Here is a 54,175-nt window from a genome sequence, read left to right on the forward strand (position 1 = left end):
GCTTTAATGTATATTAATCAAAACGATATCGTTTTATATCAAATTTTTTAAGCTTACGAGTTTGATAAATTAAACACCCTAAAACTTGAGTTCAAAAATATTGAATTTTCATATTCAAATTCAAGCTTACTTAAGCTCAGTTCGTTCAAACCGAGTTTGAACTCAAATAAGTTTGAATTCGAAAATTTGATTTGAATCCAGCCTTAGATGCATTCGATGGAATTAGCTAGCCATACAATCACTTGTGTTCATTAAATAACATTGTTCAGCGAATGTGTGTTTGGCCATTTCTACAAGATGTCCAAAAAGCATAGTTGGATAGAAAGCTATATAGATGTTGGCTTGAAAGCTTTAACTGGCACCCTTGCAAAGAACCTTGATAAGTCAGAAGGGAAGAGAAAGGATAATAGGGGCGGACAAAGAGACTTTAAGAAACAGTAGACAGAAGAGCCAAGAAAGAATACAGCTTTGCATATTCATTGTAACAATTGCCTTTGTCAAGTCACTCCCATCGAACACATATATGTGATGTTTGAAGAAGCAACTATATTCTCGCGTCTTGGAGCGATGAAAGTAGATCGCACCAGGCGAGATCTCAACAAGTTTTGTCATTACCACAACTACATTGGGCATGACACAAACTAGTCTCGAAATGATGGAGTTAAAGCCTTATCAGGAAAGGATACTTGAAGGAATCCTTGAATAAGTCGTGGCATGCCAGACAACAAATCTACAATACTAAACAACGAGAAGAACCTCAAAAAGACGTTAACTTATATATTAAGCCGCAAAAAACGGAATACATGTATATTGCAAAGATTACCCACAAAATTCATTCCTACTTTGCTTCCACAACTTCCTTATTTATAACTATTAGAGACTAAAGAGTTTTATATCAAATAAAAATAATATAAATGAGTGATATATAAACGTGATAAATTAAACTTTAATATAAACTAATTGGTATAATATAATATGAGTTTCAATCTCTACTTATAGGCTCAATTTATTTTCACATGGTTTCATAACTTAAAACCAAATAGGTGAATCTAACTATTTAAAATGATATTAGATAATAAGTGATAACGCACTTAACTGAACGGTGAATTTAACAACCTATGATGATTGCACTTGAGAGAGAGTATTAAAGACTAAAGAGTTTCATTTCAAATAAAAACAATATAAATTAATGATATATAAGTGTGGTAGCTTGACAACAACCTATGATGGTTGCACTTGAGGGAGAGTATTGGAAACTAAAGAATTTCACTTCAAACAAAAACAATATAAGTAAGTAATATATAAGTGTGATAGATTAAATCTTAATACAAACCAATTGTTTTTAGGCCAAACAAAGTGTTATTTATACTGTCTAAGAAGGGGAAAATTCGTTTTTTGGCCAAACAGTTAGTGGGAACATGTAATTTACTCTTTTATTTATTATTTTTGAATGTACCATTATTTACCCATACTGGGATCAGCACTTTCAATTCAATTCGTTGGCCTTCTTCAATGACTATTAGTTTACCATTTTCTGTCTTTCCAAACAAACAAAATAAATAAATGAATTTAGAAAGAAAAAAAGATGTGTATATGAACACAAAGTTAGATATGTAGCCATACCTTGATCTTTGATGTGAAGCAGCAAGAGTACAAAAAGTATGGACCAAAGTATCCCATATCACCATATGATATGAAATGGAAAGTGCATTGAATTGAATGAAGAAGATGAATGAATGAATGCATGAATAAAAATACCAGACAAGAAGGGGACCCCAAAAACCCTATCTAACCTAATATCAGTATGGGCAATAGCAGCTGCTCCCTCACCACCTAACCCCAACAATCCCTATTGCCTGCCTTCATCCCCCCTTCTCTAGCTTTCATTAATTTAAAACTCCTTTATGGCCCCCTTCCCCACCATTATAGCTGTCTTTCAGATAAGTTGCTCTCCTAGGAAACAAATTATTATTCCATCAGTAATCCTATTCTTTTTCTTTTCTTTACATGTGGTGTTGATTAATCTGCTGCATATTTGCTGTTTCCCACCAATAAATTCAAATTTGGTCAGTTGGTATTGTGAATTTAATAACCTTAATTATATGTAGTGTGATCCATCTACATATCTATTATTCAAACTTCAATTATGATTTCTGACTTCTCCCATCTACTCTATCTTTTGCTTAATATCTGCATTAAGATTCAGCTACATGTTGTCTGTGTACTCTCTAATCGAAGTTATACATGCCCATCAATTGTTGAATGCTAACTAAACTATATGCTTATCATATGTAAGTGTTGAACCGACATTCCCCCTTATGCCAAACCAACTTACTTTTTTTTTTATGAGGATAACTTAAATGATTAAGTGTGAAATTTTCTCATAAATTTAAAAGGTTTTGGGTTTAAAATCTTAATGCATTAATTATAGGGTTAATCATTGAATCAAGTATCTTATTTATTTGATATAATTGATTTGACCTTAAAATAAGGGTTTGATTTAAATAAATTCCTCTTTATTAAAAAAAAGAAAAAACCTTTTAACCAAAATTGAGAGATTATATAATATTTTTTATGCATCTGTAAACTGCCAAATGAAAATTTAAAAAATATATCAACAGAATCAGTTCCATTGTTGATGCCCTGAAATTCTCAAAACCTACTCACCATTCTGTGCATGTAATCCACGTATCACCACAAGATCTTCAATGAAAGCCAAGCCAACAACTGGTAGATTTAGAAAAATTATCAAAATCCTGATTTTCTGATTGTGCTGTTAGGTTAAACATGTAGTTCTCAACTCATGTATACTATAAATGTATACATTCATTCATAGCTTTACTGAAACAAAAGTAAAAGAGAGATTAAGAAAGATAATAGATTCTTCATTATCACAACTTGCTTACAGTTCAAGTCAGTACATGAAACAAAGATCAAATTTGTCTCTACTTGACAGTGAGAAGACAATACTTGAAACAAACAACAAACCAACAAAATGCTAAAGAAAAGTCAGTACATGAAACAAAGATAACAAATCTCGCTCCACTGTCGACTAGATAGGTTTAAACAACAGGAATACTCGTGAAAAAAGACATTAACGAGGAAGTGAAGCACTGGAAAACCAATAATAACAATAATAATACACACCAAATCACATGTATATAATGTTTTATATATATATATATATATATATATATATATATATATATATATATATATATATATATATATACACACACACACGGGGCTGGTGCAGGCTGTGTATGTACACATATCTTCTTCTTCTACATCAAGAGCTCATTCACCCAACCCAGATCGGGATCGGGACAACCCAGCTGCCCGCCATTGATGTCATTGATCTTCTGATCATCAACCAAACATTTGTTTGAAGAATCACCTCCAAAAGGATTCATTGACCCTGATGGGATTGGAGTTGAAGGAGAAAGAACAAATTGTTGTTGATCGTCAATATTAAAAGAATTCGCATCGATCCATGGAACAGTATAATTGATGCTACTACCACCAGGGAGAGACAAAGGAGAAGAAACTTCATTAAAATTCATTGCATCCAAAGAGCTCATCAACTCATTAAGCATATCATTGTAACTCAGGGCCGCATCAGAAGTACTGCTAAACTTTGTCAAACAATCAGTGTAGCGCGAAATGGGTGAGAATTTATGATTTACCGGCGACAATGGTGGTGACAGAGACGGTGACCGTGACAAATGAGACATACACAATAAAGTACTAGTTGGAGAGGAATTGACAGAATGATTGCAGAGTGTGCAACAGTGATTATTCTTATGATTGTTCATAGGAGATGATGAAATCTCAGGCAAAATGCGAAGCTGACGTGTAGAGTGAGCAAAAAAACACACCTTTCGTTTGCAATTCTTGCCGTCTTTGCAAGCTTCAGTTCTATATCGTGATGGATGGAGCCAGCACTCAAAGACTCCATGAGCAAACTCACAATCATCTCCACGGCTACACCCGCCTCCTTTACGGAACTCAGAACAAACAGTTCCAGAATAATGAAACCTGCGAGGATCCCGGCGGCGAGCCTTCTCCCCAGGATGAGCAAAAGGACAATCAGTCCAATCATGGCTCCGGCTGCGAGTACAGCGACGGATCTTGAACTCGTACATCCGAAAGTGATCCGAGGCATAAGGATCCGAATCAGAGTCAGGATCAGAACCAGCATCAGTATTGTTGAAAGGCAAAAACTTATAAAGACTGCTGATTTCTTCAGGGAAAAACATATTATTGATTTCTTGATGATGGTGATGGTGCATCAGTTTCTTGCTGTTGAGAAGAAGTTTCCTGGGAGGAACCTCAATATTCTTAAAGGGTTTGGTAGAACCTTTTGATGAAAGAAGATGCTGGAGTTTCTGTTGATGCTGGTCAGCACAAACGGTCGTCATAGCTGAACATACAAAAGAGATATCAAATGAAATGAAACAAGTGATGAGAAATAGGATGATGGTTGATAATGGTGTTGAGAAAGAAGGGAACAAGAGAAGAGCCAGTTAAATAAGTCAGAGAGAAAGAAGGGCATGGGAGGAGGGACAAGGGGTGGGGCTTAAAGATGCGTGGCAAAATAGCATTTGGGATGATCATGCAGAAAAGGGTTATGTGGCAACTTCAAATACAATGGCACACAGGATTTTGCTATGTGTTCCATTTTCAGACATTTGATTATCTTCTACACTCTGCTCAATTATTCTTCTTGATTGATATACAATCGCCATCAACCCAAATACTGCTACGTTGTACTTGTTTGTACTTAACCCTTTTTAATCCTTAATATTCTGCGATTAGTTCCATCTACCTCGCCTATTTTAATTAGGGTTTAGTAATAACATTTTGAATATGAACACTTAAAAGATCAGTGTGCCTATACAAATCTTCATATTCCACATCCAAGGGACAACATCGAAAGATCTCAAAAGTTTAATTTTAATATATTATTAAAAAAATTTAAATTTAAATTTTTTTATTCATAAAATTTTCTCTTATATTACTTCAGTTAAAATAATAAGTGAAATTTTCTATCTTATATTATATGACAAATTAAAGAAATATGCAATTCTAAAGTTAAAGATAAAATTATAGTAAAAAAATTTTTAAAAAATAATTTGAATGATAAAATAGTAGACTTTATATATAAGAAAATATTGATTTAATTTTCCTCTAATAATATTAAAATTTTGATTTATCTAATTAAATGATTATAAAATTGATTATTAAATTAAAAATTTATTATATTTAGTATAATTAATTTATCTTCAATAATTATAGAACTAATTATTAAATTAAAATTTTATTTTATTTAATATAATTAATTTAATTTAATTTTAAAAATAAGACCTAAGTCGTGTGAGATTACTCATTTAAAAAAAAATTATAACATTCGACATATACGGATAAGGATATATGACCAAGCAAAATCGATTTCGAATACTTTGGGATGCTCAACAATGATGACAAGTGATAATATTGGAAAAGCAAAAGCTAATTTCATCTGGGCTTCTTAACCATCATACTTTGTAAACTGGTTCAGGGTACAAGCCCATCTGTAAAAGAACCTGACAAAACACGATTATCCGCACCGTTTTATTGTACGTCAGCAAAATAGAACTACAAAAAAACAAACAGCGACGGTTGGAATTTTGCAAGGGCTTGAACTTGGAATTTTGCAAGGGCTTGAACTGCCCAAGACGCCCACAAATTTAACGAGACGTCCACAAATTTTAATATTTTTGGGGCCAAAGGGTTTATTTCCAGCCGAAGTATCTTTTTTTAATAAATTCTCCTTTAATTTTAAAAATTTTATTTATTCATCTACAAATAATTAATTTTATTCATTTTAAAAATAAAATTATCATTTTATATATAATATTAAAAATAAACTTAAATTTTATTTCTTTTTTCTCCTTAAACTATAAAAATTAACTATTTTCTCTCATAAGTCAAATTTTAAAAAATAATATTTCTCCTCGTAAGGTTTAGTTTTCAAACTCCAATATTATCTCAAGTCTCATTGCTAGTAGTCTCTCTCTCTCTCGAAACTTTCTCTCCTTTCAATAATCTCTCTCCTTTCCCTTGAACTTTTGATCAACGTCAAATGAAGTTGAGAAGAGAAAAAGTTTTATCGAGAAGATGAAGATCTCATCTTCGTCTAGAAAGAAATGAGAAAGACGATCATCTTCCCATACAAAGATGAGATCTTCATCTTTGTCTCTTCAGCTTCATTCGACGTAGATTAAATGTCCAAGTGAGAGGAGAGAGATCGCCGAATGGAGAGAAAGCATTGGGAGGGAGCAACTGCCACAATGGCATCAGAAATGGAGTTGGAGTTTGAAAACTAAACCTACGGGAGAAATATCATTTTTTAAAACTTAGCCTATTGGGGAAATGGTTAGTCTTTAGAGTTTAGGGAGGAAAAAGAAAAAAAATTTAAAGGGTTAGAGTTTCGTTAACTTTAATCATCTGTGGGTGAATAAATAAGATTTTCAAAATTAAGAGATAGAAACTTGAGAAAGGAGGATACTTTAGGTGGGAAATAGTCCTTTGGCCGACTGCGAATTGAAATTGGAAATATATATAGAAAGTATTTTCGAGAATTATTAAAAACTATCAATATTTATTTAAGAGGTGTTTGGATATGGATAGATAAAAAATATTTTGATAATATATTTTTTATTATGATTTATTAATAATGATGTGATAAGTAATATAGAGGATAATCTTATTATTATCTCACATTAAATATTAAAAAATTATTAAACTAATTTTGAATTTATTATAATTATATTCTTATTTATTAAATTGTAAAGACAAAATAACATTATTTTTAATTAATATAACAAGTAACATAAAAATATTGTAAAATAATTATATCTAAAAATATTTAAGTAAAATAATATACTAATATTTTTTTATTATCTCTAACTAAATATAATAATTATTCATATTAATTAAATTTTATTAAATATAATAATAATTTATATTTAATAATTTTTTAAATAATCTATATTTAAAATAATTTTTTAATACTTAAAACAAATGCAGCCTTAGTTATATTGTTTGTGGAGGTATATTCAGATCAAAAACACTTCCTAGAGTGGTAGCTTTTGGTTGTTGAACTTGATCCAATCCTCTTTAGTCATACAAGTTCTGTTTCCTCATGTCTCAATTGAAGGGACTAAAAAAGCACAAATTCTTGAGTTAATTGAGTTAAATACGGTACCAACGATCAACTATAGTTAGAAGTGTGTATAATTTAATTCAAATCATAAAATCAGTGTAAACCACTTAAGAATTACAGTTTGATTTGGTTTAGTTTAGATTGATAAATTTTTTAAAAATAATTTTTAATTTGAGTTACGATTTTCAGACTGAACTAAATTTTAAACCATATTTTTTTAATATATATATATTTGACAACATATTTTGAAAAATAATTAGGTGTACAATTTTTTTTTATATTTATTTTATCATTTTCTTTACATGTATAGTATATATATTTCATATTTATTTTACATATTTATATTATGTTTTAAAAAATCATAATCTGATTAATTTTATTAAATAATATATTTTTAGAAGAAGATGATTTTAATAGGTTCAAATCGTAATCTAAACCAGACTAAACAATATTTTTTTAGTTTGGTTTGATTTAGAAATTTTATAAACTTTTTTTTTAGTTTAGTTTGAAAAAGTTCTTACATTTATATTGAATATATATTTCATATTTATTTTATATATTTATATTATGTTTTAGAAAACTATAATTCAATTAATTTTATTAAATAAATATTTTTAGAAAAAAATAATTTTAATATGTTCAAACCGTAATTCAAACCAGACTAAACCATATTTTTTTAGTTTAGTTTACTTTAAAAAAGCTCTTACACGTATATTGTATATATATTTCATATTTATTTTACATGTTTATATTATATTCTAGAAAACTATAATTCAATTAATTATATTAAATAATATTTTTTTTTAAATGAGTATTTTTAATAGATTCAAACCATAATTTAAACTATATCAAATCGTATTTTTTTAGTTTGATTTGATTTAAAAATTTTACAAATCAATTTTTCAGTTTGATTTGATTAAAAAAATTTACGAAATGATTTTTTAATTTAATTTGAAAAAACTCGCAGAGCGTATCAAATCAGTGTGCACACCTCTATCTATAGTGACAAAATTCATGTTTGCAGGGAAATCAGCATCGTTGAGTTAATCCTGGAAAATATATTGCATCCATAAAAAAATAGCCATCTATCAAACCAACCACTTTTGGCATTAAATTTTCCGTGGCACTCATTAATAATGCAAGTAAAACACAGATTGCGGAGGGCATGAAACATGAAGAAGGTGACATGATTTTCTGTGGGCATGTTTCACCATGTGCACATGAGTTTTCGCATTCCTGATGCCATGCCACGAATTCGTGCTTTTAAGCCTGTTTCATGCACACACAAACAAACAAAATAACTGACTTTCGTTTTGGCCTTTTTGCAGAATTAAATCGGAAGGCTGAACCCAAGTGGGGCATGTTAAGCTAGTCTATTATTATACTGTTCTTGGCGAAAGCATACATCAATAGGGACTGCACTTCTCTAATTTAATGGATGGATAAATTCAAAGTAATAACAGGCACAAACAGACGGTCAGTTATGAGCTGAAATTTTTCTCTTTCCTTCCACGTGACATGCTTTTCAGATCATCATGTAATTTGACTCACCAAATGCCAGCTGAATTGAATGTGCAACTAGCTAGCTACTACACTGGACTCCATCACTTCTGAAATTCGGACTTCTAAATTGCACTCTTTCTTTCATACTCGCATGTTGCAGGGCCATATCCATTTTTGGATTAGCCACGGCATACCATGGTACCATTGAGAAATTTCTTAAACCTAAGAAGACCAATAAAATCTATCCAAGATTATTCATATATTTGGATTGTACCTTGAATCTTGTTCCTAATTGATTGTTCAGGGAAAGTTGTAAAGGGGTCTTTTGTTTGTTTAGAATATTTGTTAGGAATTTTTTTTTCCTTACAAATTGGTTGCTTGTTCGTAAGTGGTACAATCCCAAATTGTAAGAGACACCAATCAAATAGTTAAAGTTACTTAACGGTGTAACGGGACTCTTTGGAATTAAGAGTTGAAATAAATTTTTATGAGTTTTTTTGTTTTAAAAATCACATAATTGTAAAGAATCACCTCACTTTTCTCTACCAAGCTAAACTCGTCTCATAATTTCAAGATAAATAAACATTTATTTGCAAAATCACCAAATTATAGGACTTTGAGAGGCATCAGAACATGGTTGGCTGCAATGCATTCCCTCCCACATGCCAATTGCTTTGGATGAATCATACGGGGTAAATGAAAACGATTATAAAACATGAACACCATTCCTGTCATAACATAACTTCAACCAGCCAAAAAGTGGCATGGCAGGGCAAAAGAAGGCCAAGAAAAGTAAATTGCAGACTCAAATGTTATGGTCCACCCAGATCCTTATATACTTTCCTAACTTCTATTTGGTAAAAGAGCAAATTATGGTAAATTATGTTTAGAATGCAAGCTTTTTAAATAAATATCAGACGACACCAAAATGGCTACCTTATCAGGACAGTATCCATAAAATCATCAAATTTTGCATAGCAAGTATAGTTTCAAGTTAAAGCTATCAACTTTATAGTGCTCTATTGTACATGCCACGGTTCTGAAACCATTAACATTTACCACAACTCTCCATGGTTGCTACAAAAGAAATTTACATATGGTAATACGGCAAATCAATTTAACATTTTTCCTTCATTGGAGAGAGGCCAAAAGTACTTGGCTTATAAAAGAAAACTTTCAACGCAATTTTACAACTATGCAGGACATGTCATCCTTGCTTTTCCTAGAAATGGCCTCGTCTATCAAGAGCTTTGCTGCCGATTGAGCGTCTTTTATCTTTTTGATCAAGTCCACAGCTTCTTGGTTTGACATTACCTGTAAGGTAATGAGATAAGTCAGAAAATCCAAAACTTCAGTCACATTGAAACTATAACTAGCCATAGCAAAGGGTGGAAAGAGAAAATAGATTCGAAATCTGGTTACTCTGATTTTTCCATCATAAAAAACAAAGTTTCACATCCAGTTTTATCTTCAGGAGATATAAAACAACATGAAGGTGATAATCAACATAAAAACTTGGCTGACCTTCCATATTCCATCACTTGCCAGAATAATGAACTCCGTATCATCACCAATCATCTCCACTTTTATATCTGGTTCTGAGCTAAGGTGTATTTTCAAGCTCTTGTCACCAAATGCCCTTGCCACAGCCAGTTGCCCATCAACACGAGGAACATCCCCTGTGCAACAGATTGTGAACTTAATTTCTAAGACCAATATATAGCATAAAAATTTTCAAGTTTATCTCAGTCCCTATATGCACTCATGAGGCTGTTTAATAGAGATGAAAACCTAGCCAAGAACTTTCAATTTAAAATTTTAATACACTAGAACATTTTTTCCAAACAAGAATAAGTGTTCCAGCAAAAAGTTTCACTTCTAGAGTTAAAAAAAAAAAAAATGTTGCAGCAGGACAGATCATTCAAAGACAATTTAGCTAAGCCAGCTAAAATTTATTAAGTTATTTCTTTTCAGCATGAAAGTTGCTTTAAATTCCAAGTGATCAAACTAAGCTAAAAGCAGAACTAGATTTTCCGGTTCATATTTCAAAAAGCCTAATACCTGGAAGATTTGATACAAAGCCACCACGGTTCTCAATTAGCTTCTTCTCCTTGCTTGGTTCATGGTCAACTGATAGTTGTTTGGCCACACCATTCTTGCATATAACAGCTCGAGAATCTCCCACATTTGCAACAACAAGTTTTTCACCATTAATTAGTATTGCTGTCACTGCAGTTGACCCTCCTTTTCCCAGTTCAAACGCCTTCTCCAATATTTCAGCATCCGTTGTACGATAAGCTTTCTTTATTGCATTTTCTGTTTCTGTCCAAAAGTCGCGCTGCTTGCAAAACATCAGAAATAAAAGCAAAAATGACATCCTAAAACATTTTTTTTAAGTCAGAAAGGCAACAACGCATACTGAAAACCATAGGAAGAGTACCTCTTTCAAAATATTATCGAACAGATGAGTTTGCAAATAATTTGCTACATCATGGCCCAAATGGCCATCAAATATGGCAAACAAACCCAAGTTAGCGTCATTTACTTGCTTGAATTCTGAAACTACGTAATCCTCCATGGCATGGTTTGATTTTCCCTTCATTAAGTGAAAACCATGCGTGATATGCTTTGATACTTTACTCTTCCCCTTCCCCGTATCAATTGCAGATGAACAAAAAGCCTTAACCTAAAAAACAAAAAGTAAAAAACAATTAAATCTAAGTTAATGATTATCACAAAAATAAACTTCCTCCGTGGAACATTTTCTACAAATTTCAAGAAAAGCAAAACTAATTAAAGCTTCATTAGCAAATGCCTAAAAGAAATCACTTTCTGGAAAAGCACCTATACTTCAAGTCTCATGAAAACCAACATATCTATCAAGAAGCAACATCAATTGAAGATCAATTTCATTTCTTAATCTAGTCAATTAACGAAAACTCATCAACTCAGGAAAGTTAATTACATAACAACAACTTAATTAAGCTGAAGATACCTTCATCTTGTGAAGAATCTCTCGGCCAGCCATGGTGTTGTTTAATCTATTCTTTTCGTTCCTTCGGTTAGAAGCCTAGAGAGAGAAATGAAGAAGGAAAACAAGTGCAGTGCCGGTACATAATAAATAAGGCGTTTGCTTGTTTGACTTTAAAAACACACAGGAGCCACAATGGCTGCTGCGTATATCACAATTGAACGCGTCCTTGCCGACGACTTTTCTCCCTATTTAATTGATTCAGATTTCAGCGTCAATCAATTTAACTGTTGGTTGAATGAATTTATTGTTTGTCAAACAAGTCACTGTGTGTGACAGACAAGCTGGATAATTATTTATCGAGTGAATGATTTTCTCACCCCAGATTTGTTAAAAGTAAAACCATTCAATCTTTAAACTAAAAATTATGGCTCAAAATTTGTTTTGAAGGCCGGACTGGATAAATTGGTTCGATTGATTAAATAATAAATTATTTTATAATTTGATTAAACTTATATATAAATATTAATTTATTTAAAATTTAAATAATTTGAGTAAACTTGTTAAATTGGAATGACTATTTAAAACTAATAAAATTAATTTTTATTAAAAGTTTAAAGAGTTATAATTTATAATATTTTACTTGAATTAATGATGAAATTTATAATTAATTTTTTATTTATATAATAAATTGTCAGTTATTTAATTAATATATTTGAAATTATATTTCATATATTTTATGCTTAATATGGTAATATACTTATCAAGTATTGTGTCTACTCACTTCTCTGTTTATATGGTTACATTTTTTTTTTTTTTTTGTGAGAATTTATAATTTAAAATTCAAAAGTGGGCAATGTGATTTTCCCAAAACTTTGGTGAAAAAAATTATATAACTACGTGGATGGTTTTTATGCCACTAATATTTCCCGTAATAGGTCCTTATATTACTAAATATTTATTTATTTATAAAAATGTAATTAAGTAAGTTAATAAGGTCAATTTTGGCGTGCCCTCTTTGGTATACTGTGTCCCCCATAACATGGCATGATTTCAAGGTTTGGTGAACTATAGCACTCTCTCGGGAGTTCATTAATAAATTTTTTCAATTTCATAAATGTACAGTATTATGTGTATTTATTTTAAATATATAAATAAATAAATATTAATATGTGTTATCACATGATTAAATGTTATTTTATTCTTAATTAAAAATCACCTAATCATATAATAACACATATAAGTATATACTTATTTATATACTCAAAATAGATATACATAATTTTATTGCTCATAAATTTAGTACATAATTAAAATGTACATATGTGTTAAATTGCTTTAATCTAAACTTCCACAAAGGGCAAAATACATTTATTCATATTATTATTACGGATAGGCCAAAAGACTTATTTCTATCCAAACTTTGGTGAAAACTCTAATTCATACTTGTTAATTTTTAAAATTTCAAATACTTATCTTTTTATTAAAATTCATTATTAAGGTTAGAGGTAAAAATATTATTTAGCTAAAAATATTTTTAAAAAACTAAAAATTTATCATATTTTTCCCTTTAAGTTTAAAAACTAATAATTTTTTTTCCATTAAAAGTTTGAAAAGTAACAATTTTCCCCCTAGGGTTTCATTCTTTTCCTTTTCTTCCCTGGCCAATCTCCCATGTCAGCGCTCCCTTCAGTCTACCAAAAGAAGATGAATCATCGGCCAATCGACGACCGACCAATGATACGTCAGTCAAAGTTTGTGTGATGCATAGATTTGTGCGGATCGACCAATGTATAGATCGATCAGACATATTTGATTCATTTTCTTCTGGTAGACTGGAGAGCACATCGGTATGAGAGGTTGACAGGAGAACGGTTGTTGAAGAAGGAAATAAAAATAATGAAACCCTAAAAAGGAAATAATTACTTTTTAAACTTTAGATGAGAGAAATAGGATAAATTTTTAATTTTTTTAAATATTTTTAACTAAATAATATTTTTATTCTTAATTCTACTAATAAATTTTAATAAAAAGATAAATATTTAATTTGTAATTAATAGGTATGAACTTATATTTTCACCTAATCTTGGGTGGGAATATTTTTTTTGGCGTTTCGCATACTAAAACTTTTGTATTAGTCACGGGGATCTTGACACATGTAAAAAGAGAACGGGCAATATGTGTGATTTTAAAATTAGCCACTTTGCTGTCAGGAAGAAGGGAATATAAAATTCATGAAATGAAGTTGGTTGGATGCATGCGTGGATGTTATGGATTGGTTAGTAGCTAACTAATTTGGTCATACGTGTAAAATTCAGGTAAACCCCCTATATTCAATCGAATCACTATTCATTCTAATGAAACATCGATTTTATCAGGGTAATGCCAATATACTAATATGTGTTGATAGGGAAATTACATCAATACAATTACGTAATTTCTTAGAAATATTGGGTGAGAAGTGTCTTGGAATTGCAATTGGAATGTGTGAAAAGATCTAACTTTTCATATTTTGTATCATGTGGTTCTTTTTTTTAATAAAATAATAATACATTTTAAAAAATAAATTAAAGTTTTTTTTTTATTTTTCTTTTTTTATTCCACTACAATTTAATGTAACAAATGTTTCCGATCCAAATATAAATAAAAGACTAATATTATCTCATCAAATTATAATTAACTCAGTCAAAAAAAAAATAGAAAAAATAATTTAGAATTAAATTTCAACTTGGCAAATAATAATGCAATATTATATATTAAATATCTAACTTTATGGTAAGAAAATCATTCTTATTTCAAACTTTAACGTATCCTTAAATATCATACCCATTAACTAAATTAAAATAATCCAAACATTATATATTCAACTTTTTACTATTGAATGGACTCAACTTTTGCTCCCGATCATTCAAGTTTTCATTCTTTAATTAAAAAGATGAAGAATGAGACAAAAACAAGTATTTCTTTTCTTATGTGTTGGGTTGGGTTGTCACTAACTCAACATATATAATATAATTTTTTTATCTTATTGTAAGCAAATAACATGTATATGAGTAAAAGATGAATTAATTTACTTTTACTGTATTGCTTAATCACTTGCAGAATCTTTAATGCTTATGTGGCGTTGGGTTTTGTTGGTGCTTGCTACAACATAGTTTCTGAATTAGGGATTTGAAAAGTTTAGAGAAAATTACTATAAAGTATTGTTGATAGCTTGACGCATTTATAAATTTATGTGAAGATAAATTTTAAAAATTTAAAATAATTTTTTAAATCGGTTTTATTTGAATTCGATTTGATGACTCGTTTTTGAATGTGATCTGTCCAATTTAGTTTATCAATCTGTATTATTAATTTTATCAATATATATCACATTATACAATACATACACTGTATCAGATCAACTTTTGATACATCTTAAAACATGTATCGTATTGTACGATATGTATCACATATCTTACAATACTAATTACCATGATCAAAAGAATCTGAGTGAGCATATAAACTACTCCCTTCACCTTTTGGAGAGAAAGCAAACAAATAAACAAGACCAAAATCAAACTCTCTTCCTCTTGATTGAACTATGTGGAAGCAAATAACAATTGAAATATGATTTTTTTTCATACTAAACAATAAAAAACAAGTAAAATGGAAATAAATTTTACAATTTAACGTGAAAAGTTCTTCGATGTGAAGAGTAAAATTATGACACATTGCAGAAAAAAACTAATTCACTATATCCAAAATAATGGTATACATACACACAGAGACAGTTTTGTTATGCTGAAATTTATTTTCTCTTATCCTAACTCATGAAGATAACGGGCTGGACTTTTCATATAAAACAAATTTGGTTCTCCAGGTAAGAAAGGCCCAAAAGCCTGACAACACCTTCATTTCTTAACCTGAATATTACCTTTTATGTATCAAGCCTTTTTTCTCTGGGTTTGTACCATGGTTCTCCTTGTTTTCTTAGTAGCTTTGTTCTGCTTCCTTTTGCTGATTACTCTCCTAGATTCTTTTGGCAGGTGGTTTCTCTATAGAGATCATTGACCTCTCAAGCTTTAGGGATTTTAGCTCAGTCATTCAAGGGGATCTTGAAAATATTCGTGCCTATTTCAGATCTTTGTAACTAGTGCTAATATGGTTTAAGATTCAGTTATATAAGCTTAAAGTGAGCTGCATTGTTTCGAGTTGATGTTTTTACTTGTATTTAACACTTTGATTATGTTATAATGGATTATTTACGTAATAATTGAATATAACTAACATGTTTTATAAACGATTATAATAAAATTATGTGTATCTATTTTAGATATGTAAATATATAATACTTATATGTGTTATTATATGATTGTATAAATTTAAATTAATGATAAAATAATACTCAATTATATGATAACAAATATAAATGTGTATATATTTTTATACCTAAAATGAATAAATATAGTATTGCTCAATTATATATCATGCTTTCGTGTACCACTTAACATTTTGAAAAATCAAGCATTTTATTGTTACAGCATAATCGTTGAAAGATTGTGTCATGGTAGAATCATTTGTGCATAATAGGGAGAAGGACTATTTCCCACCCAACTTTTGATGCGTTCTCAAAATGCCACACACGCCAGATGAAAATCCAGTTTTCCCACCCATGAGCTGTTAATTTGGATGGTTTCTGTTTGCATAAGGATAAAATGTCCATTTTACCCTTATTAGATGAAATGACAAAAATACCCCTCTGCAAAATTCATCCTAAAATTGATGTGAGGTTTTCCTTCACCCCCCTTAGGTTTTAGAAACTAACATTTCACCTTACCTAAAGTTTTTAAACTTTGAAAACTAACATTTTCACCCCCAAACCTAGGGTTTCCAAATTTTTCAAAAAAACAGCCGCCCCCCATAACTTTCAAAACTAGCAGTTTCACCCCCATTCTTCAACTTCATCTCCCGACGTCGTCTCCGGCATAGTCACTTGCCTCCTCCTTCTCCTGGTGCGACGGCGGTGGTGGCCGAAGAAGGAAGAGACAAAGATCTCCTTCTCCTGGTGCACGGTGCGACGAAGAGACAGAGATCTCTTCGTCGCACCACCGTGCGACGAAGAGGTCTCTCTTCGTCGTTCCACCTAGACGACAAAGGACGACTCTTCGTCGCTCGTCGCGTTGTCCTTCGTCTGTTCTTTCAGATCTGGACGATGCTTCGTCGTCCAGATCTGGGCGACGAAGGGTCGTCCTTCGTCGTCCTTTGTAGTCAGACATCTCCCATTGATCGATTGCAGCGGCCATCGGTGGTGGCCAGAGAAGGAAGCAAAACCCTAGGGGGTGAAATTAAAGTTTTCAAACTTTGAGGATGGGTTATTTACTTTTTGAAACCTGAAGGGGGAAATGGTAAAATTTTAAAGTTTTAATGTTTTAAATAGTAAATGACGATTTTGCCGCTGTTCCTAACTGAAAAAATGGACGGCAGTTTGGTCATGGGTGGGAAAACTGGATTTTCATCTGGCGTGGATGACATCTTGAAAACGCATCAAAAGTTGGGTGGGAAATAGTCCTTCTCCCGTACATAATAAGATTTATACTTGTTTCCTAAACCTAATAACCATAAAAACCGACCCGAATTGGCCAGCCAAAATGGTCGGATCATAACCCACTAAGAAAACGAAAATGATTTGCTAAAAGCCATTTTAGGAGTTAGACTAAACTACGTAAAAACTTAGGTTTGGCCTGGTTGCTAATGTTAACCAAAAACATTTTCAATTTTTTAAAGTAAAAATTTAATTTAGAATATACATACCATCAAACTAAATTTATTTTTATGGTAAAATAATTTATATTATATATTTAATAATTAATTATACAAAATTATTTTAATTTTTATTTAAAATAATTAATTAGTCCAAGTACTAATTAAACCGAGCCACCCTGTTCTCGCCATGTCCATCTCTGGTCCCTTGCATAAAACACAAAACAAAACAACCAATGTTTCATACTTAATTAATAAAAACTATGTATATAATTTTTTATGTACAAATAATGATTTGTCTTCTTATGATCGAATATTAATTTTAGTTTTAATTTTTAATTATCTAATTATAAAATGACACATTGTTATTTATACACAAAAATTATATATATAACATTACTCATATTTATTTATCACAGACTATTACACTTTTTTATTAATTTAATATCATCATTATTTATCACAGACTTGAACGATTCCACCACAAACCACGCTTGAACATGAACTTAATATTTGTAGTTCCGTCATTAGTATCCAAAAGAGCTTCCAAATACTGCAACTCAACCCCCAGCTTAAACCCTGCAATAAGGCAATAGAACATTAGTTAGATTTTGCTTCAGTAGAAGAGAGATGGTTCGTTTATTTCTAAATTATTTACATGGAACAGTCCATGTTTTCGGAAATGGGAAAACTGAGATGTGTATCGCATTGGTTTGGAAGCTGCTGAATTCGAGAAAACTGCAATGGAGGCTGCATTCCCCTCACCATGCCCTCAATGCAACTGCACAACAGCCTCACATTCCCCTCGCCCCGTTTTGCAATTTTATTTAGTTTGTTGATGTGGTTGCAGCACTTAGTTGATGGTTTATAATACAAACCGGTGAGAAACTCCAAGCAATAAGGGATGGATACAAAAGCCATCTCACATGGTGGCTCAGCCATGGCAGATTCAGAAACCAAAAGGAGGAAGAGTGTTAAAAACCAAGCAACATTATTATGGCGACCCATTAACTGGTAAGTAACCGCTAAATGACCGTGAAGTTGGTGCTTGTAATATTGTGAAGGAGAGGGTACATATAGAAATCTCAGGCGGCAGTCAAGAAGTTCTTGGCGACTCTGTCAGGGAACTCGACAGCTTGCTTCACCCAGGCCATTTTCATGCTCCTTGAATCATGGAGAAGTGTCGTCACCTGACTGCTAAGATCGTTCAGCTTAGTTCATTTTAGATTAAATGTTGGCATGCCTTATGGAAATGAGCAGTATAAGAATTTAAAACGGAAAAGGTTTGGGGAAACCTTCCCATCCCTTAATTCAAATACTACAAAATGACACCCAAAGCTCAATTCCCGTAGAAAAAGGTAACTGTAAGAACTAGGAAGACACATATGTCATTTTTCTTCATAAAATGTTTAAAAAGTTTACAAAAATGTTAGCACCAATTAGTCGCATTGTCATATTATTTATATTAGATACACAGTTTAAAGTAGTTTTAATTTTAAGTTTTACAAGTTAAAACATGTTTTGACAATTCAAAAAGTTTATTGACTATTTAATTAGTATCTTTTTAACATCTCTAAACGATGTAGGATACATATTTATATCTAACATCTCTCTTATATTATGACGATGTGAAATTTGTTGAGAAGTCTTACACGCATTTGCATAAAAAAAAATGTGTAATTTGATCAAGGTTAAACCTAGAGAGCAATTCCTGCAACCAAAATTTTTTCTTTTTGAGTGTGATTTCGACAACTCTTACAACTAGAATGGCACCAAACAGAGTGAGATAATAATAAGAAATAATACGATATTTTATCTATTTGCACACAACCACACCATGTCAGAACTCATTTTAGTTAATGCAAGTTGAGTTTTGAACAATAATCCATAGTTTTTTAAGGTGGGGGGGGGGGGGGGGGGGTGGGGGTGGTTGGTGGGGTGGGGGAAGGAGAGCGGCGCGGCGGAGAGGAGAGCATAGCTTCCTTAACCATGGATTGGAGATAGTAATTTACTCAAAAAGAAATAGTTATAAATAGTTTCACATGGTTTTAATATTATTGAATATACACCATTTATATTTCTATGTATATCAAATTGTGAACAAGCAGGAAACTTAGAGTTTGATTACAGAAAAAGAAAGTTGCAAAATGTTACTACATATATGAAGCAGTGCTTAATTCAGATTTGTAGTACTATAAAATAACCCTCTAAATTTGCATCCTATATAGATTATTTCTAAGCTTGTTTTAATATAAATGATATAATATATCATTATTGAATTTTATAAACAATCAAGATCAGTATTTCTTGATATGGGTTTAAGTATGAAATAACTTCTTATTTGAAATTATAGGTAAATTAATTAAAAATTGATATATATGATTTTAATCAATACCCTTAAGCTATGAGGATATAATTAAGTGTATCAAATAATGATACGTATGTTTTCCTCGTTTCTAACCTTTCAATACTAAACAAAACTCTAACATCTTTTGTCTCTTACTTTTAAAAATCTTGTTATCAATTTTTTACTTAAAAAATATAAAATCAAACGAAAAACTTAACTAAATTTAGATACGACGATAAATAATTACATTTTCTTTTGTTTGTTTGAAATTAATGATACTAAAGGTGGGCCAAAAAGCTTGGCAGGCCCAAATTTCAAGTCTAGGATTGCGCTTTGCTTGGATTAGCCACGAGGAAGGCCTAGCCTTGGTCAAGCTGGGCCAATATTAAAGAATAAAAAAAATGAATAACCCTTGAGAAAATGACCTCAGTTACTAGAATTCTTCTCTACAAATAGATAAGCACAAACTGTTTTGATAAGTGTATTGGACATGGGAAATCATGCAATAATGTGTCTCTTATAAATTTCAAATTATAACAAACTAAATAAACATTCACTTAAGTGAACGGTTGTTCATCCTTTCAAAATAATCTTATGTGAAATATCATTTATGTATTTCATATGACACCGCATGCACCTTTGAACATCCTTCATACATAGTCATTCAACAACCTAAAATTTTACTTTTAACATTTAATCAATCTCTTATCTTGTACAACATTCAATAATGACCTCAATTAATTTATAAAATATTGAAATAACCTTGTTCAAACTTGTGAATGTTACACCTTGATTTCAAGTATACAACAGAATACACCTAAATACTCCAAGGATAATATATCAATTAACTCCTTAAACATTAGCAACTAGTAAAGTATCTAAAACCTACTATTAAAATGTCAATTTACCCCCATTAGATGTTAGTATACAACAAAATATTAAAATGAAATACATTATTGTCTAATATAAAATATCTAATAAATCTCCAATAAATGTTAGCGCTTGCTAAAATTGTAGTTAATTCTTTCTTTTTCACCTACTAAAAATATTATTTATTCTCTTAGCACGATTTTGCCTAGTGAAATTTTATTTTACCCCCATAATGCTTATTAAAAAATTATATTTTATCCCTCTATCAAAATCTTGTTAATAAACATCAAAATTATATTGTTTGCCCAAAAAACGAATACCAATAGATTTTGATAATTTTCATGTCAAATCTGGCCTTTTTACACTAAGAAAACACAAAAAATTCATACTGAATCACTCTGTGTTAACAATGTGTATTAATTTTCATTGAAAAACCAATTAAAGCATTCAAAGACAAAAATTCATAAAAATATACACAAAATGGAAAACTCAAAATAAGCCATAAACTTGTCAACAATTTAAAAAAAAAAACCCTTTAAAATAAAAGTATTAAATATTTTATATTAATCTTTGAACTCACAAGTGAATTTTGGGTAGAAATTTTATGCCTTTATTGGATGCTCAACTTAAATATCAGTATATTTGGTTAAAAAATTTCTATATCTTGTGATTCTTGTGCAAATTCGTCCAACCCCAATTACAAAGTTTATTTCCAAAAGAAGCGTACAACGGCACCGTTTTATGTAGCTCCGATGGAGAAATATAACCGTTAGAAAGCCAACGAAGCAGAGCGAAGTGTTATATTACATGGCCGTTACACTTTTGCCCCAATTTCAAAAATTCGACCGTTGAGTTCCGAACGTTATTACTTCTTTCCACTCTACACCCCTCTCCATTTTTCTCCTATTCCCCCACATCCTGTGATCTCTCATCAACGACACCAAAAGATTTTCCCTTCTCTTCTCTCGCGCTCTCTCTATCGCTAAATCTAAACTATAACGGAATCAACAACAATGTCCGTGGCGGAGGAACCGACAAAGATGGTGATTATAGACGAGGCCTACGAGTTCTCGGCTCCACGATTCTTCGACTTCATTAGAGGAGAAACCGATGAAGAAATGCAGAAAGCCGAACTCTGGTTCGATAAAGCTCTCAGCTACGCTCCTTCCCGTACGATTCTTCTTCGTTGCTCTTTTTTTTAATTTGCACTTGTCTTTTCCTAGTACAAGACAATGAATCAAGAATTCAAGTTCTTTTGGTTCTTGAAAATTTTTGAATTGCTGTTTAGTGTGTTTTGCTCTCTCAAATTTAGGGTTTGTGGATCAAGGACCTAAATTTTTGTGTCTTTTTAATATTATTGTGATTAGTTTATTCAGTGGATCAGTCGTACAGAGTAAGGGTTTGTATGTCTACGAAAAAGATTAGGATTACGGTTAAAGATTTAAGTCACAATAGAATTACCAGTAGATTATATGCTTCAAAACAGAATTTTCTCCTTGTTGCTATTATACTAGATTTCATGTTAACTATAATAACTTAATGGATTAGAAGGAGAATATATTCGTTTTGGTTTGCTTAGAAAATTTCGGAAACATCGGAGATGTAATAAAAATTTTGTGACTTAAAACAAGCCTAAATAGGTCTGATTAGGCCCGGTGTTTAGGATTTTAAGTATAAGGTTTAGAATTGTGATTTTGCTCGTAGTTCATTATCCATCAAACGAAACCCTTCTGGTTATTAGAAATGAAAGTCGAAGTAGTTGTGTTGGGCTAGTTTTGTAGTTCTTCAGTGTAAAATCTAATTTTCAGTTTCTTTGTCTACTACTCTATATGTATTGCCGAACAATTTTAAGTAATTGCAGTCATTTTGACTTTGAGACCTTGTTTGTTTCCTATTTGTGCAGCTTTTATGCCAAGAATTAAGACGGATAGATTTCTTAAGGTTGACAGCTTATGCAATTTTAGTGAAGCAGCAGACCAAATTCAGAAGGTTATGACTCGTTATCCTTGTTTTGTGATTTAAAATCTGGAAAAAAAAATAATTCTGAGATTTATTTTGGTCAATATGTTTGTTACAGGCCTCAGAATCATCAGATTCAAATGCTACTAACTGTCATTCAGAACTGGAGCAGCAACCTGAGCTTATTTCTGCTGTCACAATAGAAGTTGAAGTGACTCCCACCGAGGAAAAGGGAGAAAACAATGGAGACCTTGTCAATGTGGTAATCAACTTTTTTACATTCAAAGCTCCTGTTATATTTCTTCAATTTTTGTCATCTTCTCATAATTCAAGTTCCCTTCAGGTTTCTGCTGCTCAGGATGTGTGTGAAGATGTGGCTGGAACTGTATCCCTGCAAGAAAATGGAAGGTTAGTTTAGACAGAGGATTGCTATTATAAAGTAGAGCTTTATGTATATCTAACCTCTTTTTCCTTCTGTTTTGCTTTTCTTTGTGCTGATTTGAGTGTTTTTGGCCAGAACGGCATGTTCTTCTGTGAATACGGAACCGGCCAATGATAAAGAGAAGAGTAAATCCTCTGTTCAGGTGGGACCTGAATACTGCACACCCAAACCAGTGATGCCTTCTCAAAAAGAAGCGATTGATTCCAAGAAGAAACAGACAGCTAAGAAGATAGCTAGTATAATTAAAAACTCATCAGCAGTGAAGCCAAAAAATCAGTTGCAGTCAGCACAAGCTAAGAGGTTGATATTTAGTCTTAACAGTGTGTATATTGATGTCTGTTCATTTGGTTTTTTGCAAATTTACTGACTCTGACTCAACTCATACTCGCAGAGACACAAATGCAAAAAATGTCGCAGGGACTCCCAGTTTAGTTCTGGAAAACCAAGCCATTAAGAGACAGAAGCTTGACGGTGGGAGATCCAGACAGGTGACTTTTTCAAATGCTCTCGCTTTAAATGTCTATGACTCTTCTGTAGCTGTTGTTTTTCATGATTGTTTTACCTCGCTAATTTATTAATGGTTGGCGATTTTGTTCTAACTTAACTGTTTCTTTCTCTTTTCTCTTTTGGGATGTCTGCTTCCCTCAATCTCAGATTCTAAATGTCAAGCCCCCAATTTTGCCCCACAAGTCAAAATTGGGTCTCACTAGTAGCAGTTCCAGTTTTTGCACCTCAGTTGCTAATAAATCTAACAAAGATGATAGAAAGGTTTGCTGTGTTTGAGTTCTCTTAGAATTACAACTGTTCACAGGATTGATGTCTGACTGTGTCTCACTAAATGCCTTTTTAATGAAGGTTTATGTTCGTGAGCGGGAACCAGTAGCACCTTTCGTTTCAATGGCTGAAATGATGAAAAAGTTTAATTCTAGTACCAGAGACTTGTCACTGCCACACGTACACGTAAGTGAATTCACATGTATTCCACATTTTTTGCTCCTGTTTGTTTTTTCTTGCACTTTTTACATTTTCCAATTTTCTCACCCTTGTTATTTTAACCAAATCCTCTTTCCATTATCCAGAGGAAGGCCACACTGACGTTGACAAGGCCTAAAGAACCTGAACTGGAAACATCTCAGAGAGTCCGCTCAGTCAAGGTTAAGAGCACAGCTGAGCTTGAGGAAGAGATGATGGCTAAGATTCCAAAGTTCAAAGCTCGCCCACTGAACAAAAAGGTACTTTTTTTTTATCTGTTCAGTTTCCTCCATATGTGTGAATATATTCGCTGTTAGTTTACCCTTTTTTTCTTCTTGTTTCCATTACAGATTCTGGAAGCTCCAACATTGCCTGCACCACCTAGAAGTATACCACGACCTAGAGAATTTCAGGTTTGCTACACTTTGGAAAACCTGATGAATGAAAAATAACAAATTAGTATTGTTAATTTGGCTGCATGTTTCTTAATTGTCACAGGAGTTCCATTTGGAGACAACGGCTAGGGCCAATCAAAATGCAGAAACATCTTCGGTGGCCTCAACAGAAGTGTCTCTACAGGTACTGAGCTATCCTGATGCTTGTTCATTTTTCTGTCCTTTTGGAACTGGCTCAGTACTCACGTCACTACTTTTCACTTTTTTTAACAGCAGAAACAATGGAAACCAAGCCTCACTGAACCTAAAAGCCCTGCACTTCATACGTTATTGAGAGCCCGTCCACCAACAGTTAAAAGTTCTGCAGAACTTGAGCTGGAAGAACTTGAGAAGGCCCCAAAGTTTAAGGCAAGGCCTGTCAATAGAAAGGTGGGTCTCCATTACTTTCTTCAATGTAATGGGCAGTTCTTTTGACCTTATATTATAAATTAAAAAATGATTGTTTCTCTTTTGTGTGTAGATATTTGAAAGCAAAGGAGAATTGGGGATGTTCTGTAACGCAAAGAAACATGTGACCAAGCCCCAAGAATTTCATTTCAGTATAAATGAGAGGATCACACCAGCTGTTGCTGTGGTTGATATGTTTGACAAGGTGCAGTGAAATGGAAGTTCACCATCTTGACTTTTTTACTAGAGCATGTTAAAACATTAATGGCGGTTATTTATATGATTTCCTTTTTACTTGCAGTTGTCTTTGAACTCAGAGCCTCGATATGACAAACCAATTCCAAGAAATACAAAACCAAATCCATTCCATCTATACACAGAGGTAGTTTTATTAATTTATGATTGATTGGCGACAACAAAATCTCTATGATTCACTCATTTTCATATTTGCTTGTGGGTTTATGACTTCAGGAAAGAGGGGCCGAGAAAGAGAGGAGATTCGTGGTCGAAGTTGTGCACAAACAACTGGAAGAGGAAAGAGCTAAGATCCCTAAAGCTACCCCATACCCCTATACAACCGATTATCCTGTGGTACAGAGCCCAAGAATCCATTCCATCTATTTTCATGTCAACTTTTACTCCCAAACATATATTTAGTTTGTTTAATCACCACTTTTTTTATGCAGATTCCGCCAAAACCAGAGCCCAAGCAATGCACTAAACCAGAACCTTTTCAATTAGAGAGTCTAGTGAGACATGAAGAGGAAATGCAGAGGGAAATGGAAGAAAGAAAGAGGAAGGAGAAAGAAGAAGCCCAGATGAGGATGTTTAAGGCGCAGCCATTCCTGAAAGAGTAAGTTGTTCATGGTGCATGAATGTCTTGCTAAGATTAAGGATTTTAAGACTTTAAATTCATTGATATGTCTTTTCTTGTAGGGATCCAATTCCCATTCCAGAGAAAGTACGCAAACCCCTCACAGAAGTCAAGGGCTTTAATCTTCATTTAGAGCATCGCGCTGTGGAGAGAGCAGAATTTGATCAGAAGGTAATTTTTTTTCATTGTTATTGAAACTAGGTGATACATGGTTCAACTACTTACTTACAAAGCGAATTACAGGTTAAGGAGAAGGAAATGATGTATAAGAGATACAGAGAGGAGAGTGAGGCTGCAAGAATGGTATGCATATTTATAAGAATTACCATTGTTTTTCTGAATATTGCCTTCAGTTTTGATCCTGAATTGGTTGAATGCCTCAGATGGAGGAAGAGAAGGCGTTGAAACAGTTGAGAAGGACATTAGTTCCTCATGCAAGGCCAGTGCCGAATTTCAACCAGCCTTTTTGCCCACAGAAGTAAGGAAAATTCTTCTTCTTCTTGTGGTCTTTTGCCAATTGTATGTTCTCTGACTGCCTGATTGATGATATGTCACATAATAGGTCTTTGAAAGAATCAACGAAACCGAAGTCACCGAAGTTGCGAGTAGTCCAGAGAAAAGAGCGAAGAAAAATGCTACTTGCATCAGTAAATTCTAGCGCTACGGCTCATAGGTAATTTGGTTGTAGTTCTTGAATGGGGGAGCTGTTCAAGAACCCTTGAACTTGTAAAAGAATGTAGTATAAGGATAACACAATATTCAATTTATGAGGACTCACATTATTTTGCAACTTTGTAATTTTGTTTGAATCAAAGTATATTATGACATAAGTCTAGTTAGTAAATATGCGTATTATTCGCACTTCCGTATTATTTAAATATTAAACACGTTCAAAAGAATTTTTGAACTTAAATTTATTAAACACGTATTTTATGTACTTTCTGTATTAAATATAAATTATACGTTATATTTTATCTGTATAATTTATTTATCTTCTTTTTTTAACCTCGTATTTAGTAATAGGGACATAAGTACAAACCCTATTTCAAAAAAACATAAATTATGTTGACAAGGCAACCGAATCTAGAAATAGTACACAAACTCATGTTGCTTGAATTTGTCTTATGCCCAAAATATATAGATTGAATCAAAGTATTATTTAGAGTGAAATAACATATTATTAAAGTGAAGTTTATGTGGTGTCACCATATGATTGGATATTATTTTATCTTTAATTTTTAACTATTTAATCATATGATAAAATATAACTGTTTATGCACATAACACTACTCTTATAGATAGCTCTTAAAAAGAAAAATTCTCAGGACTAATAATGCAAAAGACTACCTCATTTATGTTCAATGAGATTTTATGAATTTAATTTAGAAGGAATAATTCACCAAAATTTTTAAATCATCACCTTTCAACAAAACGGTATAGTCGAATGAAAAATATATATATAGAGTATACTGGAGATTTTATGTTCATAACCATACATTTCATTAATATAAACGTTAAATTCGAATCAAGTTAACTTGAATTTGATTATCAATTTGACTCAATTAAACTTGAAATAAGCAACCATAAGCTCAAGTCATGGTTATAATAATTTTCTGAGCTCCAGCCATGGGAATTGAGCTTAAATTTAGCTCGAACTCAACAAAAAAGAAATAATTTTAGAAAATTACTTTAAAAATTTGTGTTATGTAAGAGAGTTGAATCATGACGGGGGAGGAAAAAAAAAAAAGTAAGTTTATTCATAATGATTTATGTGAGTTACTAGAATTCTTCACACCTAATGTGGGAATAAGGAATTGAATTAGGGTTATCAAAAGTCTGATGTTGAAAAAAATGCACTTTAACAACCCATTTCATCCCCTTTTAAGCTTCCATACCAGGTGAGAAAAACTCTAATAACTTACATGAAGTGTCGTTGGCTCCACCCAGTGTAAATTTTACCAATTGTTATGCAGCAACAAGGACAATATAAGCTGAATGAATTACATTTAAAAAGAGAAAATTAATATTCAAGAATAATAAGATTATGTGCGTAATTTTTATGCATAATTTTATACACAAACAATAATATATCATTATGTGATTGGTGTTATTTTATCTTTAATTTTTAATTATCCAATCACATGATATTAAACATTTATTTATACATAAAATTGTGTATAAAAATTATACATATAACACTACTAGTTGAAGAAAGCCTCAAACAGCACCCCAAAAACTAGGAGAGTGACAGTGGATCTTTTCTGTAAGGAGCAGAACCCAAGTACAAAGGATATACCTGATCACGATTTTGCAGGAGACCGCAATATTCCACAGCAATCATCAATAAAACCATGAGTTTTCTTTGGCTTTTTCTGCCTTCTTGAGAAACAAACAGTGCATTTTCTCTCAGCTAAACATAAACCACAGAAAATTTACCAGGTAGAATAAAGGACAATGTTTACTCTTGCATAGCCAGAGAGAGGTAGTTTGAATGAGAATAGAAAAAAAGGGGTTATATGTATTAAGGGGTATAAGCTTAAATCCCTTTTGTTGATATTTCAAGGTTAAATTTTTGACTATTCATTCAATAATAAAGTGAGCAATTCAGCTTCGATACACAATGTTTAGTAGCATGATCACTGTTATTGCATCCCTTGGGTGACAGAAGAGAGAGAGCATCCTCAAGTTTAAACAGTTATCTGATCTGGAAATGTTTGTTAGTGGCATTCTCTTGAATAGGTATTTTGATTCTTTCCTTGTCATCAACCTGCCCACACACCATATCTTTTAGCTGACTGTCAATGCCTTTGCGGTTGGAGCCTTCCCCATTTGATTCAGCTGCATTCTTCCTTCGTCGTTCGTTGTGTCCTGCCAATCGTCTGCGACAACTTCTTTTGCTTTCATCAAATTCTGGGAGCTCATGGAATCTGCTCCACAGTAATTTCAGATCACAAAACTTTATGACTTACTAACAAAATGGTTAAGTTCAAATGAAGACTGCAATAAGCGACAACCATATGTGTTAGTAGTTGGATCAACCATGAAAAATTAGATTTTTTTTTTTTTTCTGAATGATCCATCAAAACGAACAATTTAGAAGAGGCAGCTATGGTATCGAGCTAAATTCATAAAACCCGCAGTAAGAAAATCCAAATGTGAAAGAAACAAGAAGAGGGTAAAGGGCTATGAAACCTGCTACATTGCTGACAAAACCTCTGCCTGATCCCGGCCACAACCACAACTTGAGCCTTTGCATGAACTTCACACACTTTATGCCTCCTATGATACAGCTTAGCATCACTCAGATCAGCCGTACACTTCTCCACTTGACAATTTCTGCCATTCCCACCCCCACCACCACTCAAACCAGATTTCTTTACCACAACTTCTTGCTTTTTCCTGGACCCCTCATCATCAGACTCCCCAGCTTCTCTTTTGACCAGTTTTCCCATTTTGTTCTTCCCTTTTGCATCCATAATGAGTTGCAAAAAGTGAAGGAATTAAAAGCGTGAAGTGATGAGGAGAGCGAGAAATGGGCAACTACCCACACACACAGAAATAGAAATAGAAATAAAAACCCAAGTGGTGGTACAAGAGTAATAAGGGAAATAGGAACAGGGAGATATATTTGATAAGAGAGAGAAGAAGAGGACCACAAGACCATCTCCATTTCCTTCCCAATTTTTCTGTGTCTTGGCTTTTTTGTTGTATATAGGGAAGGTCAGAATGCAAGAAAAGAAATGTTAAACGAAATACATACTTCAATTTAATAAATTTTAATTAATTAAAATTAATACTTTCCATGTGTGAGAGGAAACGCTGCAGTGCAAGCTGGGGCGGGGCTCGTCTCTTCTGGTAAGTGGTGGCCCTACACCATAGTTATCTAATGTAATGGTGTGCTTATTGATTGAGACGCTTTCTCTTCTTCTCCCATCACCTCCGCCCTGCCCGGCTGTTACTGGTAAATTAAATAAATTAAAAATTTAATATTGAAATATCATCACAAAAGACTTAAATTCATACCTTTTCATATATAAAATCCCTTCCACTGTCTACCGTTGTATTATTATAGGAGAATGAGCATATGGCATATTATCATCTCTTGGAAGACATCAGGGTCCAGGAAGTTTGCCCTATTCCAGCGTGGAGATAGTGACATAAAGCAGAGGAAGATTGAGATGGTCTCACTTAGTCCATCAGAACGTCAAGTCGTCAACTGACTTTCGTTTAGACATATTTGGAATAGTAATGCAGAGTATGGAGTCGTTAATTGTTAAACATCTCCTTTTAATTGAAGCTCCTCACTTCAATTTCATCTCCTTTTTAACTGTTAAGCATGTTATTTTGAGTCAACAGTACCGGGATTGCATTACAACAACATTATTATTATTATTAGGCCAAAGGACTATTCCCCACCTAAGTTTAGATGTTATTTTAAAGTCATACCTGTAAAGTTTTAAAATCTAAATGTCCCATCAATTCGTTAAAAATATTAATTAGAGTTAAAGGTAAAACTGTCATTTAACAAATAAACTAAAGTTTTATTATGTTTGCCCACCATCCTCAATTTGAAAATCACACAATTTTTCCCTCACATGAAATTTGAAAAATCAAAATTTTTTCTTTAGGGTTTGCAAATCGTCGTTGGAGACGACAAATTTTGTTGTCTTTGGTGGCGTTAGCTCTCCCTATCGATCACTTCCTAGCCACCGTCTGAGACGAAAACGACCGTCAGAGATCTCAGACGATCATGTCGTATTTGTCTGAGACCTCTAGTGATCGTCTTCATCTCAAACTAAGACGAAATCATCTTTGTCCGAGACGAAAATTCTCCGACGAAGACAATTTCATCTTTATATGAGGAGATGGGCTTCACCGGTGGTTGGAAAGTGATCGACAGGGAGAGTTAAGTCAGAAGGGAGAGCCAATATCACCAAAGACAACCATCTTCGGTGATAGTTTGTAAAACCTAGGAAAAAATTTTTGATTTTTCAAACTTCAAATGAGGGGAAATTGTGATATTTTCAAGCTAAGAGGGGCAAATGAATAAAACTTTAGATTTTTAAAATTTTTTATTAAATAACGATTTTATCCCTGATTATAACTGAGATTTTTAACGGATTGGTAAGACATTTAGATTTTTAAACCTTACGGATGTGATTTTGAGATAACACCTAAACTTGGGGGGAGGGGGGGAATAGTGCTTTGGCCTTATTATTATTATTAATAAAGGTAATGTTATATGCGTAATTTTATATATAAACAGTTACATATTATCATGTAATTGAATAGTTAAAATTTTAAAATAAAACAATATCTAATTATATGATGATATATCATTGTTTATTCAAAAAATTATATACAAAAATTGTGCACATAATTTTATTGTACTATTAAATCAAATATAACTATGTGTTCTCCTTAGAGTTGGATTTGAGTCGAATCGAGTCTGAACAAAATGGAGCTCGTTTTAAGCTCAAACTCACCGAGCATGGAGAAACATTAGTGCATGTTCGGTTCGCTTTACAATTTAAGAGTTCATGATTGACTCACACCTAGTTCAGGTTTATGTGGACGAGCCAGACTTGGCTCAACTTTGCACAAGATATTTGACTCGACTCTTTTAAATGACATCGTTCCTTTTAATTTTTTTTAATGATGTAAGTTGTGTTTGACTTGCGAGCCAAACATAGCCTTTGTTTGGATTCGAATTCGGATTTATTTTCCCTACTACTCTCTAGCTCATATTTGGATTCGTATTCGTTTATTTCGTGTTTGTATTTAGACTTGTTTGAGCAAAACTCATCTCAAACTCGATCAAATTTACTTCGAATTCAACCCTAGTTCTCACATATATCTATAAAACCAATATATTTTTTTAATTGCTTCCTGTGATCCGATCTGAACTTATTTATTGTCAACGCTACTCTCTTCAAGCATCTTAAAATAAAATAAGAGTCTTCTATAACAGTTTACAGCCCAATGCCCATATGACAATCGTAATTTTAAACCTGAGCAGGGAGAAATCGGTCATTTGAAAAACCCTAGATAGTGTCTTTAAATATCTCATCTCTTCCGTTTTGTTTTCCTTGCTTCTAGGAGTCTTCACGCTCGGCGACCTACTCAGGTTCATTTTACTGTCTAAATCATTTTCATTTTTCTAGATCTAATGTCGTTTTGTGTTCTACGTGTGTGATCTTTTTGTCGTTTCAACTTGTCATCTTATAGTCGTTGAAGTTTATATCTTTGCTCTGTTGGATCTTGAGTCTTACTGCTGGGTTGTTTAGATCTGATGAAATGGAACAATCCGAAAATGTTAAGCTAAAAATCTTACTTGTTTGCTTTTGCTATAGTTAATTACATCTGTTTCACTATCTCTTTTTTATACGGAAATTTTATTTTCCTGATGCAAATAATTAATCACCAGTGTGAAAATAAGAACAAAAAATTTTTAGATTGGTAGAACTTGTGGGAAAGTAGAAATACTTGAGCAGCCTCGAAAACTCAAAAACTAGGATTTCTAGCAGCTGCTCGAAAATCTTCAATTTCCAATGTGTGAACTTTGCAGCCAAATTCTTGAGTGATTTTGCAAACTGCGGAATGTAATATGAGTTTTACCTATTATTGAACGAGTTTAATTAAAAAGAGATAATCGAAATACTTGAATCCATGAAGTCTTTTCTGTACAACTTTTGATGAACTTGGTAATGTGTAGGTCCTTTCCTGCTTAGTTTGTTTAAACAATGAACTAATCAATATGATGTGTACAAATGAGAACAGGAGAAGAGATGAGTGTGATAATGGGTTTGAAGAGAAGTGAGGAAGTTCAATTTTTAAATGTTATAGAGGGGCAGTTATTCTCTCTAAATGGTTGTATTGATAAATATATAAATGAAATATTAAGTCAAGCCATTTTGTTAATTGCTGAGAAACGTTAGTCAGTTTTTGTCCAACCCTAAACCCTAACAAATATGGCATATTTCATTGATTAGTGATGCAATGAGTTGAAATTTGTAAGAAAATTTATTGTCTTGCCCATGTGGGAAATTGCTGGATTCAAGTGGTTGATGTTTTGGAGCCTTTTGAGTTTCTTTGATTAATCAATTTCTGAAAGATTATTTACTTCAAACTTGAATGGTTTTGATCTGGTGAACGAATTGAAACTGAGATCGTTATCCCAATTTCAAGTGCATTTTTTTAAAGATAAGGAGATGGTGGTTGTATTTTATCCAAAACAAATGTGTAATTAATTTGATCATCCTCGTTACTTGAAGGGGAAGTACCATATATTTCTTATAGTGATTGACTGATGCTTCTTTATTGTGAATAATAACATTTGTCAAACATATATTCCTTTGCAGGTCACCGTATTGTGCTTCCAACATGGCAGATGGATCACACCATCCATCAGTATTTCAGAAGATTCAAGGACAATCCTATTTCATTACCAAGCTCTCCCCAAATTTGCACACCCGTAATTACAATGTAACTGGCTATGTTAATGGAGGCTTGCAGAGTTCTTTATGGCCAGCAAATCAGGGCAATAGCTTGGCACTGGCACCTCTTTCTCCAATTCATGTACAGGCTCCATCAGAGAAAGGTGCTTATGCTTTTATGGTGGATTTTCTTATGGGAGGAGTTTCTGCAGCTGTTTCCAAGACTGCAGCTGCTCCGATTGAGCGTGTTAAGCTTTTGATCCAGAACCAGGACGAGATGATTAAGGCTGGTAGACTGTCTGAACCATACAAGGGAATTTCTGATTGCTTTGCCAGAACTATTAAGGATGAAGGTATCATTTCTCTTTGGAGAGGAAACACAGCTAACGTTATCAGATATTTCCCCACCCAGGCCCTGAATTTTGCATTCAAGGATTACTTTAAGAGACTGTTTAACTTCAAGAAAGACAGAGATGGCTACTGGAAATGGTTCGCTGGTAACTTGGCATCTGGTGGTGCCGCTGGTGCTTCATCACTTCTCTTTGTTTACTCTCTTGACTATGGTAGAACTCGTCTGGCTAATGATGCTAAGGCGGCTAAGAAGGGTGGTGAGAGGCAGTTTAATGGTTTGATTGATGTCTACAAGAAGACAATCAAGTCTGACGGCATTGCAGGGCTGTATCGTGGATTCAACATTTCTTGTGTTGGGATTATAGTATATCGTGGACTATACTTTGGAATGTACGACTCTTTGAAACCTGTGGTGCTGGTTGGAGAGTTGCAGGTATGTTAAGATTTTGAATTGCTCATTTTTGCTTTTCTTCACGATATCCTATGTATCCTACTTTTGCACTCAGAATCTATTACTTTCTGTTTGATGTTAATTCATGTTGCTCATAGGTGCATTTTGGACCATATTTTTAATAAGAATTTAGCTTAGAGATGATATATTTTAATAAGATCTGGTGCTTATAGATAGATGCTCCCCTCTGAACTTCAAAAATGTGCTTAATTGATCCTTACTAGATAGGTTGTGTTTGGTAGCCAGGCTTTATTCTGACATATAGTAAATATTGGTGATTACAGGATAGTTTCTTGGCTAGCTTTTTACTGGGATGGGGAATCACAATTGGAGCTGGTTTGGCTTCTTACCCCATTGATACAGTTCGTAGAAGGATGATGATGACTTCTGGAGAAGCAGTCAAGTACAAGAGCTCTCTGGATGCATTTAGGCAGATTCTTCAGAAAGAAGGTGCTAAATCTCTCTTCAAGGGTGCAGGTGCAAACATCCTGCGCGCTGTTGCAGGTGCTGGTGTGCTTGCTGGTTATGACAAGCTGCAGCTCATTGTTTTGGGCAAGAAATACGGATCTGGTGGTGGTGGTTAATTTATCTACCAGGTTGGGGATGGTGCTGTCCTCAAGATTGAATAATTTTGGACGAGCAAATAGTGTTTTTTAATGTTTCCCAGTAGTTGGGAATTGACTGAAAGAGAATGTTATAGTCATTGAAGAACTATTTGAATTCTGAGTGTTTTTTGTGCTTGAGCGTAGTTCAGTTATTTTGTTCAGAATAATCAAACAAATTTCATTTGAATTGTGTGTTTTTGTGCTTGAGTACTAAACACCATGGTATTTTTATTCTGTTTCTTTTTTCTAAGTCAGCTGCAGCTAAAGATTGTAACAGGTGGATAAGGTCCGAATACCTCAATCCCTGATCTCTAAGGGGAAACTTTTACCCATTTCCATCTCATCCTCGATATGTGGATGATGGGTATTCTTCGCTTTCTCTTTATAGGAAAAATTTCTCTCCTCTCTAGTCATGCAAGGAAATTCTTTGCGGTTTTCTCTCTGTATCTTTATTATAAAAATAATGAAACGTTTATTTGATGGAAGGATACCAATTGTCCATCCCTAGTTGGAGCCTGCAGGTATGATGCGCATAGAGGCGGTCAGTGCTTCAAAATTTGATATTTGACAGACGAAGCTAAGATAATGTTCATCACGAAGTGGTGAACATTTATCATAGAATGCTCATCTTGTTCTTGTTGCAGCTTCTCGGTTTGTTCTCCACCATTCTTTTGCTTGTGGGGATTAATTGATAGTCTGGGCATGATTGAACTCGCGATGTTAAATTTTCTTGCATAGCACAGTTCTATGTGATGGTCTGAGGATTTTGCGAATAAACGACAATCTATTATGCAAAGATCACAATTGAAGCAACAAAGGAATCTCTTCTGGACTCACAAAGAAATTGTAGGAGTCATTGAAAGATGAGGTCAAAACATGTAAGCAATTCTGAGTGAATTTAGAAAAGAGAGAAAAGTAGGTTTAGAGAAAAATAATAATAATAAATGAGGCACATGGCCGTAATTTCTGTCATGCAAGTATTTGAGAGCCGTCCTTTGATCACTCCTAGACCTTTGAAACCTAAAATGATATCCCTTGAGTTCTAAGAAAATGATCTTGTTTTATCTCAGGGGCAGTTGAAGCTGTCTTTCTCCTCCTCCACTTTAAACTACTGTGAAAACTACACATGGAAGGAGAACAGTCTCTATCATGCGCATTGTCTTTTCTTTCACCAATTTTGTCAAAGCTTAAGGTCTGCAACTAATTTCCATTGTAATCTAATCTTTTCTGTTCCATTACTGTCATCGCCAGTTTTCATTTTCTTGCAGACAAAAGAAAACACTGCAAACTGTGAATTTGGCTTTTGCTTATTCAGTTGGTTAACTGTCACTATATTATTATGTTTAGAAAGGAAATCAATGTGTTGATTGTGCATGGACAATATGATTAGAAACAAGACTTTTTGTGTTCACTTGGAGGGAAAGGCCTCTTACTTAAACAACCAAAGCTATGCTCTTTCGCATATGCCCACATCCCACAAAGCAATGGCTTCACCTTTGTTTTCTGCTTTCACTCCCCATGTCTTACTAATCATCTTATTTGTGTACCTTTCTTCTTTATCGAATAATCTTGCAGCGAAGCGCAGCTACTCTTCAACTCACCACCATCACCTTTCCTCTCACAAGTCCTCGCCTTTGGCAAATGAGAAACTTCACCAAGCTTATATTGCTCTTCAAGCATGGAAAAGGGTCATTTACTCTGATCCTTTCAACTTCACCACCAACTGGGTTGGTCCTTCAGTATGCAACTACACTGGCATTTATTGTGCACCTCCTCCTTATAACCACAAAATCCGAGTGGTTGCTGGCATTGATCTTAATGGAGCTGATATTGCTGGGTTTCTTCCTGATGAAATAGGCCTCCTCTCTGACCTTGCACTCATCCATCTTAATAGCAATCGCTTCTGTGGCACTATCCCAAAAGCTTTATCAAATCTTTCACTTCTTTATGAGCTTGACCTTAGTAATAACAGATTTGTTGGCCCTTTCCCTCGTGTTGTGCTCTCTCTTCCAACTCTAAACTATCTTGACATCCGTTTCAATGAGTTCGAAGGACCATTACCTCCAGAACTTGCCAATAAGAAACTAGATGCAATATTTGTTAATAACAATCGTTTTACCAATGTGATTCCTCCAAATTTTGGTGCAAATAACTCAGCATCTGTTGTAGTAATTGCCAACAACAACTTTGGTGGATGCTTGCCACCAAGTATTGCCAAAATGGCTGACACTTTAGAGGAGTTGCTAGTGACCAACACTAGTTTGTCAGGGTGTTTGCCACCAGAAGTTGGTTATCTCTACAAACTGAGAGTGCTGGATGTGAGCTTCAACAATTTGGTCGGTCCTATACCTTATAGCATCGCAGGGTTAGCTAAATTGGAACAACTAAATTTCGCTCATAACATGATGACTGGTGTTGTGCCAGAGGGAGTTTGTGTTCTGCCAAACTTGGCAAATTTTACATTTTCTTATAACTTCTTCTGTGAAGAGGAGGGAATCTGCAGTAACTTGACATCAAAGCATATAGTGTTTGATGATAGGAGGAACTGTCTGCCGGAGAGACCGCTCCAGCGAAGTAACGAAGTATGTCAGCCTGTGCTTGAGCACCCAGTTGAGTGCTTTGAGCAACACTGCGAGAGTGGTGGTAGTGTTAGTAGCAATGGACCCTTTGGCGGTTCAGTTGCCTTGGCTCCAACAGCAATGCCAACAGCCGCACCTATGTTTTCACCTTCAATGGCTCCTACCCATACGTAATTAAGGAACGTAAGATTGTTAATAACCCAGTAAAACCAAAAATAAGATCTAAACTTTCATGTCTTAGGCTGTTACCATGTAAATATGTATGTATAATTTGTCTGAAGTTTGTGCATGGGTCTCTATTTCATGCGTGGGTGATGTAATCTTAGATTTCATATGTTTTCATGTACATTTGTTCTAGTAATACTACATATACAAATAAACCATGCAAGCTAAAGTGATAATATCTGATTAGATAATTTTGAAATTAGAGAAAAAATAAATTATCACATCACCCAATCATAAACTATAATTTCAATTTGTACATATAAGTTTATAAAATTTGTATATATACATAGTTTTATTCTAATATAACTACTTGAAAATCAACATACCAGACTTCTGTATTATGCATGGTAATCGAATCGCGTATCGTATCGTGTGTCGAAAACTTAATTTTCTGTATTGTATCATATGATACAATTTTAAAAAAATAAACTAATAAAATATTAATGAAATAATTAAAAAAAACTAATTAGTATGTCATTTTAAAAAATATCACAAACACATTTAAAAATTTAAAAATTTTTATATATACTCTTACTATATTGTTATTTTTTTTTTAAAAATATATCAATTCTTATCAATAATACATATCATATTATATAATACATCTATTATATTATATTAATTCAATATATCTTATTATACATATTATTTTTTTATTTATATCATATTATATATTAATTCAATATATCTTATTATACATATGATACCAATAAGCATGGTGTTATAGCTTGTGCGTGTAATAGACTTGGTTGGATTAATCAAGAATATTCAACTAAAACACATGGGCGGAGGGATTTATTATTTTTGGTAAGGATCTACATCAACTTTTTGATATGTTTCTTCTAAAAGTCTTGAAAAAAAATGAATCAAGTCAAAGTAAAAAATAAACCCCTATGCTGCATATAATACAATTAAAATACAAGATATGCTAACTAAAAACTGCTGTGCTCCACCCATCTTCTAAACATGTATTTCACCAAAATATGGGGCTTTTTGCCAACCTGAAAAAAATAAAGTAGAAATTTGACGAAAAATCAGCGTATTTTTTAATTGATATCTAAATTTACATTTGATTTATTTATATTTTCCAAATTTACATGTGAGACAGAACAAATTCTGGGAAAAAGACCGAGGAGAAAACGACTACTTCTCATAAATTGAAAAATCCCTTAAATTCAATACGTAGTAGGTAAAAATAGTTTTAAAGACTATCGATTTGTGCCAAGTAATTTACCAAAGTTAACAGATTGTGCAGGGCAAATGATCCTGTGTGAATATAGACAGTGAAATAACTCTCTAGGCCGGTGGCAGAGGACGCCGGCAAGTTGGGCATTCCATCTTTATATCCATCCATCTTTGTAAACAACCCGAGTGGAAAAAATGTTCACACGGTGTCACCTGTTGGAGAATTTGCAATTTTTATGTTTTCTACCCATAAAATATTCTACAGCAGCCATTATTTATAAAATAGAAATAATGGTAATATACCATGCAATCATTAATACGCTGTGAAAGATCAATGGCAGTCATGCAAATGACACAGTCTGTAGAATGATCTGTAGCCTGATCGAATCGCCTATAATAGCTATATTTCTCTGGCAAGATCTGCAAATCATGGAACCAAGGATTAGGCAATTATGAAACATGTCACAACAATGTAATTTTGTTGTTAAGAGCCTTAATTACAAAAATTCACACATCAGCTGAAAACATAACATTGCCCTGCATTGTTTCTTTTGGCAGAAAAATGCAGGCAAAACTGAGTTCTAATCTCCAAGAATGATGGAAAATAAAAGACCCATTGAACAAAAAAATAATTAATTTTTATGTTCTACCTGGAAGGAACGATGCCTTGTAAAAAAAGTAACTTGATGCATATCTTCGTTTATCTCAAATCAGTTAATTAAACAAAAATCATAGCTAAAAAACGGAGAAATGATTTTGCATGAGGAAAATAGCCAGAGTTACACCCAACCTGACGAGGAATGAACCATCGAGATCCAAGGTAGTGCTGAAGAAGAAGAATTAAAGCTTGCAGTCCAATAAATACAATCAAGTAAATACACCAATTCCGATCAGGCTCAATCCGCATGAAGTTGTGAGGGCATCCAAAAATATATAATGGGATTGCTAACCGAGTAACACTTATGCCTAAGATGTAGTGAGGATGCAAAAATTTTCTTGAATCGCGAACAACATTGGTGATTATTTGAGGTATCCAAAATGAGTACATAAGGAGAAGAATAGGTCGCAGAAAATTGTGAAATTCATACATAACCAGAATGCCTCCCAAAAGGATCCCATCTGCAGAGAGCAGCAAACAGTGGGTTCAAATTTGCATGACAATTTAAAACAATGAATTCTAATCAAAATTTTGTAAAACATTTAGGAATGGGAAAGAGTGGTTAAAAAAAGCTAGTAAAAAAATTATATCCATTATGATCTCCAATAGTGTGTAACTAAAACTTGTATAAAAGAGCTAGAATGCCATACAAACAATTAATTTAAAAAAAAAAAAGTAAAAAGGACATTTCTCCTGCATAGTTCGGCATTTAAGCTTGAAATTAAATGTCAAGTAACCCTGAAACTCTAAGAATTGAAAACTGAGTTTCCTTTTGGCATAAGTAGCAAATAATTTCACATATCAATGAAATCTATACAAAGACAATTTAATATGACTGTGACACAATTTTTTTGGATGTTTATGGTCAAGGATGATGATAAATACTTTCAACATGTATGAGAGGCTTCTTGACTTAACACACTATCACACTAAGTTTGCAAAGGTGTCATCAGTTACAGTTCTATAGATGAAAGTTTTTCCACAAATCAATGGGTAGTTGATGCAGAAAGTAGAGAAATAGATGTAGTATACCCTTGTTCTAACATTTTCAAAATCAAACTTTAAATAATATGATAACACTTACAGAAACGACTATATAGAACTGATAGTTCACGCCTCATGGTCTCCCAACCTTCACCATTATTCATGGGTCGATTTGCCTTCCATATTGCAAGAAGATATCTCATCTCAAAAATTGAGAAGACTACAAACTTGAAAAATGCAGCCGTTGCAAAAGCATTAAACAAAGATTCTGCAGGCCAAAAAACAAGTTCCACTTAATGATGGAAAAGAACAATTTATTGGCAAAGATTGATCAAAGGAAAATTTTCCATGATCAGTCAAACAAATCAGAAAAAAGGTGGTTGTACAGTATGCATATACAAGTCACAAAACTGTGCATCAGGTACACCAAAACGAAGACAGCTGTAAATACATATAGAAGTGCAACATGTGTATTCTTCGTGCTAATAATTATGCGAGTGGAGAAACCGGCAGTTGCATTTCATCTATAAAAATACCTTAAGCTCCTCTCTGATTCGGTTTCCAATAAACTGCTCAACTGATATTTTAATATGTTTTTGAGTAAGAGCAACCAAGTTGCACTGCTTATTCTATACTTACCAACTAGTATTCCTGCAGTCAGATGTATGAGGCAAAGATATGCATCCATGATAGCCTGTTGCCCTATCATTAAAATTGAAACTTTGGCAGCACCCTGATAAAGGCAGATTAGAGCCATATTACTGTGGTTAAACCATGAAACAGGAAGATATCCGGAAAAAAAAAAAGTTGTTCTTATTTTTAATGATGTCATGCAGATCCCTAAATTATTGTTGCTAAAAAATATACAGAATAATCTTCTTACAGATTGAGTGTTGCTATGTTCCATCTGCCGAATTAACAAAAGAACCTGAAGGAAAGAAACCTGAGCAAAAATTGTCAAGGAATTCATCCAAACTAGATAAAAACATGGTGATATGCCACAATAGCAGTGATATATCAAAGGATACAAAAGTGACCATTAAAGTATAGTTCACTGCTTTGTTATAGTAGACCTCAATGTTGACAGATGTAGCATTTACAAGTAAAGGTGACAAGCAATCCCCGTCATCATCCACTGCAGGACTCTCCATTAGTCCTTCTAGGTGATAACGATCATGATCACTCTCTGTACGAATGCAAGCAATATCGATAACTTAATACATATCCAATCAAAGCATTAAATGGAGTTCAATACACAATTTTATTTCTCAAAAGGAAAGTATAATATGTGCAAAGGAAACTCAAATACCATGTTGTGAGGATGAGATACGTGAAATTTGTGCAGCGATTTCTATATTACAATGTTTCTCTATCTCATAAATTGGTGCTGCACCCAAAACATATAAGATTTAACAACAAGGTGGTAGTATATAATATATAAAATTAAAAGTTAAGTAGACAGTATTACAATTTTTCCTTCTCCATATTTTTTCTCGAGGAGATTCTTGGAACACCTGAGATGAGAAAACTCCAAGCTGTTCAAAGAATCAGCAGCAACATCAATAACAACATGTACAAGAAATACTGATATTGTGATCAGTGCAATACATCTCAAAGAGTAAATCATTGTCAAATAGTATATGAGCTTAATTCTGTAGGTTATCCAGAATGAAACCCCTATGCCCATAATATTTAAAAAAAGAGACAAAAAAACAAAAATAAAAAGCATAAAACAGATTCAGAGACTTATCCCACAAAAACAAACACTGTCAAGAACATATGACCCTAGTTCAAAACTGTGCTAATCAAATCAGGCATGTCAATTATGTAGGACCAATTTACAATAATTAGTTAACATCAAGTCAGATTAATAAAACTCATGAGGCCAATGAGAAACCACTTTTGCAAGGTAAGTAGTCCTAAAATAATATAATATAGCATGAATATCAATACCAGGTATCACCTAATGCCTTTACAAGGAACATTACCATATGATACGGATTTGACAAAATATAATCTTCTTGGTTCGAATCTCCCTCTTTTCCACTGCAATAGTGTATAGTAGAATGTTAAGAGTCTGAAATGCAACTAGCAGACCACCTAAAATAACCAAATTAATAGGAAGACAAGTGAAAAGTGGAAATCCTGCATTGAATATATGATAGATGCTCCAGAAAGGACTTTTAACATGCAATGTACTGATAAATTAAAAGCTAATAACCTACTAAACTCCACAAGACTAACCTGTTAGCTACCATTCGAAGTTGTCTAAAAGGCCATATATATACACCTTCTACTCTGATTTGAGCACCACCAACATTATGCTCATTATCAAACACATCATGGAATATAATTACACCCTGTAATATACAACATGAATGAAAAAAATAATAATATAATTGATGCAAGAGCTTCAAAGAACACAACTTCTTCAGATAATCAGAACATGCCTCCACCACATAATGTGAGCCCTTTTCTTAATTAGGAAAGACCAGGCAATATTTATCCAATGACTGTAGCAAACTACAGGTTTGTGAAAGCCCAAGAGGGCTAATTATTACAGATAAAATAAAGCGATAAGAATAAAACAAAGGCACCTTTGAAAAGATAAAATTTGCTGTCTCAAGACCCATTTTGATCAATGTTTTGTACAAATATAAAATCAAAAATTATTTTCAAATTATGGAATGGCTAAGAAATGTGGAAGATCTAACTTAGAAACCATACAATGAAAATAAATGATGAGTTATCACAAATAGTGGTTCTATTTCCTCACCTGAACATAATGTACACCAGTTATTTTTGTTGGGGTGCTAACTAATTCAATGATGGAATTTCCATTTGATTTCCTGAACTCTGTAAACTTGGAAGAGCTATTTGCAGAATCTAGAAATTTCCAAGCTCCTGCAACCAATATGTGCAGATCTATAGGTTGTCATAACAATATTGCAGTGAACTAGAAGATCAAATATACTATGTTTTCAACTGACATTATAAGTTGTCACTAATATTTAGCCTAGATTTCCAAATGCCGGGATTTCAAAAAAGAATTCACAAATTATATATGAGTTTCTTCTAGTGAATTGAAACTGACTAAAAGCAACTTATGTGCACATGTAGTGCAAGACCAAAAATATGAACAGTCCATTAGACACTGTATTCAACAACGTTTCAAGACAAGGAACAGTCATTCAAGGGGACAATGAATATTAAAGGTTTAACTATAGCAAATTTTAAATATTTTATTATCCAGCAAGTTCTAAACTAAAGGCTACATCCCAACCATACAACCTTGCTAATCACGGAACTTTACTAATGTTTTGCAAGGAAGTTATCATCTCATCCATTAAGACTAACCATGCAAGTACCAGAGTTGAGGATTATAATATTATTGGAAAATTATAAGAAAAATTAAAAACAAAGATATAGCTAGATTAGCCAAACAACAGTGAAAAAACAAAGAATGTTTAAATATTTTTAAAAAAGCAAACAATTTAGGTAATAACTATCTAGATTGAATCATATAGTATGTAACTTACAAACCTCGGTAAGTTCCTGTTATGTTCCATGGAGAAAATGGACCCAATTCATTTTCATCTTTTCTAACAGATAGCCACTGAATAAAAATATAAATCAACAATAAGTAACAGAATGAGTTTATTTTCATTCAGATTTCTCAGTAATGAAAAGGTAAATTCAGTTTTACAAATGATACTTCTCTCCAGCAATCATAAATATAGAAAAATCTAAACATAACTGGTAACTCAAGTACATAGAATGAAAACATTACCAACAACAAAATTTACCAAGAATTATTTGCAACACAACTCAACCAAGCTCTTTATCATGCAATTAGGTGATATCTAGAATAGACTATATCAGAGAGAAAAAAAGTGTAAACCATAATTTCACCAACCTCTCACCATTCTTATCAAAAGCATCAATGCAATATCATGCTGTTCTACTAGCAGACTCCACATCTCCCACTTCCATTTCACTACATTTTCTTCAAAAACATACACAATGCATAACGAGACAGCCCACAATCACCTAACTTGTCAAACCCCATAAAAATCAAGCAAAAAGTGAAAATTATGCCATATTTTCACTATGGCACCAAAACTAGAAACTCACACAAATGCAGAACAAATACAGTCCACTATGAAATATCCAGTCAAACCCATCAAAATGAAGGAAAAAGATAAAATAAAAAAAAAACGACATCATTTCACCATGGAAGCAAAATTAGAAACTCAAAACAAAAACCACTGCATTTGACATGATCAACAACAAAAGTAACCCAGAAAATATGCAATTTCACATCCAAATTAACGATCTTTATCCTGAATTCTCCTAAAAACAAACGACAGAAACCAAATAGAAATATCCCAAAAAAAAAAAGTACCGACCTCATCGCCCCACGAGCGTGCCCGCTCCCTTAGCGGTCTGAGAGCCCCAACAGGCTTTAGAATTGCAAAACCAAACCATAATCCAAAAAGAATCCGAACCAAAAACCCTAATTTCCTCCTCCTTTGAAACCACACAGAACCCAAAATTTGCCGGATAAACATATCAAACCCCAGTTGAAAAAACAAACGAATTCAACCACAATTCAAGTCTGAAACAGCACGTAGTTTAACAAACTGACGATCTTGAAAAACAAGACCGGAAGAAAATGACACAATCCCACCTATCATGAATAACTATTGCTTCAAGTGGAATCAAACATTGAAGTAACAATCAAACAAACGCAGAAAACAAGAGTCAGATAATCGAAAGTGAGAGTTCACCTGACTCAGCTTATTTAAAAAAAAAAAGCAACTAACAAATATACGTAAAATCGAAAACCTTCACTAGAAGATTTTGTACATCTTAATTCTTAAGTATACATAATAAGTAGCTGGAAGGTGGGATTAGGAAGTTGGTTCCCAAACTAAAATTTTTTTGTTGCGTTTGTTGGTCTTCGTTGACAAATTGACATGTTTCTGATCCTTTTATTGGTAGATGGAGGTCACTGTGAGAGAGAGAGAGACTGCTTTGGCGAATAATAGCTTATGCAGGCGCTTCTGGTAGAACCAACCCCAGATGCCACCATATAATACAATTAATAACATATTAGATTTAATTTATTAATAGGCCAAAGGATATATTCCCACCATAGTATGATATACTGTTATCTCATTTACCGTTTATAAGAAGTAAAGTTTATTAATTTTAAAATTAAAATTATTATTTTATATTTAATATTAAAAATAAACTTAAATTTGATTTATTTTTCTCCTTAAATCTTAAAAACTAATAATTTTTTCTTAATCCAGGTTTTTAAAAATAGTAATTCCCTCCTAAGGTTTTGACTCTTTCAGATTCAATTTTTCAAGGACGAAGAGATTTTTTCGACGATTTCCAAACAACGTCTCTTCTTCTCTGATACATCATCCGTTTGATCTTCCTCCTCGATGTCGTCGTCGACGAAGACAACTTGTCTTTGTTTTCGTCTAGAGACAAAGATAATTCATCTATGTCAAAGACGAAGACAATTCGTCTTCCTCTCAACGGAGACGAGTCATCTTCGTTGATGATGACATCGAGGAGAATGGCTTGAAGGAGGACGTGTCGGAGAGAAAGAGACATTGTTTATAGATCATTGGAGAAGTTTCTTCGTCATCGAAAAGTTGAATCTGAAAAATTAGAAACCCTAAGGGGGAAAATGTTGTTTTTAAAAATTTGAGTTAAGAAAAAATTGTTAATTTTTAGGATTTAGGGAAGAGATAATATAACTAACGAACTCAGTTAATTTTAATTGTCTATAAGTTGGTAAATAAGATTTTCAAAGTTAACATAGAGAAACTTGGGTAAACAACATAATTTAAGGGGGAATAAGTCCTTTGGCCTTATTAATATTATGGGGAGCATTAAGTATAAATTGGATTAATGTTATATCTACAATATTACATATAAATAATAATATATTATTATGTGACACATCATTTTTTATGTACATAATTTTATTATATAAATTGAGATTAGTTTATAATACACGTGAGCTCAATTTATCATTTGAGCATCAAGCTTAATTATAATTTTAATTATATCCTAAGAGTAAATCAAATTACATATCCCAAATTTTATATTGTAGATGTGATTTTTCATCATCAAGTTATGTATATAATTTAAAGTCATGTACAATATAAGTTATTGTATCTGTAATTAGAATATCAGAAAATTCATGTAAGTATGGTAGATGTTTTGAAATTAATATATGAATAAATGAACTAATGAAGATATTACAATAAATTACGACATTGAGATTTTTTCGTGATTCGATCTGATAATTAAAATATCTACGGCCATAAATAATACAATGATCTTTAAGTATTTTCCATCTCTATATATTTTTTCCACCCTTCTCCCTCTCTTTATTCTTCCTTCTATTTATATACAAATTTGTTTCGGAGAAAAATGTCTCCCTTGAATTCTTCATCTCTTTTAGAACCTAACTTAAAATTTTGAATTTAAAAAGTGTATTTATACCAGTATTGATAATATTATATATATCAAAAGTTAATATCTTTATTGAATGACTATTACGAAAGTTTTGTAACATGAGACCTGATATAAGACTTTTTTTTTATAAGCTTCAAAAAGATTTTATTCAAATTTAAAATTATTTGGTCTACTCGTTAGTCTCTATGATCCAATTTTTAATGTGTTAAATCATTATTCGTTATAAATAACTATGTTAAGAGGGTTGACCCTGAACTACTTATTTTTTATTGCATAATATTTGGCATCAATTCTTAGAGTTCTTGGATAACTTCAAGAACAACAAAAGATTTCTTTGCCACGTGGAGATCTTATCATATCTATTTAGATAGCGTAAGTTGGAGTCATCGTAATCTCATATGTTTCAAAAAATTCATAAATTTTTTTGTATTAGTTGTTGAATACGACTAGACATACAATGTTAACATCTCAGGATGGTTCACATGTGTCTTTTTATTATTGAATTATCATAATAGATTATCTTTTTTTATAAAAAAGAAGGGTATAGGCATAAGTTTTCAATAAGTTTTTCTTCTGGATGCTTCACAAAATCATTTACTCTTTTTTAAGTCTCATGGAGAAGGGAAGTTTAAAGTATGATGCCTCTTCAGAAGAAGATAATGTAAAAAATGGTCTTTGTGATGATTTTTCTTTTTTCTTTTTCAATAAATTAGCTATGTTTAATATCATTGTGCACCTCCCAAGTATAGTGGTGGTGTCCTTCACAATAGTGACTTTCCTTATGTAGTATGTCATCTTTCCTCCATGAGCTCTCACAATCTTAAGGTAGACTTCTATGTTGATTCCAACCTAAGTCTTTGGTTTAGTTTCTTCTTGATAGGTAATATACAAAAGTTGACCGTTCTATTGAGTCTTGAGCTAAATTGAAAGGTAAAGGGCTCTTAGATGTGTTCCCAAAAGTTCAACATTTCCTTGAACCTATTTTCTCCCTACAAAGAGTATTCCTACAATAAGTTCTAGTTTGTTTTTACTAGAGAATCCCTTCTTCATTGATTTGTTCTAAGACCTTCTTTGGTGTATTTTATAGGCTACTTGGTTATATCTTTTTGTCAGATGAAGCAATGATCTAACACAAGTTGATTCTTGAATGTGTTTGAAGGTATTTCCTTGTAAGGGAATCTAAATCGTCTTTGGGATTGTTGACATGTCTTAGGCCTTTACAAGAAGAAATTATGAGAGAAAAATACTTAGAGATCACTTCTCTCATGTGATGTTGTAGCTCTTATCTTCACCTAGGGAGACTTGGGCATCTATAATGAAGCACACCACCTAGTCTTGTTAGGTTTTGTACTTTAATCAGTTACGTTCTTGCAAACTATGGGTAATCACTTATGTATTTGCAAAAAGTATTTTTGCACTTGTAATTAATTAGAAATAAAATTTTGTTTATTCCCCCTTTTTTTTCCACTATTTACCCTTACACCACACAAAAACAATATCAAAACTCATCTTTTCATAACTAAATACACAAATATTATTTAAAAAAATTTGGCACGTTTAGTGAAAAAAATCAATTTACCCTCTACACAATAAAGTATCAATTTACCTACTCCATGGTAAATCTCAAAAAAGCCCACATATGTAAAATATATAAAAAAAAAACCATATGTGTAAAATATACATTTAACCCTTAACCTTTTTTTTATCATAATAATATCGTTTCAATGTTTTCTATCATTATTGATTATAAAATACAATTCAAATATATCAAATAAATTCAATGCATAAACAAAAAAAAAAACAATAATCATCTAACAAATTAAAATTTGAGTTTACGTAAACATAGCAAACTGAATTTCTTGATTATGAAATCATGATGTTAAAATTTGAGTGAGTGTATAAAAATGAGAGCTTTCAAAAGTTTATAGGATTTATTTATGATATTGGTTTATATAAAATATTTGAGTTTACATAAGAGAGGAAAAGGGTATTATGGTATTAAAATTTATGTTTTTGTTATGTCTGATAACCCCAAAAAGTTGAAATGTGTAATTATAAATAATAAATTTTAAAAATTATATTAAAAATAACGGCCCAAAGGCCCGGTTCTGAGATCAGGCCGCTAGGCCCCTGTAAATAAAGCAAAGAAGTCAGACACAGTCAAGGGCAAAACGCAAGGAAGGTCGTCGTTTCTTCAAGCGCTGCGTTTCGATTTTGTTTTCCTCTTCGGTGTTTTAAACCCAAAACCACCCTCTTTTTCTAGAACTCACTGCACAGTGACCATCAACAATGGAGGAGCCAATTCGGAAAGGAACAGTGACGTCACTCTCGTCAATGTTTCCCGCCGAAGACGCGCAGAAAGCAACGAAGCGTGTGCATGATGCTATTACTGAGAAGCAACAGGAGCTCGAAAGAGTTAAAGAATTCATCGCCGACAACACAAACCTCATCAACCTCGTGCAGAAACTTCCAGAAGAACTCCACCACGATATCATGGCAAGCCATTTTCTTATCCACCAGAAACCTACACGTGTGTCTCTTTCGATGTGATTTATATATTTTTTTAATTTTGTATTTTTCTTGAAGGTTCCATTTGGGAAAGCGGCGTTTTTCCCTGGACGTCTGATACACACCAATGAACTTCTGGTAGAAAATTATTACTCTTTCCGTAATAATTCTGAATATCAACGTTGCTTTTGGGACTTCCAAAATATCTCCAGTTGAAACTGTGACTGAATTAGATAAAAATGGTTTTTTAAGTGTAAGAAAGCATTTGCAGTGCTTTTGAAGGGGCATTTTTCTTCCATGTTTTCCTAGACGGTGCTTTTTGGGTACAAAGCATTAAGAAAACATTTTCATGTGTTTAATAGAAGTACTTCTTGAAATTGAAAGGCATTACGAGATCCACCCTTACTGGATGAGATGGATAAAAAATGGAAAATGTTTGTTCTGACAGTAAGTTTTGAGGAACGAGATTGAGAATTTGATGTAAAAAGTTTAGTTACTGTGGTTGTAGGTTCTTTTGGGAGAAGGGTATTATGCTGAGAGAACATCAAAGCAAGCTGTTGACATTTTGAAGAGACGAGGGAAGGATTTGGAATCACAAGCTGATTCTCTTAAGGCTATGATGAAGGACCTTCAAGCAGAGGCTTCATTCTTCGATGCAACTGCTTCTGAAGCAGCAGTGAGTTTTGTGGTTGTTCTTTGGTTATTAGAAACTTTTTAGTGGTTTTCGTTGATAAGCTTAGATCATTTATAAGAAATTTCAGTTTCTAAAAGGCTTAACTGGGCTTAGTTAATCAGTTAATTGGTCCTGTTACACCTTTGGTGTGTCAGGGGCTCAAATGAGTGATGCACATGTTCACATGACAGAAACATTCCAATCTCACAAGAACTGGGGATGCTAGATTCATAGATATTTCTTTTTTAAGTTTTGATGCTTTTCATCTTTTTTTCTAGGTGGAATTAATTCTGTTTCTTTGATCTTAAAAATAAATGATTCCTACATGTTTCATTATTGAGGATTCCTAACAGCACATTAAGGTCATACTGTGTAGTAGGTGATCACAAAGAATAAGGAAACAAAATTCCCTCCAGCATTGACTGCTGCTGTGTTTATTGTTAATTAGTATTCCAAGCTTCAAAATACTGTTTCTTTATCGCAGCAAGTGCAAAAACTGCTAATGAAAAATGGCATATTGTGCAATTTGGCATACATTGAACAATCATAAGAAAACAGTTCATTTCTTAACAGATACAACACTGCCATAATGAATAAGGTTTGATGGGGAGGATCTAAAGCATGAACAAGTATTAGATTTTCCTCAATCAGATAATTAGGTTTATATGGACCCCAAATTGTCCATATAAATTGAAAATTGAAGGTTGATAAGTTGATTGCTATAGAATGTAGTTTTGACAACTTTCATTTGGCTTGACCAAACTGGCTATCAGTTGCTTCAGCAAATAGTTGCCCTGTTGTGTTGTTTTTCTATAAACTAATAGTTACTGCTTGATTATAAAACAGGAGGGTCTTGTAGAGATAAGGGAGGAATATATGGAGGAAATATCTGAAAGGACATCTGAATCAGGCAGGTTCTTGCTTTTTGTATGTTTCTATTAGTTGCTTGGTTTTATAAGTTTGAACTCCGTTCAGTTATTAAAGTGCATGGTGGATTATTGATTTTTTTTAAAGTTATCTGACTGGTTTCTTGGTCTCTTTTCTCCCCTTTGGTTAATTAACTACATGATTAATTAACAAACTCAACTATCTTTAGTTTAATTAACAAAACAACACATTATTTAAAATGAAGTTTTTCTTTATATATTATTGCAAACGCAATATTTATTGTATTCTAATCCATCTAGATTCTATAAGATGATATTATGTTGCAAAAATTGTTTATAGTGAAATTGTTAATATTCATGGGAAGGCAATCTTGGTGTTTCTAGAGATGAAGAGGGGCATGTGGGATCCTCCACGTTCTCGTGATATTGAATTTTGCTTTATTTAAAACAGCTGACCATATGCTTATGGTTTTCAAGACTTGCATTGAAGTCCAAATATAATATATGAACATGGTAGCATTATGCACATTTGCATGTATGCCTGTTTGGCTTTCTTCATTGCATCAAATGCAGATGCAAGCAGTGAACTAACCAAATTTTGGAAGTTGACTGGTTGCTCCGGTCACATCATTTTCCAAAGGTCTTAGACTTCTAGAATTCATTTGATCTTTAATTTATTCTCACCTATTTATAGAAGTTTGTTTCTTTTCAGAAGAAAATAAAAAAGTTATCATTTGAAATGTCAATGTCTGTTTTAGGTCTACCAAAACAAGACTCTAGTGTCTCTGAAACAAACAACTCTAAAGATGAAGATGAAGAATATGCTCGCATTTTGTCCAGGCTGGATGAGCTTGAGCTTGAAGAACTTGCTGCTGAAAGTGGCAATTGGGGTGATGATGGTAAACAAAGTAAAATTGCTGAAGATGACAGTGAAAGTGATGAAGACGAGCAAGCGAAAGCTGATTTTGATCCATTTCCAGATCAGAGTTTGTTTGACCATAATCTTGGTCATCCACAGGTATTGCTTTTAATTTGTTCTGTTGGTTAGTAATAGGTAAGCAGTTGCTTTGATTTTGTACTAATTGTGCTGAATGATTTCACAGGACTTTATCTCAAGTAAACCACCCCAGCAGGTGAAAGATAAAATTACCACCTCTGAACTGTTCTCTAATGATCATTACCAGCAGAATTTTACTGATCATTCTGTAAGAGAAGCAAATCGTCAAATTCTCCTCTGCTTTAGTTTTGTCAATCTTTTATCAGCCACTGATAATCAAGTTGTTGAATCAACTTTTATATTTTCTAAGTCATTAATTTATTCGAATTTATTTAAATGCAGTGTTCAGGATTGACAGGGCAGGCTGTACCAAAAGGTAAATTTAGTAATGAAATCACTATGATTTTTTCCTGTTGAATTTCTTTTATAGGGCATTCAGTTTCAGAAAAGTTTGCTAATACCCACTGCTTATTAGAGACAAATTAAAGAGCCAATTTGGATTAGTGTTCAAGTCAACCAATTGTTGTTTCACCTTTACAGCTTTTGTGTATGGATGAAGTGATGTTCTCATTGTTTTCTCTCTTTCAGATGCTGTGTCACATGGCAAAGCTTTAGCACACAGTGCAAAATCCATTTCTGCTGAGAAGTCTTTACTGCTTCCTGAAGCAACTGGGAATGTTGGAGCAGTGCCTTCATTAAGGAAGGAGGTAATTAAAAGTTTACGTTCAAACTCAATTATAGTGGTTGCTGGTTTTGTGCTTTAGTGTCATTGTCTATATAATTTCTTTTTCCAGGCAGCATAAATGTACTTACCTATATTAATTTGAATTTAGAAATTGTAGCTAAGGATTGTACATATTTTAAGCATACATTAGAATTGTTACGAGATTGGTGGAATCAAATGAATCAAAAATTTAATATCTTATAACTAGATGCAAACATTGTATATTTTTGTGTGTTGTCATATTGTGCAAACATATGCCGTAGACCATCTGTATCGCAAGCTTGTCAGAGCAGAATGTTTTATTTCTGGAGTCTGAAGAATTTATTGGAATTCTTATAGTAACCACTGCAATTTTTAGTTTTATCTATATTTCATCTGGCATGAAAAGTTGAAAGTGTTAATTTTTGGAGACTCTCATTACTTGATGCGAAACTGTCTTTGCTGGTGTCTACGGATGCCCATAATTCATGATTCACTGGCTTTTAGGAAACAAGGGGAAATTGTAAAGAAAGAGAACTTAATTTGCTTTTTTTGGCAACATGTGATCATTTCTGTGGAAATTTCTGCAATAAAAGAAGTCATCACCGTGTTTTCTATATTATATATGCATTCTTGCATATAGTAAAGAGCTGCCCCCCAAGTTCCCTTACCATACTTTTTCTTGACAGGTGTCTGCCCAGACTTCCAAATCAGGATTTGACAGTAGCAAGGTATGTTTCCACAACGGTTCCATTTTAGCTCAGGGATTTGAAACATTTCCTAATTTATGGGGAGACTAAAGCTGGTGGTTATGAACCATGGGATCACAAATTTGAAGTAGGTAAAATTTTACATTTTTTTAACATTTTTGGCTTTATGCAGGCCTTTACAGGCTCTATTGTAGAGCACACTCATAATATACATACAAGTACAGAGAAGGTATTGCTTACCCATGCCTTATCTTTGACATTGTTGATGTTTGTTTGTTGTGTAAGTGTATTTTTTACTTCAAATTCTAAACATGGTTTTGACTACTGCAGCCTTCTGGCACCCAACCTTCAAAGCCGGTTTCCAAATTTAAGATGCAGAGGAAGTAGCTGTGCATGTCTTAAAATATGGGGGAGGTGTGGGGTTTATACTTGTATTTTGGACTGGTAGAATGTCTTACATCCACTATCGGAACAAATTGTTCTGAACAATTTTTTATTGAAAAATGCTCTTTTATACTGACATTTTCATTTCATGAGTAGTAAGTCACGAAGCACGATTGAATGCCTTTGTAACATAAGGGTGGCTTCCTTAATTGATATCGGCCTTCTTTATACTAGATCATTGCTTCAATTTTCCTGTCTATGCTCCCAAGTACAACAACTAGGAAATGAATGGCCAAATGACTATTTCCCACAGGAACTTTAATAAAACAAAAACTTTTTTTTTTTAAGTTTGTAAGGTTTACTTGTCATCCACGTTCATTAGTGCATAATGTATTGTCTTTTGTTAGTGTAAGGACAAAAATGCCTTTACCATTTAACACAAATATTAATTACCAAAGTAATGTAATTTCTCATAACTAATTGATATATGTAATTTAGAATTTTGTATAATACAAAGTCAAATAGTAACAATCAAAATAAGAATAGATTCGAGTGTGTTTATTATTATATAAAATGAATACTAAAGAATAAACAGAATAAAACACA

General features: G+C 33.0%; 9 protein-coding genes across 18 annotated transcripts; 4 read left to right on the top strand and 5 right to left on the bottom strand.

Annotated features, from left to right (window-relative positions):
• Positions 1–2,864: 2,864 nt before the first annotated feature.
• On the bottom strand, positions 2,865–4,570 carry LOC123195774 (zinc finger CCCH domain-containing protein 2). Of its 8 annotated transcripts, none has more exons than XM_044609613.1 (2): positions 3,232–4,570; positions 2,865–3,185 (listed from the first exon to the last, which is right to left on the bottom strand). In XM_044609613.1, the coding sequence occupies exon 1, from the start codon at positions 4,419–4,421 to the stop codon at positions 3,285–3,287; it is 1,137 nt and encodes a 378-aa protein (XP_044465548.1). In that variant the 5' UTR covers positions 4,422–4,570; the 3' UTR covers positions 2,865–3,185; positions 3,232–3,284. The 8 variants fall into 8 exon arrangements, with proteins under 8 accessions (XP_044465548.1, XP_044465546.1, XP_044465547.1 ...); XM_044609611.1 differs by having other exon boundaries at positions 2,865–3,197; XM_044609612.1 differs by having other exon boundaries at positions 2,865–3,201.
• Positions 4,571–9,639: 5,069 nt separating this feature from the next.
• On the bottom strand, positions 9,640–11,946 carry LOC123195504 (probable protein phosphatase 2C 58). Its single transcript, XM_044609244.1, has 5 exons — positions 11,706–11,946; positions 11,151–11,396; positions 10,772–11,048; positions 10,235–10,389; positions 9,640–10,024 (listed from the first exon to the last, which is right to left on the bottom strand). The coding sequence occupies exons 1-5, from the start codon at positions 11,736–11,738 to the stop codon at positions 9,887–9,889; spliced, it is 849 nt and encodes a 282-aa protein (XP_044465179.1). The 5' UTR covers positions 11,739–11,946; the 3' UTR covers positions 9,640–9,886.
• A 5,864-nt stretch (positions 11,947–17,810) lies between these two features.
• Positions 17,811–18,501, bottom strand: LOC123197028 (non-specific lipid-transfer protein 13-like). Its single transcript, XM_044611209.1, has 2 exons — positions 18,082–18,501; positions 17,811–18,002 (listed from the first exon to the last, which is right to left on the bottom strand). Exons 1-2 carry the CDS (start codon positions 18,429–18,431, stop codon positions 17,996–17,998), a joined length of 357 nt encoding a protein of 118 aa, XP_044467144.1. The 5' UTR covers positions 18,432–18,501; the 3' UTR covers positions 17,811–17,995.
• Positions 18,502–21,534: 3,033 nt separating this feature from the next.
• LOC123195941 (protein TPX2) lies at positions 21,535–26,573 on the top strand. Of its 2 annotated transcripts, none has more exons than XM_044609812.1 (20): positions 21,535–21,810; positions 22,544–22,629; positions 22,718–22,861; positions 22,943–23,007; positions 23,117–23,341; positions 23,433–23,529; positions 23,696–23,809; positions 23,897–24,001; positions 24,121–24,273; positions 24,364–24,426; positions 24,512–24,592; positions 24,685–24,837; positions 24,929–25,060; positions 25,157–25,237; positions 25,327–25,446; positions 25,542–25,708; positions 25,792–25,900; positions 25,973–26,032; positions 26,113–26,207; positions 26,292–26,573. In XM_044609812.1, the coding sequence occupies exons 1-20, from the start codon at positions 21,654–21,656 to the stop codon at positions 26,404–26,406; spliced, it is 2,322 nt and encodes a 773-aa protein (XP_044465747.1). In that variant the 5' UTR covers positions 21,535–21,653; the 3' UTR covers positions 26,407–26,573. The 2 variants fall into 2 exon arrangements, with proteins under 2 accessions (XP_044465747.1, XP_044465746.1); XM_044609811.1 differs by having other exon boundaries at positions 21,536–21,810; positions 24,682–24,837.
• Positions 26,574–28,279: 1,706 nt separating this feature from the next.
• LOC123196902 (squamosa promoter-binding-like protein 3) lies at positions 28,280–29,684 on the bottom strand. The gene is made up of 2 exons (XM_044611050.1): positions 28,922–29,684; positions 28,280–28,656 (listed from the first exon to the last, which is right to left on the bottom strand). Exons 1-2 carry the CDS (start codon positions 29,203–29,205, stop codon positions 28,425–28,427), a joined length of 516 nt encoding a protein of 171 aa, XP_044466985.1. The 5' UTR covers positions 29,206–29,684; the 3' UTR covers positions 28,280–28,424.
• A 2,018-nt stretch (positions 29,685–31,702) lies between these two features.
• LOC123196383 (ADP,ATP carrier protein 3, mitochondrial-like) lies at positions 31,703–34,759 on the top strand. Its single transcript, XM_044610387.1, has 3 exons — positions 31,703–31,856; positions 33,091–33,949; positions 34,252–34,759. The coding sequence occupies exons 2-3, from the start codon at positions 33,113–33,115 to the stop codon at positions 34,549–34,551; spliced, it is 1,137 nt and encodes a 378-aa protein (XP_044466322.1). The 5' UTR covers positions 31,703–31,856; positions 33,091–33,112; the 3' UTR covers positions 34,552–34,759.
• A 1,297-nt stretch (positions 34,760–36,056) lies between these two features.
• On the top strand, positions 36,057–37,515 carry LOC123196566 (leucine-rich repeat extensin-like protein 4). The gene has a single exon (XM_044610622.1). The coding sequence runs from the start codon at positions 36,057–36,059 to the stop codon at positions 37,323–37,325; it is 1,269 nt and encodes a 422-aa protein (XP_044466557.1). The 3' UTR covers positions 37,326–37,515.
• Positions 37,516–38,143: 628 nt separating this feature from the next.
• LOC123196725 (transmembrane E3 ubiquitin-protein ligase FLY2-like) lies at positions 38,144–45,285 on the bottom strand. The gene is made up of 15 exons (XM_044610822.1): positions 44,613–45,285; positions 43,747–43,819; positions 42,980–43,107; positions 42,448–42,563; positions 42,192–42,249; positions 41,672–41,738; positions 41,513–41,590; positions 41,232–41,389; positions 41,087–41,146; positions 40,843–40,936; positions 40,304–40,471; positions 39,352–39,680; positions 38,865–38,981; positions 38,611–38,774; positions 38,144–38,377 (listed from the first exon to the last, which is right to left on the bottom strand). The coding sequence occupies exons 1-14, from the start codon at positions 44,772–44,774 to the stop codon at positions 38,673–38,675; spliced, it is 1,710 nt and encodes a 569-aa protein (XP_044466757.1). The 5' UTR covers positions 44,775–45,285; the 3' UTR covers positions 38,144–38,377; positions 38,611–38,672.
• A 3,597-nt stretch (positions 45,286–48,882) lies between these two features.
• On the top strand, positions 48,883–53,707 carry LOC123195481 (RNA polymerase II subunit 5-mediating protein homolog). 2 transcript variants are annotated; one of them, XM_044609200.1, is made up of 11 exons: positions 48,883–49,203; positions 49,294–49,353; positions 49,724–49,891; positions 50,735–50,798; positions 51,534–51,793; positions 51,879–51,908; positions 52,115–52,148; positions 52,361–52,479; positions 53,165–53,206; positions 53,358–53,414; positions 53,516–53,707. In XM_044609200.1, the coding sequence occupies exons 1-11, from the start codon at positions 48,997–48,999 to the stop codon at positions 53,570–53,572; spliced, it is 1,098 nt and encodes a 365-aa protein (XP_044465135.1). In that variant the 5' UTR covers positions 48,883–48,996; the 3' UTR covers positions 53,573–53,707. The 2 variants fall into 2 exon arrangements, with proteins under 2 accessions (XP_044465135.1, XP_044465134.1); XM_044609199.1 differs by having other exon boundaries at positions 48,885–49,203; positions 51,879–51,980.
• Positions 53,708–54,175: the final 468 nt, after the last annotated feature.

This window comes from Mangifera indica, chromosome 14 (assembly GCF_011075055.1).
Source record: "Mangifera indica cultivar Alphonso chromosome 14, CATAS_Mindica_2.1, whole genome shotgun sequence".
Classification (NCBI taxonomy): domain Eukaryota; kingdom Viridiplantae; phylum Streptophyta; class Magnoliopsida; order Sapindales; family Anacardiaceae; genus Mangifera; species Mangifera indica.

Bases quoted from the DNA above. Each gene is read 5' to 3' on its own strand.
- LOC123197028 (XM_044611209.1), bottom strand. From the start codon at position 18,431: ATGGGTCGCCATAATAATGTTGCTTGGTTTTTAACACTCTTCCTCCTT.
- LOC123196725 (XM_044610822.1), bottom strand. From the start codon at position 44,774: ATGTTTATCCGGCAAATTTTGGGTTCTGTGTGGTTTCAAAGGAGGAGG. The intron at 43,820-44,612 runs GTCGGTACTTTT...ATTTTTATTCAG, and splicing joins CACGCTCGTGGGGCGATGAG to TGGCTATCTGTTAGAAAAGA. The intron at 40,937-41,086 runs GTAAGAAGATTA...TGCCTTTATCAG, and splicing joins AACATAGCAACACTCAATCT to GGTGCTGCCAAAGTTTCAAT.
- LOC123196383 (XM_044610387.1), top strand. From the start codon at position 33,113: ATGGCAGATGGATCACACCATCCATCAGTATTTCAGAAGATTCAAGGA. The intron at 33,950-34,251 runs GTATGTTAAGAT...TGGTGATTACAG, and splicing joins TGCTGGTTGGAGAGTTGCAG to GATAGTTTCTTGGCTAGCTT.
- LOC123195481 (XM_044609199.1), top strand. From the start codon at position 48,997: ATGGAGGAGCCAATTCGGAAAGGAACAGTGACGTCACTCTCGTCAATG. The intron at 49,354-49,723 runs GTAGAAAATTAT...CTGTGGTTGTAG, and splicing joins TACACACCAATGAACTTCTG to GTTCTTTTGGGAGAAGGGTA. The intron at 52,149-52,360 runs GTAAATTTAGTA...TCTCTCTTTCAG, and splicing joins AGGGCAGGCTGTACCAAAAG to ATGCTGTGTCACATGGCAAA.
- LOC123195774 (XM_044609613.1), bottom strand. From the start codon at position 4,421: ATGACGACCGTTTGTGCTGACCAGCATCAACAGAAACTCCAGCATCTT.
- LOC123196902 (XM_044611050.1), bottom strand. From the start codon at position 29,205: ATGGATGCAAAAGGGAAGAACAAAATGGGAAAACTGGTCAAAAGAGAA. The intron at 28,657-28,921 runs GTTTCATAGCCC...ACTGTGGAGCAG, and splicing joins TTTTGTCAGCAATGTAGCAG to ATTCCATGAGCTCCCAGAAT.
- LOC123195504 (XM_044609244.1), bottom strand. From the start codon at position 11,738: ATGGCTGGCCGAGAGATTCTTCACAAGATGAAG. The intron at 10,390-10,771 runs GTATTAGGCTTT...TCTGTTGCACAG, and splicing joins CTTTGTATCAAATCTTCCAG to GGGATGTTCCTCGTGTTGAT. The intron at 10,025-10,234 runs GTCAGCCAAGTT...ATTACCTTACAG, and splicing joins CAAGTGATGGAATATGGAAG to GTAATGTCAAACCAAGAAGC.
- LOC123196566 (XM_044610622.1), top strand. From the start codon at position 36,057: ATGGCTTCACCTTTGTTTTCTGCTTTCACTCCCCATGTCTTACTAATC.
- LOC123195941 (XM_044609811.1), top strand. From the start codon at position 21,654: ATGTCCGTGGCGGAGGAACCGACAAAGATGGTGATTATAGACGAGGCC. The intron at 22,862-22,942 runs GTAATCAACTTT...AGTTCCCTTCAG, and splicing joins ATGGAGACCTTGTCAATGTG to GTTTCTGCTGCTCAGGATGT. The intron at 23,342-23,432 runs GTTGATATTTAG...TCATACTCGCAG, and splicing joins CAGTCAGCACAAGCTAAGAG to AGACACAAATGCAAAAAATG.